This window comes from Phascolarctos cinereus, unplaced genomic scaffold (genome assembly GCF_003287225.1).
Source record: "Phascolarctos cinereus isolate Bilbo 61053 unplaced genomic scaffold, phaCin_HiC Scaffold_12;HRSCAF=473, whole genome shotgun sequence".
Classification (NCBI taxonomy): domain Eukaryota; kingdom Metazoa; phylum Chordata; class Mammalia; order Diprotodontia; family Phascolarctidae; genus Phascolarctos; species Phascolarctos cinereus.
In genome coordinates, this window is record NW_027555436.1 from 5 (window position 1) to 68,540 (window position 68,536).

General features: G+C 41.4%; 1 protein-coding gene and 1 pseudogene across 1 annotated transcript; one reads left to right on the forward strand and one right to left on the reverse strand.

The window, feature by feature from the left end:
• Positions 1 to 7,970: 7,970 nt before the first annotated feature.
• On the reverse strand, positions 7,971 to 20,145 carry LOC110203764 (uncharacterized; the record flags this gene model as incomplete). The annotated part of the gene is made up of 5 exons (XM_020980225.1): positions 19,913 to 20,145; positions 17,379 to 17,493; positions 17,044 to 17,217; positions 15,419 to 15,525; positions 7,971 to 8,108 (listed from the first exon to the last, which is right to left on the reverse strand). Coding segments are annotated over exons 1-5 (767 nt in total), but the record flags the coding sequence as incomplete, so codon positions are not given.
• A 20,687-nt stretch (positions 20,146 to 40,832) lies between these two features.
• LOC144455822 (SUN domain-containing protein 2-like) lies at positions 40,833 to 52,811 on the forward strand (annotated as a pseudogene).
• The last annotated feature ends 15,725 nt before the right edge of the window (positions 52,812 to 68,536 follow it).

The window sequence follows — 68,536 nt, forward strand, 5'->3', positions numbered from 1 at the left end:
GGCTTGTAATGGCTGTGGACAGAGAATCCTCCTCTCAGTTCCAAGACAGAAACGAGGGCTTGTGGTCACTCATAGCCCAGAGCACAGGCCAGGAAAGGAGCAAACACCTCACTCTTGATCATAGCACCTTGGAAGAACTGAAAATTTTCAGGTCCCTAGAAGTATCTTTGAAAACAAATGCACAAAATCTCTAAAGTTTGGGACAGTACATCCTCCACACTGGACGCACACTTGTAACTTAAAGAATAGTTTTATAACTCAAGTAATTAGTTGGGATCGTGGGCAAACAATGCTAAAAGAATCAGACCACAGAATCTTTTTTTTGGTAACAAAGAAGATAAAAACATACAATCAGAAGAAGACAACACAGTGAAAGCTCCAACATCCAAAGCCTCCAAGAAAAGTATGAATTGGTGCCAGGTCATGGAAGAGCTCAAAAAGGATTTTGAAAAGCAAATAAGAGAAGTAGAGAAAAAACTGAGAGTGATGCAAGAAAATCATGACAAACAGGTCAACAGCTTGCTAAAGGAGAGCCAAAAAAAAATTGAAGAAAATAACACCTTAAAAAACAATCTAATCCAAATGGCAAAAGAGGTCCAAAAAGCCAATGAGGAGAAGAATGCCTTAAAAAGCAAAATTAGCCAAATGGAAAATGAAGTCCAAAGCTTACTGAAGAAAATACTTCCTTAAAAATTAGAATAGGGCATGTGGAAGCTAGTGAATTTATGAGAAATCAAGACATTGTAAAAGAAATCCAAAGGAATGAATAAAATAGAAGACAATGTGAAACATTCCATTGGAAAAAGAACTGACCTGGAAAATAGATCCAGGAGAGGGTTCATGACTTAGATATAAAGGCTGATACCATAAGTAAACTGGGAGAACAAGGAATAGTTTACCTATTAGATCTATGGAGAACAGAAGAATTCATGACCAAACAGGAGAAGAGAGAACATTATGAAAAGCAAAATGGATCATTTTGATTACATTAAATTGAAAAGTTTTTGCACAAAGCCAATGCAACTAAGATTAGAAGGAAGGTAGAAAATTGGGAAAGAATTGTTACAACCAGTCTCTGATAAACACCTCATTTCTAAAATATGTAGAGAATTAAGACAAATTTATAAGAACACAAGCCATTTAGCAATTGATAAATGGTCAAAGGATATGAACAGACAGTTCTCAGATGAAGAAATTAAAGCCATCTATAGTCATATGAAAAAATGTTCTAAATCGTTATTGATTAGAGAAATGCAAATCAAAACAACTCTGAGGTACCACATCACACCTATCAGATTAACAGGAAAATGATAAATGTTAGAGAAGATGTGGGAAAATTGGAACACTAATACATTGTTGGTGGAGTTGTGAAATGATCCAACCATTTTGGAGAACAATTTGGAACTATGCACAAAGGGCTACAAAAATGTGCATACCCTTTGATCGAGCAATAGCACTTCTAGGGCTATATCCCAAAGAGATCAAACAAATGGGAAAAGGACCCACATGTACAAAAATATTCATAGCCGGTCTTTTTGTGGTGGCAAAGAATTGAAAATTGAGAGGATGCCCATTCATTGGGGAATGGCTGAGCAAGTTGTGGTATATGAATGTAATGGAATACTATTGTGCTATAAGAAATGATGAACAGGCTGACTTCAAAAAAACCTGGATAGACTTATATGGTCTAATGCTGAGTGAAGTGAGCAGAACCAAGAGGACTTTGTACACAATAACAGCCATGTTATGCAATGAGTAATACTGTTAAACTGAACCTTTCTCAACATTACAAGGATCTAAGCCATCTCCAAAGGCCTTGGGATGGAAAATGCTGTCCACATCCAAAGAAGGAACTATGGAAGTCAAATTGCTATCACTTATTTTTACCTTCTGTTGAGTTTTGTTTCATCTTTTTGATGGTTCCTCCTGTTGGTTTTAATTTTTTCTTACAACTTCATTAATGTGAAAATATATTTAATAGGAATGTAAATGTAAAGCCTATATCAGATTGTGAGCCATCTTGGGGAAGGTGGGGGAAGGAAGGGGGAGAAAAATTTTCAACTCAAAAGCATATGGAAGTGATTGTTGATAAATCAAAATAAATTAATAAAATTTAAAAAAAATAAAAAGAAAAGAAAATACATCCAGGAGAGATAAACTAAAAATTATTGGACTATCTGAAAACCATGATAAAAAAAAAACCTAGAGCTTAGAATTAATCTTCCAAGAAATTATGAAGGAAAACTGCCCTGATATTTTAAAACCAGAGGGCAAAATAGAAATTGAAAGAAAGAAAGCTCCTAGGAATATTGCAGACAAATTCCTGAGTTCCCAGGTCAAGGACAAAATATTGCAAGCAGCCAGAAAGAAACAATTCAAGTATTGTGGAAACACAATCAGGATAACACAAGATTTAGCAGCTTCTACATTAAGGGACCACAGGGCTCAGAATATAATATTCTGGAGGGAAAAGGAGGTAAGATTACATTCAAGAAATCACTTACCCAGGAAAACTGAGTATGATCCTTCAGGGTAAAAAATGGACCTTCGGCATGGCTAGGTGGCACAGTGGATAAAAGCACCGGCCCTAAACTCAGAAAGACCTGAGTTCAAATCCTACCTCGGACCAAACAAGTGACACTTACTAGATGTGTGACCCTTGGCAAGTCACTTAACCTCAATTGCCTTAAATGAGTAAAAAAAAAATTTTTTTTAATATTGGACCTTCAGTGAAATAGCAGACTTTGAAGCATTTTTGATGAAAAGACCAGAGCCAAGTAGAAAATTGACTTTGAAATACAAGACTCAAGAGATACACAAAGAGTTAAAAAGGAAAGAGAAATCATAAGAGATTTATTAAGTTTGAACTGTTTACATTCTGCATGGAAAGATGATATTTGTAACTCATGAGTACTTTGTCACTATTAGAGTAATTGGACGAAAAAAAGATGTATAGATAGATAGATAGATAGATAGATAGATAGAGAACACAGAGTGAGTTGAAGATGTAGGGGTGATATCTGGAGCATAAAATTAAGGGGTGAGAGAGGATTATACTAGGAGAAGGAGAAAAGGAGAGGCAGAATAGGGTAAATTATCTTTCATAAAACAGATAAGAAAAGCATTTTACAGTGGAGGGGAAATGGGGGGGGGATGAGAGGGAATAAGCGAATCTGATACTCATTGGATTTGGCTTGAGGAGAGAACAATATACACAATAGAAATCTATCTTACCCTACAGAAAATGGGAGGGAAGGGGACAAGAGAGCAGAGGATGGCAGAGAGAAGGGAAGATGAAGGAGGGGGTAATCAGAAGCAAACACTTCTAAGGAGGGATAGTGTCAAAAAGGAAAATAGAATAAATGGGGGGTGGGATAGGATGAAGGGAAATATACTTAGTTTTTCACAATATGACTACTATGGAAGTGTTTTGCATGACTACACATGTATAAATTATTATCAAGTTGCTTGCCTTCTCAATGAGGGTGGGTGGGGAGAGAGGAAGGGAGAAAATTTGGAACCCAAAATTTTAAAAACAAAAATTTGAAAAAAAATTGTTTTCACATGCAACTGGGACATAATATATACATTAAATGGGGTATAGAAATCTGTCCTGCCGTATAGGAAAATTGAAGGGGAAAGGGCTAAGACAAGGGGGGGAGAGATAGAAGGGAGGGCATATTAGGAGTATTCAGAATGCATGACATCTTGGGGTGGAGGGAGGGACAAGATGGGGAGAAAATACGGAACTCAAAATCTTGTGAAAGTAAATGTTGAAAACTAAAAATACATTAATTAAAAATTAATAAAAATAAGAAGGAAAAAGGGTATATATATATATATATATATATATATATATATGAACTAATAGGAAAGCAAAATGAATTTTTTTTTTCATCTAGGTCAGGCTAGATTCTGCTGTATTGAAAATTACAGTATGTCTCCTTATCTTATATGGATTATTACTTCAAGTAGGTTAGACATTCACAATTTGTCTGCAATGTACTGAAGTGCTTTTTATAACCTAAGTGATTTACAAATTATGAATAAAGTTTTGCATGCCCTTATGGGGAAAACTCATAAAAGTGTTTGAAATGATAAAATGTACATTTAAAGGGGGATGTGTTTGTTATGCTATAGACCACATTTATTTGGCATAAAACATTTTGTCAGGGGAGGTAGACAACAGATGATGAATTCTACTGTAGCTAACTTGCCATATTATTCATGGACTGATTAATAAAATACTTAAAATCAATGGTATTAAAAAATGAAGTAGCATGGTCTTTTAGAAGAGACAGAATTTCAGAGGGCATTTCAAACCTTTCATTTCATATTTGTAAATAGAAACAAAAGGAAACTGAGGTTCAAAGGGATGAAGGAGGTAGTTAGTGGCAGAAGCAGTACTAAACCACTGGGTCCTAAATCCTTCCTGGCTTATCTATCTACACGACAGCCTTGTCTTTGTTGAGAAGGATATCTTTTGGTTATCTTTTACTTGTTGGCATTTATCATTCAGTGGTTTATAGTATCTTCCATGTTGATTTGTATAGGAAGATGATATTGCACAATTAAAATTTTGGTTGCATAAAGAGCAAATACAGTATCAATTTTTAGAGAGCAGGGAAAAAAACCACTTTGGAATCCAATGTTTTGGATACCTTGTGGCTTTTCTACCATAAACCTGAATTAAAATATCAAAGTAACCAGAAGAAATAACTAGGGTGGTGCTCAACCCCAGAATGTCATCATTTGTCAATGTACTAGAAAACTCATGAATTCTGGGTTTTTTTTAATAAAATTGGGGTTATTCACAATTAATATGTACAAAAGAATGAAATAAATAATGGCAAGAAAGCAAATGTTGGTTTCAGGAAAGTGAAAAAGACTACTAGGCCCCAGGACCAGGGCTCTAGCATACTCATTCTTAATATAAATGCCTGGTTCCCTTGGACAATATGATTTGTTTAAAAAAAATATGCAAAAGTTTCAGTATTAGTAAAAGTCAAAGGAAACAGTTGTCACTTTATTATTGCTCTAAGGTTCACTACAAAACAATGAAGATATGAGATTTATAGCAATAGCTCACTGATTCCTCAAAAGTTTAGAAGAACTGAGAGATCACCAATTTTGAGTCTAATGAAGGGATAAGAGATGCCATTACTGCTACACTTGCCTATCAAATGATGAATTTTTCCTTTTTTTTTTTGATGAACAGAAAATGAGGTGGAACAAATAACTGTCTCATAGTGAAAGATAAGTATTTGAAGGAAAGCAGATATATTTTATAAAAGCAAATAATTATAGTTAATTTTTCTCTTTATTCCTATCCCTAGTTCTTTTAACATTTTACAATTCTAACATTAATACATTTATGCATACATTATGATTTTGGCTTGCATAGAAAATATTATTGGTTACTGTATATTTCATAAAGTCAATGTTTACATTCTGATATCTTCCTTGAACATATTTATGAATAGCTTTATCAATAACAAGCCATACTCTTCAATTATCCTTATATTTAATTGTGTTCTAGACTATAACTTTTTCTTGATTAACTGCATAGATACCACATCTTCAATGAGGTTACTTAGCATAATTATTTTTATTAAAATTGGATTAGGGATTTTTTTTTAAATGTGCTTAAAATTTTATATGTAGTTAACATGGTAAAACTATTACTTATTGAGAAATAGAACCTCACTTTTTCGCACTTCAGTGTTTGTCATAACAATTTCAGGTATGTAACTATAGATAAGGCTACTTTACAAATGAAGAAAATGAGGGAGAGTGAGGTTCAGTTGTCACATGACTAGCTAAAGGGAATTAAAGTATTTTATTGGAATATAACCTCTTTAGGCTGTAGTAATGTATACTTAAAATTAAATACTGTCTTTTCTGCCACTGTGATTTCTCATTTCTTCTAAGGAAGGCTTACATGGGTCATCTCTTTCTGATATATAATGTAATGTACAGTAGTTAAGAGGGTATGATACCTCTTTCCTTTTAGCTCTGTTAGCATGAGCATGTCATCTAAGCTTTCTACTCCTCAGTTTCATCACCATTCAAATGAGAGTAACCAGAATATCCACACTATCTTTCACACAAGGTAATAGGTCAACTGATTTGAAAAAAAAAAGATTTATAAATGTGAGATGAATTTATTATTACAAGCCCAGATCATTAAGATTCCAAATGGCCCAGCTGGTAGGATTAAATGTTAGGAGCTAAGTCAGAAAATCTTCTCCCGTCTAAAGTTTAGCTACCTGAATCAAGAAGTTGGAGGTGGGAACACATGCAAATACTGACCAAAAATCTATAATTATATGTATTTCCTTTCAAATCTCTGTTACCTGGTCCCTCTAAGTCCTGTGGGTTTTGTATTTTCTTTAGAATAAAACAAAAGCTTTATGAACCTTTTAAAATTTTGAAAAGATTTAAAATGTATATATTTCCAAAGCTTGGATAAGTGATTTACAGAGTTCTGAAAAAGAATGTGGGCTCTGCTCTCTTGCTCTTTTTCTGTTCTATCTTTATATATTCATACAGTCCATCTGTCCACGTGTGTATGTGTAAGTATGGGTGCACATGGTACAGTTATAGGTGTCCCATATTTATTATTTATTCTTCCCATATTTAAGAATCAGAAATAAATTATATTGCTAAATATAATACATTTTGAAAGTATTAAAGACTTTTCATATAAGTTGGTTAAATATATGTAGAATAATTTAGAAACCTGAAAATTGTTATTGAAGCCTACACAAAGAAATTTTTGGATAAAGCAGATAATAATAACACAAAAGATCTTGTGGCTGTGTTTTTAGTAAATGGCTTCAGGATAGTGAACCTACAAGGATAATTAAATAACTAATCAAAAATAAATAAGTTCCTACCCATTTAAGAATAAAATGGAAACAGAAAAATGTATATATGAATTTTAAGACTGCTCTTTCATTATTTTCTAAAGTCACTATTTCTGCAGGTTTTTCAGTCTTACCTATTTGATCCATGGCAGCTCCACCCAAAGCAAATTCTGGATCAAAAGCACTCTCTGAACTGCTGATTAGGGGATGAAAGGGACCTATAAATTCCCTTCTGTTTTCCATACTCAGTAATTAGTTCACAATGACTGTGTATAAAATAAAATATAAAATGTATTAAGTCTACATCAACAAAGATAACAATTATATGCACCAAACCTTACATAATCAGATTATCACCAAATATATATACATAGTTTTGATAAAGTCTGTAGAGCATAACCAATCATTCAATCTAGATGTGATACACTTGTCTTAAGAGTCACAGTATTATAGAGTCCCAGAGGAGGTAACCATTGTTCAACATTACACATATTGTAAGAGGCATGATTTGTCCCCAGGTCCTCTGACTCCAAATTGAGCAATCTTTCCCCTGTACCAAACTGCCACTCTATAAATTCTAATGTTGACTATTAATATTTATGATTTATTCTTTTGTTTATCACTCATTTGAAGGCATCTAAGACATATTGTGATTTTCCCTAAAACTAATTTTAAGTCTAGTATAACTGAGAAGTGTCAGCAAAGGTTAAAAAACACACAAAAATTACCTCTCTAAATTAGGCAGTATAAGTAAATTACAGAACTTTTGTGAAGATCAAATAATAAAATGTATGTAAAACATTGGAAAACCTTAAAGAATTATAAAAATGGCAGCTTTCATCATTATTATTTCTGAAAATTCTGATCTCAGATTACCTGACTCTACTTTGTATCCTGTCTCTTGCTTATGTCCTCCTAAACTTGGAGAACCTAACTTTTCCATTTGCCCAGTTTCTTCTTAGTGACTTGAAGTATGCTTGTCAGATGCTTGCTATTTTATGCAACTATGAAAGTTCCGGACAGTCTCAGCTATACAGAGGAAAAAAATCCTTTTTAATGCAATTGTATAAAGATAATTAGAACTATGATGTTAGTACTTACATAGGGCGACAACCGAGTTTGGCATAGTGGTAAGCTGTCCATTGAAATTTATCTTGGCAACGGAGATCAACATCATATTGAAGAAGAAGACTGACTATGCCTACTTGTTCACCACTGGCAGCATGCATAATGGCTGTCCTATAATAAGAAAGAAACAATCTAAACTTAAGAATTTAAACAAGTCACATCTAATCAGATTTTTTATATGTTTTAATAGAGAGAATATCCATGTGGAGCATGCTTAGTAAGGGATATGAGTACTTTTATTGCTTATGTGAAGCAGCAAAAATGGCAATTAAAAGCAGAAGAAAAGAAAGAAAGAATTTTTTTGGTCCCCTTAGAGTTTTTACAGGGATTGTCAAATTTAAGACTTTATAATAGGCAAGTAGACAGTATGTCAAAGCCATATGTGTGCAACAGTTAAGGACTTTCTCCTGGGATCCTACATAGTTTTCATGAGGAGAAAACCAGAATTAAACCAAAAATTTGATCTCCAGTATCAAGATCCAAGAGAAGCATAAACAGGGAAAAAGAGAAAACATAAGGGAATCAATAGAGCTAAACTGTTTACATCCCTACATGGTAAGATAATACTTTGATTCTTAAAAATCATATCAATAATAGTACAGCTAGAAGGAACATACACAGACAGAATTATGAATACAAGGTGAATTTGAGGGAATAACACAAAAATAATGAAGCTATGGCAAAGAGGAATATACTAAGTGCAGAAGGAAGGGAGAGATTGAATGTATTAAATTTGGAGAAGATACGAGGGTGCCTGATGGCCGTTGATTGAACCTCACTGTCATCAATATTGGCACAAAGAAGGAATAATATAGACAATCATTTGAATATAGAAATCTATGTTACCCAACAGGGAAATAGGAGGGGAGAATATGAAATTAAGGTAGGAGGAGAGTATGGGAGAACTGACAGAAGGGAGAGCAGATCAGGGGAGGTGTTGAACAGAAGCAAAACACTGGTGAAGAGGTAAAGGGTGAAAGGAGAGAGAGGACAAACAAGAAGAAAAATAGGATGTAGGGAAATTCTCAGTTAATAATCATAATCATGAATGTAAGTGGGATGAACATGGAAGCAGGTAGGAGAATGGATTAAAAACCAGAATACTACAATATGTCATTTACAAGAAACACATTTGAAACAGAAATACACACTGAGTAAAGGTATGAGGTTGGAGCATAATAGATTATGCTTCAGCTCAAGTGTAAAAGCAGGGGTAGCCATCCTGATCTCAGAAATATTAAAAGCAAAAATAGATCTAATTACAAGAGATAAGGAAAGAAACTATATCTTGCTGAAAGATACCATGGGCTATGAAGCAATATCAATTCTAAACATATATGTACCAAGTGGTATAGCATCCAAATTCTTAAAGGAGAAGTTAAGTGACTTAGAGAAAGAGATAGACAGCAAAGTTATACTAGTGGCAGACCTCCACCGCCTCCTCTTAGAACTCAAGAAATGCAACCAAAAAATAAACACGAAAGAAACTAAGGAGGTAAACAGATTATTAGAATAATTAAGACATGACAGAGCTCTGGAGAAAACGGAATGGGAAGAGAAAGGAATATACCTTTTTCTTAACAGCATATGTTACCTAAACAAGAAACTGACCATGCATTATGGTATAAAAACTTTAAAATCAAAAGTAGAAAGGCAGAAATATCACACGTATTCTTTTCAGATTATAATGCAATAAAAACCACATTCACCAAAGGGTGCTAGAAAGACAACATTACATGTTAATTGGAAACTAAATAATCTAATCCTAAACAATAAGTAGGTCAAAGAATAAATCATAGAAACAATCAGTAATTTCATTAAAGAAAATGACAACACTGAGACACCATACTGAAATTGATGCGATACAGCCAGAGCAGTACTTAGGGGAAAAATTATTTCTCCTTCTCCAAATTTTTACTTCAACAAAATACAAAAAAGATGAGATCAATTAATTGGTTTCCCAATTAAAATAAACAAACAAAAGAAAAGGAAACTAGAAAAAAATGAATAAATAATCCCCAATTGAACACCAAATACCAAATTCTGAAAATCAAAGGTGAGGTTAATAAGATTAAAAGCAAAAAACAAAAACAAAAAACTACTGAGCTAACAAATATATCTAGAAGCAGGCTTTATGAAAAAAAAAGACAGATAAGCTATTGATTAATTTGATTAAAAAAAAAGAAAGAAGAAAACCAAACTACCAGTATCAAAAATGAAAAGAGTGAAATCATCATCAAGGAAGAAGAAATTAAAGCAATCACTAGAAAATAGTTTGCTCAATTATATGTCAATAAATCTGACAATCTGAGCTAAATCAATGAATATTTTTGAAAATATAAATTACCCAGATTAATAGATCAGGAAACAGAATGCCTAAATAAACCCATCTTAGAAAAAGATACTGAACTAGCCATTAATGAATTCACTATGAAAAAATCCCCAAGGGCCAGATTGTTTCACAAGTGAAGTCAATCAAACACTCAGAGAACAATGAATTACTATATATAAAATATATGGAAAAATAGGTGAAGGAGTCATAATAAACTCCTTTTGTGACAAAAAAATTTGGTACAGATACCTAAACCATGAAGAGCTAAAACAGAAAAAGAAAATTATAGATCAATTTCCCTAATGAATATCAATGCAAACATTTTGAGCAAAATACTAGGAAGGCAATTGCGACAACTTGGCACAAGGATTATATACATGACCAGGCTGCAATTGTACCAGGAATGCAGGGTTGGTGCAATATTAGGAAAACTATAAGCACAACTGACCATATCAATAAAAAACGAACAGATACCATATGACTATCTAAATAGAAGCTGAAAAAGCTTTTGACAAATTACAGTTCAGATTCCTATTAAAAACAATGGAGAGCATAGGAGTATAGGGAGCATTCCTTAAAATGATAAGCAGTATCTATCCAAAACCTTCAACAAGCATTATCTGTAACAGAGATAAGCTAGAATACCTGCCAATAAGATCAGGGTGAAGGAAGAATGCCCATTATCACCACTATTGTTCAATAGTGTACTAGAATTGCTGGCTATAGCAATAAGAGAAGAAAAAGAAATTGAAGGAAATAGAATAGGCAGTAGGGAAACAAATTTATCACTCTTTGCAACTGATATGATAGTATACTTAGAGAATCCTAGAAAATCAACTAAAAAACTACATGAAATAATTAACTTCAGCAAAATTGCAGGATATAAGATAAACCCACATAAATCATCAGGAATTCTTTTTATGACCAACAAAGCTCAGCAGCAAGAAATAGAAAGAGAAATTCCATTCAAAATAACTGTAAACAATACAAAATACTTGGGAGTCTACCTACCAAGACAAACCCAGGAACTGTATGAACACAATCACAAAACACTTTTCATACAAATGAAGTCAAATCTAAACAATGGGAAAAATATCAATTGCTCATGGGTAGGCAAAGCCAACATAATAAAAAATCACAAGTCTGCCTAAAACCAATTTACTTATTCAGTGCTAATAGAACTGCCAAAAAAATTATTTGACAGAACTAAAAAAAAAAATCACCAAAAATTCATCTGGAAGAAAAAAGGTCAAAATATGAAGGGAATTAATGGAAAAAAAAGTACAAAGAAAGGTAGCCTAGCAATACCAGATATAAAGCAGTAATCATCAAAACTAATCTGGTATCTAAGAAATACAGTGGTGGATCAGTGGAATAGATTAGGTACAAAAGACACAATAGTCAATGACCACAGGAATCTAGTGTTTGATAAACCCAAAGACCCCAGCTTTTGGCAAAAGAGTTCACTTTTTCACAAAAACTGCTCAGAAAACTCAAAAACAATAGGAAATAAACCAATATCTCACATTGTATCCCAAGATAAGGTCAAAATGGGTGCATGATTTAGACATAAAGGATGACACCACAAGCAAATTAGAAGAGCAAGGAATCAAGGAATCCTGTCAGATCTATGGGTAAGGGAAGAATTCATGACCAAATAAGAGATAGAGAGCATTATGAAATATAAGATAGACTACTTTGATTATATTCAAATAAAAAGCTTTTGTACAAATAAAACCAAGAGTAGAAGGAAAGCAGAAAGCTGGGAAACAATCTTTATAGCAAGTGTCTCTGAAAAAGTTCTCATTTCTCAAATATATACAGAACTAAGTCAATTTGTAAGAATATAAATCATTCCCATAATAAACAGTCAAATGATAGAAGAGGCAGTTTTTAGATGAAGAAATCAAAGCGATCCATAGGCATATGAAGAAGTGCTCTAAATCACTTTGGATTAGAGAAATGCAAATTAAAACAACTCTGAGGTGCCACCTCACAATTATCAGATTGGCTAATATGACAAAAAATGAAAATGATAAATGTTTGAGAGGATGTGGAGAATTGGGGACAGTGACACACTGTTGGTAGAGTTGTGAACTGATAAAACCATTCTGGAAAGCAATTAGGAACTATGCCCAAAGGGCAACCAATCTGTGTACACTCTTTGATCCAGTAATACCACTATTAGTTCTGTATCCCAAAGAGATTATAAAAAAAAGAGAAAGGACCTACATGTGCAAAAAATTTTAAACAACCCTATTAATGGTGGCAAAATATTTGGAATTGAGGGGATGCCCATCAATTGGTAAATAGCTGAATAAGCTGCTGTATGAATGTAATGGAATACTATTGTGAGCAGGTAGATTTCAGAAAAACGTGAAAGACTCTATGCACTGATCTAAGTGAAATGAATAGAACCAGGAAAACATTGTACACAGTTAGCAGGAACACTATGTGATGATCAACTATGAATGACTCAGCTTGTCTCAGCAACACAATGATCTGAAATAAGTCAGATCAGAAGAGCTCACGAAGGAAAAAACTATTCACATCCAGGTAAAGAACTGATGGACTCTGGATGCAGATGGAAACATAGTTTCTCATTTACTTTATTCTTTTTCGAGTTTTTATCTTTTTGATCTGTTTCCTTCTTTCAAACTATGACTAATATGGAAACATTTTTACATGATAGCACATATGATCCATATCAAACTGCTGCCAGTTGCAGAAGAGGAGAGGGGAGCAAGGGAGGGAAAAAAATTTGGAATTCAAAATCTCGTAAAAATAAAATGCTAGCAATTGTCTTGACATGTAAGTGGGGGGAAATACTAATTAAAAAAATTAACATTCAGAAGTGAAGGTCAAAAAGATACCACACATATCTTTTGAAATATCTGCTCAATGAAAAATCTAAAAATCTGATCTATTTCTTTTCAATATTCATATATTTTATTTCAGGAAGTAATCTTTCCCAAATGTCCATGTTGGTGTTAATGAAAATAGAAATAATGGTAGTTCTGTTCTATTTCATATCTATTCATTGTCACTCTTCAAATTCCATAATGAACAAATGCTCTCAGGATGATCTGGTTAGGCTTCATGTCAAACAACCTACAGGTTTATCTTCTCTTCAGCTGCTTTTTATTATTTTGGAAAGCAATGCTGGTCTTCATCTTCTATCCTCTTCCTCTTTATTTTATTTTATTTTTACAAATTATGTTTTAGTGTAAGCTTGAGTTCATCTTAGCCATAATAGCTCTCTTTTTGGCAGAGATAATGTTTCCCAGCTGATGCCATTTCTGGGCTCTTTTGGCCTTCTCTTTGAGGCTCCTTTTGTACTAACTTTTGAGAAATTACATATGTCCACTGCCTAGCATAGTGCTTAGCATAGATAGTGCTTAACACATGCTTGTTAACTGGATAATAGCATATGTCCATTTCTCATTTGGGGGAGTTGATAGTGTTAATCACAAGAGGAAACATGATGACTACTGTCTGCTTTTCATCTTTATCCTTTTTTCTCATTTATATTAATTTTGACCTTTATTCTGGACAGTCATGATGAATGAACATAGACAGCTAATTCTAAATTATTCCAACATTGTAATCAGTCCTATTTCTGTTAGGATAATGTCAGGTCCTGTTTTTTTTTTTAATTTTGGTGATAGCAAACAAGTTTCTCACATGCTAATGTTAAAATCACACAGACTCAATGACCCATGCCACCCAAAGGATAACTTTGTTCAATGAGTAAGTATCAGCATTAAGCTAGATGTAAATGTGAGACATATGCTCACTTAAGGTGTTTCCCAATGCTACATAGGATGTCCTGCACAGGGTCCAAATAGAACAGAGATGTATATGATGGCAAAGATTTACAAATGCTCCTATTTGTGGATGACATTGTGCTAATTGTATCAAGCCCTGAACAAAAAGTCCTTGATGAAATCCAAACTTAGTCAAAATGCATTGGTCTAAGAATCCACCCTGAAAAAGAATGAAAAGTATTTCCTAGATTTGATAGAGTTGAAAGGACAGCCCCATCTACGTGGTCAATCTATATCTTTGTAGAGGTGTTTATATGTGAAGGCATACATGCACACTGCTGATGGGTATTGAAGAACAGCAGTGCAGGGGCTCATAATTATTGGGAAAAGGAGATCCAACTGGATCTCATTTGAGAAACTACATACAGCACTTCATGACCCATTGCACAAAATTCATTGTATAAACACCAATATTCTCTCAAGAATGCTTTGTGGCCACAGTGATTTTTAAAAAATTCAAAAACCAAAAATATCTCAGAAGAATCAAAATTCAAAGGCCATGGAAATATGCACAGTGAGTATAAGTTGTTTCAGGCAGTAATGACTTTGATGTAGTAAGTGGTATTAGAGACATTCTCAAAGACACTGATAAACAGAAAAAAAAGTGGATGGCCTAATCTTATATTAAAAATAAAAGCCAGAAAGAATTTTCACTGCACTGTTCCTCATATATTAAAAGAACCAGGAGAAAGCTTCAGTGTGTTTCCTGGATCCTCTATGGTGAATTTATGGAATGACAATGATGAAAATCATGTAGGATAAGAAGGCATGGAAAGGTTAAAATATGAACCAGTGGCACAAGTTTCCACAATGATAAGATCATAGGTTCATCAAAGTATTTCATCATATTATTCTCGTATTCGTTTGTATTTCTCAATGTGCATATTCTTAAGGAAAATCAAAAGAAGGAAGAGGAGAAAATACACTACAATTCTCATGGTGACATGAGATATTTCATAAAGAGAATCACCTGAAACACCAGAGTACAAAATTTCTTTGGGATAATCTTAACTAACAATAAAATCAAATAAATAAAACTGCAAATAGTAATCACCAATAAACAGTGGTTGGCAGGCCCACATGAACTGCTTTCTCTGTTGCAGTCATAAATAAGTTTTTTTCATACTGGATGTTTTCGGACATTTTTCACCCTTTCACAATGATAATCAGTTTCAATTATTGTTGTTCCATGTGTTCTATGGTTTAAGTTGTTCTTATTACTCTAGAACCTTTTTTTTTATTTCAAGCATTAATTACTGTACCTTTTAGAGTTATCCGAGGCATTCACATTTGCTCCATTCTTTAAGAAAAAATCTACCATATCTAGATTACTTTCTGTAATTGCAACCACAAGTGGTGTAAAGCCTTCCTGCAAAATCATATTAAAGATATTGTTACAGCATGTAAGAATTCTATATGTATACATCAATTCAGGTTAAGGCATTTTGTGAACATCCTGTGAACTTGCTAACAATTTGTGAAGGAGGTATGATACAATGGAATTTTGGAGCGAGAAGACCAATCCTGCTTCTGTTAGTTAATTCCTGGGTGATGATAAGCACATTATTTCACTTCTCTGGGACTTAGTTTCCTCATAAGTAAAATGACAGAATGAAACTAGAGAGCCTCTGGGATTCCTTCCAGCTATAAATTTGTGATCAGTACATAGAAACCTAGGATTTATAGGAGACTGTTTCATATTATTTCAGGAGTATGTTCCTTTATTGCTGTCTTCGTGTCATAATACTTATTGTCTGCATGCAGCCAACCTTATTTCCTCAGTACTCTGCCAAGCTAAAGCTATACTATGGTCAATTTTACATTTGCCTAGTTGTCTTTACCTACTGCCCTCGAGTGTGTACAACCAACCTCAAAACTGAAAAAAATCTTGCCTCAAAGTGGTTAAACATAGAAGGAACTCATTCTCATTGGCATATTCCCTCTCTTCTCTGCCCTCCTAAAGTATGCTTTATGTTTTTTTTTCTCTCTCAAGTGACAGTGACTAAGAGTTAAACCTTTTCTTAAAAATCAGGAGTTGTTCAGTAACTCTAGAAAGGAAAGGGTACAGTCTTTAGGAAATACCAAAAAACATACACTTAAGAATTTATTGTTACAAAATTCTGTGTCTGTGTATTTTTATACTTAGTAGGAACAAATTTCAAAAAGATGAAAAAAAATTTGGCACTTCTAAATGACAAATTAACATTATGTTATATAAAGATCTATTTGTAGAAAAAGCATTGTAAGGAAATATTTGGTGGAACTATCACATTCTGGGGAGCAGACCTAATGTATCATGCAACCAAAATTCTGGAGAGACAGCTGCGATGGAATGGGTAGAGAGTTAGCCTCAAAGTCAGTAAGACCTAGATTCAAGGCCTGCTGCTAACCCACATATACTAGCTGGGACCCTGAGAAGTTTCAGTACTCCAGGACACTCCCTAAAGACAGGGTTTCTTAAGTTTTTTTGTATGATGGATTCCTTTCCAAAATAACGTTTTTAAATGCCTAAAATATATAGAATGCAAAGGATGCCAATTACATTGAAACAACTATAAAGCCATTGTTGCTTTTTAAAGTTAATGTATCCCATGTTAACAATCCCTAGTCTAAGATTAAATCATAGAGCAGGCCCTAGTCTAAACCAGTAGAGGGAGTTTCCTCATTAGGAGGTGAATAAAATCTCCTCCCTTGTTCACCCACCCCTCCTCCACCTCCACACTATTAGAAAATTCCAAAGGCCAATGAACTTTGACTACAGAATTATAAGTTATTTTCATTGAAGAAATGCTTCCATGAATATATGAATTATAAAATATGTGAATTGAACACTGATTACACATTTTAACTCATAAAATAGTTTATTATACAAAAGGTGGGCTTCTACCATGTTTTTTGCTTCAATGTCCATGTTATGTTTCAGCAGCTTTGCTGCTATAGCTGTGTTCTGTCCAAAGGCAGCATAATGAAGTGCAGTGTTGTTGATGGTGTCCACAACATTAAGGTCTGCACCACGTTGGAGCAGGATAGTAGCACACTCCTCATGTTGACCCTGTACTGCCTGTCAATATAGTACAGAGAAAGAGAATAAATACTCTAAGATAAAATTTAATATACTTAAACATCATTAATGATATTTAAATAAATTAGTAAATCATATTTTCTTGATCAGAGAGAAATCAAAATGGATTTCATTGACCAGTGTGATTAACTAGTACATACCTTAATTAAAGGTGTTAGACTATCATTGTCCAGCAGGTTTAGATCGCAGTTTCTCTCTACTAAGAGAGACACAACATCTGGATATCCATTAGCACAGGCCAGGTGTAGAGGTGTCCTATGGAAATGAGAGAGCTATGTGACTGCTTGATAACATACTACAACAATCAAAATTTTAGACTTATTAGTTAGTGTGATTTCTAACCTAAAATGCATTATTATTCTTATGCCTAAACTCTAAATCACTGCCAAAAAATATAAATGGATACTACTGTCACCCAAAGAAATATAAAATATGCATTAGCTCTTTTTGCTCGATATGATGGACAAAATTGCCAAGGGTAAAAACAAAACAAACAAAAAAAAAAAAACAGATTAAAATTTCACTACAGATTGACATGGGAACTCTGCTCAGTTTCTAACCTCAGCTGGTTCACTTCTCTTTAGGCAATTTGATGGCCCCTCATACTTTGGGACTCACCATACTGATGCCAGCCTCAGTGCAGACACCTTACTGGCATAGCCCACCAGCTCAGAACTCATGAGTTCAAGAGATCTGCCAGCCTCAGCCTTACTGGTAGCTGGGATTACAGACGTACATCCCCCTGCTTGGCTGTTAAGCCTAATAACAACTTCTTTCCACTAAGAGTATCCATAATTACAAAACATTTAGTAAAGTAGCTGCCTCAGAAAAACATTTACATATTTGCATATCGTGCATTTGCACAAGCACATGTGCACGTGTGTGCATTCTCCACTAAAATCTTACTGCCATGTAGCATTGGACACTGGAAGTGGATCTGTGCTGCTAAAGGCTATCCCAGCAGGGTACAAGTTTTGGTAATTCTACCATGCTGGCAAGGTTTTCAAGTAAGAGCCTGGTATGTTGCCCCCTTATCATCTCACCAGTTGTGTTCTGCCAAGCCTCAGCCTTGAATCACTCCTGCCTTACTGTCTTTGTTCCTATACACTTGCTACTCAATAAAGCTGAGAAAATCATGCACCTGTGTTTACTAGATCCACTACAAATTATGTTACATAATCAACCGGGTCTCACTGCTGCAAGGCAATCATTTATTCTATCTCCATAGTAAATTCACTATGCCACTCACCACAGCAGCTCTTGCAACCTTTTCATCCCTCCTCAAACCTCCCTTGGTTCACTATGTACCTTCTCAGTTAAAAATCTTGCCTCATATTTTACTGAAAAAAGTGAGACCATTACCTGAGACCTCCCTTGTTCCCCCTTTCTTTCATCTAACATACAAATGCCTTCTGTCACTATCTCTTTCTTCAGCCACCTCATAGGAAGAGGTGGCCCTTCTCCTTGCCACTGAGAATGCTTCTACATGTACAAGTGATACATTGTATCTTATCTCCTCTAATGGGTTGCCCCCTCTGTCATTCCTATTCTCATTTATCTTCAGTCTTTCCCTGCCTACTAGTTACTTCCCTGATAGCCTACATACATGCCCATGTCCCCTCCCTCATTCTTAAGAAATCATCACTTGATCAATCTGTCCCCACTCTCATCCTACGTCTCTCTTGTCCTTTGTGTTAGATGTGAGGAGAAGCCCTTTGACAACAGCTGTCTCCACTTCTCCTGTCATTTTCTTTTAACATCTACAGTCTGGCTTCCAAACTCTTCTACTAATGTTCTCTTAATTGCCAATCTAATGGTCTTTTCTCAATTCTCATCCTTCTCCTCTCTGAAGCTTTCAAACTAGACCTCTCTTTCCTCATATTCTCTTCTCTCTAGGTTTTGTAACACTACTCTTTGGTTCTCCCTAAGTATCCCATCCTCTCCTCAGTCTCCCTTGCTGATTACCTCTAGAATGCAGAGAATCCCTGCTCCCCAATTTCTATCTATTGCAGTTAGTTGGGTGCCTGATACATATAGCAGATTCTTTATAAGAGCAGAAATTAATTTTCTGCCTTGGCATTTTTTCACTTCACACATCACATGGGGCAGGCAGCTAGAATGGGTAGGAGTGCTGGGCGTGGAGTCAGGAAGACTTGTCTTCCTGAGTTCACGACTGGCGTCAGATACCCATGTGACCCTGGGCACGTCACTTAACCCTGTTTGCCCCAGTTTCCCCATCTATGAAAGGAGCCGAGAAGGAAACGGCAAACATTCCTAGTATCTTTGCAAGAAAATCCCAAACAGTCATGGGTAGTCAGACATAATTGAAACGACTCAAAACAACATTTCACTAGAAGGGAGTAGTATTTGCCCAAGTCTCCACTGAGAAATAAGTTGGTTGGACCCTGGCTCAAAGTAAAATGAAGAAGTTTCCCGTTCGTTAAAATTGGACAGGTGAGGTGACGCGAGCTTTCCGAACTTACTATCCAATGCCAGGAGGCTAAGCCTCACTCTGACCCTGAAGGGAGGCGCTGTCCTGTCCCAGGTGCTGACAGCAACAGCTTTTCCAAGGGTGAGTGAAGAGACACATACCAAGAGGAGGGAGGCGTGGGGGGTGTCTTAGGCTGCTGGAGGCGGGGCTTCCCGTCTCTCCCCCCTTCCCTCTCCCTCTTACCGATTCATTTCATCTCGATCGTTCACGCCTGAGTTCCCCAGCAGCAGCAGCTGCTGCACCTTCGTCACATCCCCAGTGGAGGCAGCTTTGTGGATCTTCTCCACGTCCTTGGCCCTAATCAGGTATCCTGAATTAGGATCGGATTCTTGGACCCCGCTGTTCTTCCACCTGAGGACGGAGGTTCGACGTGGATTCACTGTTCGCTTGCTGTGTAAACTGAAAATCTTTTTCATTTTTGCTACCAAGCTTCAAAAGCCGGTGGGGAGAATTCGAGAGGGGGTTTTCTCTTGGCCTTTTAGCCTGCCCGGGGACCTCACCTCCGCTACAGAAAACTGCAACGGCTAGAGACTGGAGGTTAGGAGATTCCAGAGCGGGAGACATTTATAGAAGATTCAAGCCTAGAGAAGGTTGTAGCCCTGACAACGCCTTGAGGGAGACAATTCCTCTTGCTTTTATCAGAGCCTCAGGTGACAAGCATGGGCCCAACGGTAAAGTCATAAATGTTTGTTTATGTGCATGGACTAGCTGTCACTCTTTGTGGGGACCCTATGTAGCACATGAGGCATTTCAGTAATATAACATGTCACATGCTTCATCAATCATCAGGCATTTATTAAGTAACTACTTGAAATCCCAATTCAAATTCGAGTAAACGGCGCTATTTATTGTGAACACCCCAAACACAAACACAAATGTTGAACAGATTTAGCTCTAAGAAGGAGATACAGTTTAAGTTTTCTCAAGCTGGCTTGACATGCATTGCATGAAAGTTCAGTCCAAAATTGACAGCCAGGGCAGCAGAGATGAGTAAGAACATTCCGGGCATGGTGGAAATCCAGAGAAAAGTCCCTGAGTTGGAAGACGCAGGGTCATGTGCAAAGAACAGCCAGGACGTCACTGGACAAAAGAAGATGAGGTGGGGAGTGAAGTGTGAGGAGACTGGAAAGGAAGAAGAGGGCTAAGTTACGAAAGGCTTTGAATGACAAGCAGAAAATTCTGTATTAGATCCTGGAGGCAATAGGGAACCACAGGCTTACTGATGTCAAAAATGATTTTTCTTAGCAATCATTATCTTGAAAACTCAGAGCTTCCCTATCCCACTTCATTACTAAATTCATTCCTTCTTTGTAAGGAAATTAAGATGTAATGTAATGGGTCTGTTCCTGCTCATTAAATTGCCTGGACAGGTCTGGGAGAATGTTGATTCCTCTCTATTATCAAGAGAGGTGATAGAGAAATTGATGTCTCTTTGACCAGGATCCTGTAACAGGGGTCACTCCCTAAAAGACCCTCATTTTAATATGGGCCACCTCCCAGAGTTGATTGACATCCTTTGGGAACACCTATGCTTTGAGGGGAATATGAGGCTGTACCCCAAAAATCCAATTTGAGCCAGTTTTAAATTGGCCTCCCTGGTGGTTGCCAGTTTTGGACTGAACTTACATGTAATCCATATCAAGCCAGCATAGGAGAAATTTACATGTAAACAAAGTGTGCCCTAATTTCATTTGTCTCTTTCTCAAGCTGACTCTGTTCAAAATTGGGGATTATTTTTGGGGGGTTCACAATAAAAGGTGATGTTTACTGGTATTTTAGATTCGTATTTGAAGTTTGGCCTCTTTCCCCCAACACCACTGGTTCTGGGCTGCCACGGGACTTTTTTCCAAGAGAATATTTATTTTTGCATAGACATAAGTTAGAATATGTCAATAAAGAAATAAAACAAGAGGATTAAACAGTAGTCTTTGAAATGAGAAAGAGCTAAGACATCTGTAGGATCTTATGTGGGGCTGCTCAGATCATAGCTTTTTGGGGAGTTGACAAAAGCAGAGGGAGCAGACTGAGCCTGAGGGGCAGCTGGGGTCAGGCCTGCACATGCTGCTGCTGGCCCCTGAAACCTGCAGAAGAGCAGGCCCCCCTCTGCTGGCTTCTGGAACCAGTGGCCAGCCCTGTGGTGTCAATCGCTGCCTTCCCTCCTGATGGTGAGAGTCAGAAAGGACAGTGATACCATTATTGCCATCAGTGTTTCATGGTCAGCCCCCACCCCCAACCTTGGGCTGCAGTGACTATCACACCTGGGACCTTGGGAGGCACCTAGGAATGAATAACGTTTTTATCTGATGCAAAGGAATCATGAAATAGTTCTATGCATATGTACAAACAACTTTATACACGTAATAGAATTGGCCAGGAGGCCCAAAAATTTACCCTCCCTCACTCATCCCAGCCTTAATACCAAAAAGCCACCCCCTCACCCTATCCCAATAAACTTAACACCGTCCCATGTGTTAACCTGGCCCAAAAAGAACTAGAATCAAAGCTCAGAGTAAGAGCCTAATGAGCCTCCAATGCCCTGTTTCCCTGCAGAGGCACCTGAGTCATGTCGCATCTGCCCCAAGGATAGAGGGCAGCATCAGCTCAACACCAGCCCTAGAGAGGAACAGGGAAGAGCCAATCTTAACAGGATCCAGGCCAGTCTCTTGACCACCATAGCCACAACCACATGAGCTGATGGTTCCAAAGGAGAGAGTACACTGACTGAGCTCCAGGTAAGGAGGTGGATGAAGCCATGGCTAGAATGGTGAAGTAGGGTCTCTGTACCCTTGAGGGGCAGGCAGGAGAAACCTGGTACCAGCAGCATAAGGGAAGGCCCTCTCCCTATGACTCCTGCCAGCACTCTTAAGCCCCCCTCCCTTCCAGGATTATCTGATGCATGAGTAATTCTCTATCTAATAATACTGCTTTTTCCACACACCTGAAACCTTCCAGTCCTCTGTAAATGAAGTCCCAGTGGGTAGAAGGGACCACTAAGCCATGGCTCTACCCCCAGCTGCCATACAGTTTCAAATGCCATTCCAGGTGATCCTGGGGGCAGAATTTCCTTCAAATCCAGGCTGTTGGCCTTGTCAGAATCAAAAGCCCAGACATTTGTTGTTATTCCCAGGTAATTCTGATTTCAAAGACTGTTCCATCATGGCCAGTGGTGAAGAGAACCATGCAAGGTCCCATGGAGAGAGTCATGAGCCACCTACAGGAGCATGCCCATGTCAGACTGGCTACCAGTCTGCCCTTTGCTGCTGCCCAATTTGTCATGCCCTTACTACACCAAATTCCTTGTCCTAGAGCCAAGGTGGTTTAAACTGTGTTTCTGTGGGACTGCTGCTGAGCATAGCAAGGCCCTACCACATCCTCAACATATAGTACATAATTATTTCAATACCTCTTGGAGGTGGGCAGGGCCTGGCAGAAAGCTGGGCCACCTGACCCTGCAGATGATGGGGATTGAAACAGAAATTGCTCAGCTGGTGGTCTCCTCCATATCACAGAGGGCTTGGTGGGGCAAGATGGCTCCACAGAGGTGGGCTCCCACCTTCTTTCTGTCTCCCAGAAGTCATAGTGCCCAAAAGGGATTAAGCCTGGGGGAGGGAGGAGGAGGTGGGGGAGCTGCTTGCTGGTGGCTGAAGGAGGAAGGGGTGAAGGGACTGGGAAGGGAGGAGCTAATTGGCAAGCTTTCCACCCACCCGAAAGTGGTAAAGGCAGATATACTTAGGGTGACTCGAGTTGCTCAAGGCTCAAAGCTGTACCAGGTGGTATGGGGCTTTGCCACTGCCCTGTGGGAAGAGAGGGGGGTCAGAAAGGCTCGATATCCCCTTGGTGTATGCAAGGCCCCCACAGCCCTTCTGCCCCAGGCTTCCTTCAAAAAGAAGTGGCTGAATTAAGCCCCAAGCTGATCCCTCAGCTTCCTGTCAGACCCACTGGGACCTGGTTTCCACTGCAGCCACTTGCCAAGCCACAGCCTCCCCATGTCTGTTGATCCAGCCCTTGAGACCACCAGCATGCCTGGATCACTGGGTGACTGATGTGGGACCACCCTTCCATACCTGAAAGTGGAAGGTCTGAATGGCTTCCCCAGCATGATCATAGGTGAACTGCCTGAGGGCCACCTCTTCCACCTGGGAGTCTTCATTGAGCCCCTGCACAGAAGGAAAAGCAAAGGGACAGATGGCTGGATGGGAGAGGGGTGCAGGAAACATCATGCTGTTAGGACATGAATCCAAATCAATCCAGGGAGGCAAAGGAGGGGCAGGCAACAGGGGGAGGACGAGTAGGGGGTAGAGGAGACAGAAGCTGCAGGATACTTTGAGGAGGGGAAAGGGGACCAAACAAAAGCCACCATGAGTTTGTTTTCCTTTATCCCCCACCTTCTAGCCTCAAGTCGGCAGCAACTTTGCTGGCAGACTTCTCCTTGCTCCTCTGCCATATGACTCAGGATTCTTTGCGCCAGGTCCCAAAGCTGGGCCTGCACCTTTTGTAGCTGTACAAGCCCATCCTGAGTGCCCTGGTCTCCAAGAAGGTAGTGCTGGATCAAGGCTGGGACCTGAGACCCCATCTAGAAGCCACCAGAGGAAAGAAGTCAGCAAAGACTGCAGAAACAGTAGGGATGAGGAAGGAATAGGGCCTGGACAGGAGACCTGGGGTGTCTAGAGACACTCTGAGAGCTCAGGGCCAACACATGCCTGCCTGGCGCCAGAGAGAGATGATTATGAACCAAGTGACTGGCATTTCTTCACTGCTTTTGAGGTCTGCAAACAGGATTTCGTTGGGCCCTCTGGGGACTCTTCTTATTCCACTTGACAGCTGAGGAAGGTCCCGACCTTGTCCCAAAGTCCACCCAATAGGCTCAATCTTTGGGAAGCACCCAGTGGAAACATTAGGTGGTTGCAGTTCCCTGGGCAGATGTCCAGGAAGCGTCAGCTCAGCTGAGATGGAGGGGTATGCATGGCTTAACCAGGGGACTGGAGGACTCATGTCACTGCACAGAGCCACCAAGTTTTCTCACCAAAGGTATATTCCTTAGGCCACTGCAGCTTGGCTCTGGCTCAAGGCCACCAGTTCCTGCCTCAAGCCAGCCAGCTGGGCCTCTAGGGCACCCATCTCCTTTGGCCTTTTGTCACAGAATTCTTCTTGGGACAAAGTAGCCAGTGACAAAAGGTGCACTTTGCTTTAGGCACTGGAAGATGGACACAAACAGAACAAGTGTCACCTGAAGAAAAGCACCACCCAATGGAAAGGACAGAGCCAGAGAACTGGCTGCAAGTCTTCACTGACATTTGCTCCCCTGTGAGACCCTGAGTAGGTCATTTCCCTTCAGGTCTTCAGTAACCTCATCTGCTTTTGAGCTCTCCACTAGCTCAGATTAATCCTGTGGACATGCTAACCGGTGTTGCAGATCCATTGACCCCCACAGAGAATGTCACTTGGAGTTTTTCTGGTCTAGTTTTCTAGCCCTCCTTCCTTCCTCTTCACTTTGCCACTCAGTTTAGGGCTTTACGCGTGCCACTCAGACATATGCTGGAGCACCCTGCTTTCCAGCTCCTGTAAGGAAAAAGAGGACACAATGACACTGATGAAAACATCAGTGTTGCACTCTGGGGATCCTATGGATGGGCCCTCTGTCTGCTGAGGAGAATCTGAGTCTCTGTAAACTGCTGGGCTCTAGAAATCTTGACCTTAAGTCCCGGCTAGACCTTTTAGACACTGGGCTCCTCTTCCACCATCCCCACCAAGAGGAGGCATCTGAGAAGGACCCAAGGTCAGCTGGGATTAGGTATAAACCACTCTCCCCAGAGGGGTGAGGTCACTTCTTAGTCCCCTCAAGAAAGTTTTAAACTCAGCTCTTAAGTGACATTGACAGTCTTAATCCTCCCTAGTCTTTTTGTATATCACTAACAAAGCCCAATAGTAAGAGATAAAAGAGAAATTCCATTTAAAATTACTGTAGACACCATAAAATATTTCAAAGTCTTCCTGCCAAAATAAAACCAGGAATTCTATGAACATAATTACAAAACACTTTTCACACAAATAAAGTCAAATCTCACACCTGGAAAAATATAAGTTGCTCATGGCAAGGCTGAGCTCATAAATAAAAAGGCAATTTTGCCTCAATTAGTTTACTCATTCAGTGCAATACCAAGAAAATTACCAACGATTATTTTATAGAGCTAAAAAAAAAATAAGAAAATTCATCTGGAAAAAGAAAAGGTACAGAATATCCAGGGAACTAATGAAAAGAAATGCAAGGGAAGTTGCCCTAGCTCTACCAGATCTTCAACTGTATTATAAAGCGGCAAGCATCAAAACTACTTGGTACTGGCTAAAAAGTAGTGGAGGATCAGTGGAATAGTTTAGGTATTCAAGACACAATGGTCTATGACTATACTAATCTACTTTCAGAAATCCAAAGATAAGAAATCTCTATTTAACAAAACCTGCTGCGAAAACTGGAAAAGAATATTACAGAAAATAGGAAGAGAACACCATCTTACACCCTGTACCAAAATAAAGTGAAAATGGGTGCAGGGTTTAGATACAAAGAATGAGACTAAATCCAAAGAAGGAGAGCAAGGAATAGTTTACCTTTCAGATCTATGGAGAAGGGAAAAATTTATGATGAAAGAAGAGATAGAGAACACTATGAAACGCAAAATAGATAATTTTACTTACTTTCAATTGAAAAGGGTTTTTTTTGCTTTTTTTTTTGCACAAAGCCAATGTATCCACAATAAAGAGAGAAGCAGAAAACTGGAAAAGAGTTTTTACAACAAGGGTATCTGATAAAGGCCTCATTTCTAAAATATAGAAAAAATGGGGTCAAATTGAAAAGAATACAAGTCATTTCCCAACTGATGTGCATCTGCTAAATTTCTAGTTCTTTACCTCCAGAAAGGATCTGCTCTAAATATTTTTGTATCTAAAGCTCTTTTCCCTTTTTATCTTATATCTTTTTTTGGTTAGAGACCTAGCAGGGGTATTTCTATGTCAAATATGGCACAGAGTATGCATGGTTTTATAGCTCTTTGGACATAGTTCCAAATTGCTCTATAAAGTGATTTAATTGACACACAACTCTGACAATAATACATTAATGTCTCATTTTTTCAACATCTGCTCCAATATTTGTCATTTACCATATCTGTGCTACTGTCTGGCCTAACAGTTTTGACATACTACCTCAGAATTGTTTTAACTTTCCTTTCTCCAATAGTGAGTTGGAATACTTTTAATATGGTGAAAGATAGCTTTAGTTATGATTTAGTCATGGTTATAATATGGTTATAGATAGCTTTAATCTGCAAACTGACTTTATCTTTTGATCATTTATCAGTTGTGGAATGGATCTTATTTTCATAAATTTGACACAGTTCTCTATATGTTAGAGAAATGAGGTCTTTATCAGAGAAACTTGCTTCAAACAATTTTTTTTTCACATTTACTATTGCTCCCTCTATTTCACTGGTGGTGACGGTGGGACCTGGGATTTTATGGCAGCAGGGAGGTCCCATGAGGGAGTTATTGCAGGTCTACCTGTATGGATGGAGAGCTGCTGAGGCCTGAAGTTATGGCCACAGGCTTCCCCATATGGACAGGGTCTAGCCTTCTCTACCCATGTGGCTTGAATCAAGGCACGGAGCCTTCGGCCTATAGAAGGGGAAGAGTCCTTAGGCTTTTCCAAATCTGCCCCCCTCATGATACAGCAGAGAGAATTGAGGCTGACAACAAGGAAGTTGGCATTCCAATACACCCAGCTCTGATGTCAGCAACCATTAGTGAGGGGTGTCTTCCAGGGACAGGCCCTGGGAACTCTGAATGAAAAACAGGGCCCTAGAACTTCTGTCATTATTATATGGTCCACTTAATCCCATCCTCTCCAGGAATCAAAGCACAGCATTGTAGAGCTTAAGCATGACTTACCCAAAGCCTTAGTTGTACAGAAAAGCAAACTGGGACTTGATAAAGGTTGTGGCTTAGTAAGACCACATAGCAAGTAATAGCACTGAGCTCTGAACCCAGGTCTTTTAATGCCAAGTTTTAATGCCAAGGTTATACACGTATTGGGGAGCTACCATCTTCTACCTTCTGTAGGCACAGAACTCTCTACTGTGAAGAGGCTTTAAAAGAGAAAGAGGGCCTGAGGTTCCAACCCAGCCTCAATTATTAACACAAATGAGATGAGATGAGGCTCCACCAACCCTTTCCCCCATTGACACAGGCTCATGGCCCAGCTACGAAGGAACATCTTACTACATTGGAGTGTGGTGTATAAACCACATGTCTGGGAATTCCACATGTGTGAACATCCCAGGTACCTTAATATCTGTTAAGTTTTTCAATATCATTCATTTGGGTGACTATTAAACTACTTTCCTATGACCTAACTGCAAAACGTAAAAAAGAAAAAAATTGAAATAACTTCAGAATGGTTATTACAATCATTTCATTTCCAACAATTAGGTCTAATTTTCTTAAACATTTCAGTATCAAATACACATTTTTGTGTACCTGTGTGTTCATGTGCATGCAAGTATTTGTTCATATATGTGCATGTGAGTATGTGCATGTGTGTGTGTGTGCATGTGTCTTTCAGGTATGTTGGAGGTAAAAAAAAAGGTACAAAGAAGGGATTGGACTGCTCCTCGACAAAAATGGGATGATAAAATGATAACTGGGCTTTTCATGTTTTTCTTTGCTTCTATTTTCTCTTCGAAGAGGAATGATCTTTGCAATAGGAAGGATAAGACACCAAAATTAATAACAGAAAGTAGAAGCCCCAGATCAATGTGGGAGGCTGTAAGTCCATTTGACTCACTAAAATCTAAGAAGCTCCAGTCACCTGATTGTCTTCCTACATATTTGACTGTTCCTTGTCAGTCTCCTTGGCTCAAGCTTCATTTGTGTCACAATTGCCAACCCAGTGTTTCTCCACCACAAGCACCCACCCCCCAGGGCTCTGTAGGATCCCTGCATTGAAGACCCAGGAATACTAATTACAAGGCTATTAGATTTGGCGGATTGTCTTGAGATAACTGTAGGAACCAGGTTAGCTTGCTTTCCTTTTTCCATTCTCTTTCTATTGCCCTGTATTTAGAAGCTAGGAGGCAGAGATCTATTATCCTCACTCTTTCTTCTTTTCCCATTGAGTGGACTTTAAAAATCAAATGAAAGATATGGGGGGGGGGGGTGGAAACTAAACAGAATAAAAAAAGAATCCAAGAAAAAGAAGAAGACTGTGAAAGGAAAGTCATCCAATTAGAAAAGGAGATCCAAAATCTCAAGGAAGAAAATGACACCTTGAAAATTAGAATTGGGCAAGGAGAAGCGATCAAAATTATAAGAGATCAAGAAATATTTAAACCAAATGTGGATAATGAAATAAAATACAAGAGAAAGTGAAATATCTTAAAAGAAAAACAATAGATCTAGAGAATAGGTCAAGAACAGAAAACATAAAAATAATCAGATAATCTGATAGCTATGATAAAAAAATATTTTTTTAGCTTTCGTTTTCCCTCTTTCTTTTTTCTTTTTTTAATTAATTTTGATTTATCAACAATCACTTCCACATGTTTTTGAGTTTAAAATTTTTCTCCCCCTTCCTCCCCACCATCCTCCCCAAGACAGCGCACAATCTCATATAGACTATACGTTTACATTCCTATTGAACATATTTTCACGTTAGTGAAGTTGCAAGTAAAAATTAAAACCAATAGGAGGAACCATCAGAAAGAGGAAACAAAACTCAACAGAAGGTAAAAAAAATGATAGCGATTCAACTTCCATAGTTCTTTCTTTGGATATGGATAGCATTTTCCATCCCAAGGCCTTTGGAGATGGCTTAGATCCTTGTAATGTTGAGAAGGTTCAGTTTAACATATTAGTCATTGCATAACATGGCTGTTATTGTGTACAAAGTCCTCTTGGTTCTGCTCACTTCACTCAGCATCAGACCATATAAGTCTTTCCAGGTTTTTCTGAAGTCAGCCTGTTCATCATTTCTTATAGCACAATAGTATTCCATTACATTCATATACCACAACTTGCTCAGCCATTCCCCAATTGATGGGCATCCTCTCAATTTCCAATTCTTTGCCACCACAAAAAGACCGGCTATGAATATTTTTGTACATGTGGGTCCTTTTCCCATTTGTTTGATCTCTTTGGGATATAGCCCTAGAAGTGCTATTGCTCGATCAAAGGGTATGCACATTTTTGTAGCCCTTTGGGCATAGTTCCACATTGTTCTCTAAAATGGTTGGATCATTTCACAACTCCACCAACAATGTATTAGTGTTCCAATTTTCCCACATCTTCTCCAACATTTATTTTTCCTGTTTTGTCATGTTGGCCAATCTGATAGGTGTGATGTGGTACCTCAGAGTTGTTTTGATTTGCATTTCTCTAATCAATAACGATTTAGAGCATTTTTTCATATGACTATAGATGGCTTTAATTTCTTCATCTGAGAACTGTCTGTTCATATCCTTTGACCATTTATCAATTGGGAATGGCTTGTGTTCTTATAAATTTGTCTTAATTCTCTATATATTTTAGAAATGAGGCCTTTATCAGAGAGACTGGTTGTAAAAATTCTTTCCCAATTTTCTACCTTCCTTCTAATCTTAGTTGCATTGGCTTTGTTTGTGCAAAACCTTTTCAATTTAATGTAATCAAAATTATCCATTTTGCTTTTCATAATGTTCTCTATCTCCTGTTTGGTCATGAATTCTTCTGTTCTCCATAGATCTGATAGGTAAACTATTCCTTGTTCTCCCAGTTTGTTTGTAGTATCAGCCTTTATATCTAAGTCCTGAACCCATTTTGACTTTATTTTGGTATATGGTGTGAGATTTGGGTCTATGCCTAGTTTCTGCCATACTCTTTTCCAGTTTTCCCAGCAGTTTTTTTCAAAGAGTGGGTTCTTATCCCAGAAGCTGGGGTCTTTGGGGTTTATCAAATAATAGATTACTATAGTCATTGACTACTGTGTCTTGCATATTTAACCTATTCCACTGATCCACCTCCCTATTTCTTAGCCAGTACCAAGCAGTTTTGATGATTGCTGCTTTATAATACAATTTAAGATCTGGAATTGCTAGGCCACCTTCCCCTGCATTTCTTTTCATTAGTTCCTTTGATATTCTGGACCTTTTGTTTTTCCAAATGAATCTTGTTATTATTTTTTCTAACTCTATAAAATAATTTTTTGGTAGTTTGATTGGTATGGCACTGAATAAGTAAATTAGCTTAGGTAGGATTGTCATTTTTATTATATTAGCTCGGCCTACCCATGAGCAACTGATGTTTTTCCAATTATTTAGATCTGATTTTATTTGTGTGAAAAGTGTTTTGTAATTGTGTTCATAGAGTTCCTGGGTTTGTTTCGGGAGGTAGACTCCTAAATATTTTATAACGTCTACGGGAAGTTTAAATGGGATTTCTCTTTCTATCTCTTTGTTGGTAATATATAGAAATGTTGATGATTTATGTGGGTTTATTTTATAGCCTGCAACTTTGCTAAAGTTGTTTATTATTTCAAGTATTTTTTACTTGATTCTCTAGGATTCTCTAAGTATATCATCATGTCATCTGCAAAGAGTGATAGCTTTGTTTCTTCTTTGCCTATTCTAATGCCTTCAATTTCTTTTTCTTCTCTTATTGCTAAAGCTAACCTTTCCAGTACAATATTGAATAACAGTGGTGATAATGGACATCCTTGTTTCACCCCCAATCTTACTGGAAATGCTTCTAGCCTGTCCCCATTACATATAATGCTTGCTGAAGGTTTTATATATATATGCTATTTATTATTTTAAGGAAGACTCCATTTATACCTATGCTTTCTAGTGTTTTTAATAGGAATGGGTGTTGTATTTTATCAAAAGCTTTTTCTGCATCTATTGAGATGATCATGTGGTTTCTGTTGGTTTTGTGTTGATATGCTCAATGCTGATAGTTTTCCTAATATTGAACCAACCCTGCATTCCTGGTATAAATCCTACCTGGTCATAGTGTATTATTCTTGTGATAAGTTGCTGCAATCTACTTGCTAGTATTTTGTTTAAAATTTTTGCATCTATATTCATTAGAGAAATTGGTCTATAATTTTCTTTCTCTATTTTGACTCTTCCTGGTTTAGGTATCAACACCATATTTGTATCATAAAAAAAGAATTTGGTAAGACCCCTTATTCACCTATTTTCCCAAATAGTCTATAAAATATTGGAATTAATTGTTCTTTAAATGTTTGATAGAATTCGCATGTAAATCCATCTGGCCCTGGAGATTTTTTCCTAGGGAGTTCATCAATGGCTTTTCAATTTCTTTTTCTGAGATGGGGTTATTTAAGTATTTTACTTCCTCTTTGTTAATCTGGGCAATTTATATTTTTGTAAATATGTATCCATTTCACTAAGATTGTCAAATTTTTGGCATATAGTTGGGCAAAATAATTCCTAATTATTGTTTTAATTTCCTCTTCCTTGGTGGTAGCTTCCCCTTTTCATTCTTGATACTAGTAATTTGGTTTTCTTCTTTCTTTTTTTAATTAAATTAACCAAAGGTTTATCTATTTTATTGGTTTTTTTCATAAAACCAGCTCTTAGTTTTATTTATTAGTTCAATAGTTTTCTTAATTTCAATTTTATTAATTTTTCCTTTGGTTTTCAATATTTCTAATTTGGTGTTTAGTTGAGGATTTTTAATTTGTTCTTCTATTTTTTTAGTTGTATGCCTAATTCATTAATCTCCTCTTTTTCTATTTTATTTATGTAAGCATTTAGAGATATAAAACTTCCCCTAAGAACTGCTTTGCTGCATCCCATAGTTTTGGTATGTTGTCTCATTATTGTCATTCTCTTGAATGAAATTATTGATTGTTTCTATGATTTGTTGTTTGACCCAATCATTTTTTAGGATTAGATTATTTAGTTTCCAAATTTTTTTTTAGTCTATCTTTCCATGGCCCTTTATTACATATAATTTTTGTTGTGTCATGATCTGAAGAGGATGCATTTAATATTTCTGCCTTTCTGCATTGGATTGTGATGTTTTCATGCCCTAGTACATGGTCAATTTTTGTGTAGGTGCCATGTACTGCCCAGAAAAACGTATATTCCTTTCTATCCCCATTCAGTTTTCTCCAGAGGTCTATCATACCTAACTTTTCTAATGTTCTATTCACCTCCTTAACTTCTTTCTTGTTTATTTTGTGGTTAGATTTATCTAGTACAGAGAGGGGGAGGTTCAGGTCCCCCACTAGTATAGTTTTGCTGTCTATTTCTTCCTGTAATTCCCTGAACTTCTTCTCTAAGAATCTGGATGGTATTCCATTTGGTGCATATATGTTTAGTAATGATATTACTTCATTGTCTATTTGAGCTCTTCTAAGAAGGCTTTTTGGGCTTCAGACCAATTCATATTCCCTTCTGATGTTGTAGATGTGGGATTGTTGACAATGTTGTCCTGTTCAGAATTTTTGTCTTGGTCTTCATTCTTCTCACAGTATGAATCTAAGTAAGTTTCTTTTTACTCATGATGTTTCTTTATTCCTGGCCTTTAAAGAGATTCGGCTCTCCTGCTGGGGAACAGAGGACACTGACCCAAGCTTCTTGTATTGGAAGCCTGGGTCTTGGTCATTGTCTTTGTGTGCTGGGGCCTCTTGTGTTGGCAATTGGAGGCTGTAGGGTTCTGGCAGCTTTCCTCATTTTAGGCTGGAATCTGTAAGGCTGTAACTTTCAGAGAATTCTAGGTTGCCTGTTTTTCCTTTTCTTTAGCTTTCTTCAGCTCCTTTTAGATGGGTGCTACAGGGTGTTTATCTTCCTGGAGCCCCCTGCAGTGTTGTCTCCCTCGTTTCTGCTAATGCACAGGAAGATTCCTTAGTGATAGAGTGCTGAGGCACCTGGTGGTTTTCTGAGCTGGTTTCCACCAGTTCCCCCCACGCTCACTGAGGCACTGGGAGGTCCAGGTGTTCATATTTGCCTGTTCTCCCACCCAGGTTTCAGGATTTCTTCACAATTGGAGGCTGCAGGGCTCTGACAGCTCACCTGGTGTTGTGCTGGAACCAGCAAGGCCAGGGCTTTAGGAAGACTTTAGGTTGCTTTCTTCACCTCCTTTCAGATTAATGCCACAGGGTACTTATCCACCTGGGGCCCTTTGTAGTTCTGCCTCCCTTATTTTTGCTGAGGCACTGGGAGACCCTTTTTCTGGGCTGCTGCACTGCTACTCCCCATCTTTCTTCTAGTTCAGCTTTCCCGGGTTTTTTTCTGGGGTGATATTTTCTGGGTTGTGAGATGTTGATAGGGGAGAGTGAAAGCGATTACCTTTTCACTCCACCATCTTGGCTTCTGGAAGCGGAAGTCGAAAATAAGTCTTAATACAATAATAAAAAATATTTACATGAAATTGTCCTGAAGCATGAGAACAAAGGAGGGGATTAGAAATAGAAAAAAAATCCATTGATCACTCATTAAAAGAAATACTTTGAAGAAAACTCATAGGAATATTGTAGACAAATTTTGAAAAACCCAGCTCAAGAAGAAAATATCAAAAGCAACAACAGACAACATTTTGAATAAGATAGTTGGGCCATTACACAGGGCCTAGCAGTGGAGTTTATAAAGGACTGCAAGTCTTGGAACACTATATATCTAAGAGCAAAAGCACTAGGGCTTAGTCCAAAAATGTCATATGCAGTAAAGTTAAGCATATTCCTGGATGAAAACAACAGAGAGTTGATGAACTGTCAAGCATCCAATATTTTGTTAAAAAAAGAAAAAAGAAAGAAAAAAATGCAAAAGAAAAAACCCTAAACTTAATAGATTTCACATATAAGATCTAAGAGAAACATAAAGTACATACCAAAAACTTATTATGAAGAATTCAATAAAAACAGACCATTTTCCATTTATATATGTATATATGTGTGTGTGTATGTATATATATATATATATATATATATATATATATATATAATATATATATTGTTTGTGTGTATGTATAAGAAGCAAAATATATGTTGAAGAGTGTAATTAATAATGTGGTAGGTCACCAGAAATATTAGGTTAGACCAGAATAGGATATGACTTTAAAAAGGAAAACTATTTAGGAACAGTGAAAAAGAGTAATTATTTTATACAAATGAGGTGTGAGTGGAAATACCAGTACAAGAGAAAGAGATGACGGAGGAGGGTTTGCAGTTCTGTTAACCTGCTTTCATTGGGAATGAGTTTAAGAGGGAACAATACATATACCTTTCAAGGAGTTAAAAGTCTTCTTAAGTTAGGAGAAATGGGATGATGGAGAGGAAAAAGGAGGGATCTCTAGAGGATAGGGTGAGAGAATAGATTACAGGGGGGGCTGTAGAAGGGTGTTTAGATTTATGGGAATGGAGGATAAGAGAGGAATCCCAGGATAAGTAATAGACAGGGAAGGTAGTGGGTAGAAGTCAAGTAGAGGAGTCAGGAGGGATAGAAAACAAGAGATACGCAGAAACATAAACACAAAGATCAGGAGCAGAATTTGTTTGGGAAAGTATATGTCTATGTATGTAAGTATATGTATATGTATATATGTGTGTGTATATGTATATGTGTATGTATATATATATGTATATATATATATAAGTATGTATATATAATATATATATATATATATATATATATATATATATATATATATATTGTGTATGTATAAGTGTAGAGAAATATATCTGCACTCACTAGTAGCCTTCTGGGGGTGGGATGAGAAAGGGGGGAAAAAAAAAGAACAAATTTAAAAAAGTGCAGAGCTTAGAACAAAAGAAAACTTCCAAGGAAGTAAAGATGGGCAACTCTTGACACAACATGTGCTATGTATCATACAGGCTTTCTTGAAATGAAAATGTATTGTTACATATTTTAAATCCATTCCTATGTTCTGCTATGCACAAGACACTCTTTTTTTTTCTTTTTGTATTTTGTAATTAAGATGCAACATTTAAGTTTATGATATTTTTTCTTCTTTTCTCTATTCTGTGTTTGTGTCCTGGTGTTTCAGTCTACAATAAAATTAAATTAAACAAAAAAGAAAAGCATATTGAGGTGGGAAGCCAGAAGAGCCAAAAACCTGTAAGCAATTCATCCATTTCCTGAACTGGAAAGAAGGAAAGATGATATTTGTAATCTAAGAGACCTTTCTCATGAGAGAGCATAGGGTCAGTTCAATATGAAGGGATGACATTCAAATATAAAATGAAGGGGTGAGAGAGGAATGTACTGGAGTAAGGAGAAAGGGAGAGGTAGAATGGGATAACTTATCTCCCATAAAAGAGGCACGAAAATGCTTTTACAGTGGAGGGGAAGGGGGGGAGGTGAGAAGGAAGGAGTGAACCTTGCTCTCATTGCAACTGGCTTAAGGAGGAAATAATGTACACACTCAATTGGGAATGGAAATCTATATTACCCTTCAAGAAAGTAGGGTGTAAGAGTATAAGAGGGAGGGTGATAGAAGGGAGGGTAGATTAGGGGAGGGGTTAGTCAAAATTTTGAGGAGGGACAAGGTAAAAGAAGAGAATAGAATAAATGGGAGGGGCAGTATAGAATAGAGGGAAACATATTCTTTCACAACATCACTGTTATGGAAGTGTTTTACGTGAATACTATAGTACAAACTATATTGAATTGCTTCCCTTCTCAACAAGGGTAGGTGGGAAGTGAGGAAGGGAGAAAACTTGTAACTCAACGTTTTAAAAATTAATATGAAAAATTATTTTTACATGGAACTAGGAAATAAGGTACACAGGCAATGGGGTATAGAAATCTATCTTACCCTACAGGAAAATAGAGGGGAAGGGGTTAAGAGAAGGCAGGGGTGACAAAAGGGAGGGCAGACTGGGAGCAGGGGGAATTAGAAGGAAAACAGTTTTGAGGAGGGACAGGGTAAAAGGAGAGAGACAACAGAATAAATGAGAATAGAGGAATAGGATAGAGTGAAATACAGGCAGTAATAGTAAGTGTGAAAAAAATTTTTTGAAGCAGGTTTCCTTAATAAAATTCTGATTTCTCTAACATATAAAGAACAGTATAAAATTTATAAAAATAAGAGCCATTCCTCAATTGATACATGATCAAAAGATATAATCAATTTTTACATTAAGTAATGAAAGCTATCTATTGCCATATTAAAAAAAATTCTGCCTCACTATTGATTGGAGAAATGCAAGTGAAAAAAAAATTCTGAGGCACTATCTCCTACCTATTGGCTTAGATAATAGGAGAGAAAAGGTAAATGACAAATGTTGGAGGGAATGTTGGAAAAAGCAGACATTAATGTACTGTTGTCGGAGTTGTGAATTGAAGAAATTGCATAAAGTGATTTGGAAGTATGACATAAGGGCTATGAAATCATGCATGCCCTATACCGTATTTGACATAGCAATATCACTGCTAGTTCTATATCATCAAGGAAATAGAAAACAAAAAGGAAAAGGAGCTATATGTACAAAATTATTTATAGCATATTCTTTCTGGAGATAGAAATTATAAATTGAGGTCATGCATATCAGTTGTGGAATGACTGCATAAGTTGTGGTAGGTAATTACGATGGAAAATTCTTATACTATAAGAAAGAATGGGCAGGATGCTCTTCAGAAAAACTCAAAATCCATGGGTTGATGCAAAGTGAAATGTACTGGGTACAAAGTAACAGCAATACTGTAAGATGATCAGCTATGATTCTTCTCAGCAATACAAGGCTCCATGACAACTCCGAAGGACTTAGGATGAAAAAAATATTATCCATCCCCAGAGAAAGAACTGATGGTGTCTGAATACAGAATGAAGCAATGTTTTTTTCACTTTCTTCATTTTTCTTGAGTCATTTTGTCTATGTTTTCTCTCACAACATGAGTGTTACAGATATATTTTGTATGAGTACAAATGTATCACCTATATGGAATTGCTGGCCTTCTCAATGAGGAGGTGGGGATGGGGAAGGACAAAGGGAGAGGGGCAGGGTGGGCAGGGTGGAAGGGCTGCTTGGTCTAGAGGGCAGAGGCAGCAGCTGCTCCACCCACTTAGGAAGGGATACCCCTAGCCAAGAAGGGACTTCATCAACATAATCTTGAACAAGCAGAAGGCCCCATCTCAAGGCCAGAGTGAAAGGGGGAAGCAGGGCATTCTCTAGACTGTCCAAAGCCAAGTCCAAGGGATGAGGCATCCCCAAGGATGGGAGGGTGGACTCCCTCTGATGCTGCAGAGCTGGGGTGAGGAGGAAGGAAGAAAGGAGATTGTCTGAGAGGTGGTCACAAGGCCAGTCTGAAGCCCTCTAATCTACTGGTTAAAAGTGAAGGCCTTCCTTTTTCAGAGGAAGGGGTGACTAGAAGGAGAGAAAGGAGTGAAGGAGATGAAAATGTCCCTTCCGTTTTTTTTTTTTTGTTTTTAGGCAATGCTGTTAAGTGACTTGCCCAGGGGGTCACACAGCTAGTAAATGCCATGTGTCTGAGGCCAGATTTGAACTCAGGTCCTCCTAAATCCAGGGCCAGTGCTCTATCCACTGCGCCACCTAGCTGCCCCTTTGTCCCTTCCATTCTTAACTGCCTTAAAAACAGCCAAAATGAATGACTAGAAAGCCCTACACTGGTGGCTACCTGGAAGGGCTTTCCCTAGCACAGGTCTCATTCTTGCTGCCACACTCTGAAGAGAAGGAATGCCTTTCCATCCCCCTCTGGGACAAAGTGTGCTTGATTGTTCTAATGGTGTCTGTGTGTGTGTGTGTGGGAGAGAGAGAGAGAGAGAGAGAGAGAGAGAGAGAGAGAGAGAGAGAGAGAGAGAGAGAGAGAGAGAGAGAGAGAGAGAGAGAGAGAAAATACATGTCTTTGTAATCCTGTGTGTGTGTTTGGGGAACAGGTAGGACTGACAGCAGTCCAATGCCAGGGCTGACTGTCTCTGATCCCTTGCCGTAGATGCCCCTCTAGTCAGGCCAGAAAGGGGCTCATTACCCATTCTATGACCCTACCTGGCTGGGCTCATCCTTCCAAAACCAGAGCCCAGCTACCCTCTAAGAAACACTCTAAACTGGGACAGCGCCAGGCCATGACTATCCTCACAGGATGAAAGCGTGGCTACTGCTAGTCTAAGCTCGGGCTTTCTTCATCCTCCCAGTCTCTCTAGCGGGGGCCAGGGTTCTCTATGTGTTGCACCACTAGCCACCAAAGGACCCAGATACGGAGGCTAACACAGAAGGGGCAGTCTGCTGACCTACTTAGCAGTATCAGTAGGGCCATGCTGGGGCAGGGAGTGGCCAGCAGAAAAGATGTTAGAGAAGTAGAAGGTCTGGATCTTGGTGCCCTTCACTGTGCCAGGGCCCGGTGTCTGTACCTGGTCTTTTCTGCCCACCCTCTGAGTCAGGGCACATCTGCACTACCAAGATTATGCATGCCCCTGAGCACCCTTCCTCTGCTCCATCCCCTAAACTCTTTCCCCCAAATCCCCAGGAACAGTGGTGTTCATGACTGAGTGGAGTCCCTCAGTGCCAGGCCTGTTTACCCTAGCCCCAGGTGCTCCTCTTGGCCAGCCAGGATGGGACTTGTTACCACCCCCCATATCCAGGCTTGGCTAGGCTCATCCTGACAGTGCCAGAGGCCAGACGCTCTCCAGCAAACTCTCTGAAGTGGGGCACCCTAGTCCAAGGATGATCCTCCAAAGGTGGAGGCCCAGGCTTGCCCCAGCCCCACCTCAAGCCCCCTTTCTCCTTGTGGCCCCTTAGGCATGGGTGCCATGCTCCCCCTGCCTTCCCCCTCTCCTCATCTGGTCCTTGCAAAAGGACTCAGAGGTGGAGGCCAATGAGAAAGAGGCAGTACGGGAAGGGTAGGGGGAGCCTGCCCAGTTACAGGGGCCAGCCTATCATGCCCGGATTGGGGTGGCAGAGTAGGTGAGTACACATGGAGTGTCTCAAGCCCTGTCAAAGCACGGTTTTCTCCTCTGTGCCAGGGCACAGTGGCTGCCCCTTCTCTTGTCTGAAAACCCTCTGTGCCAAGGCACATCTGCCTCTGCTCCATCCCTGAACTTCTCCCCCCCAAATCCCCAGGTACAGAAGTGTCCATGATAGAATTAAGTCCTCTAATGCCAAGCCTTGTTGCCCCCCTACTTCATCTTCCTCTCCCACAAAAAAAAAAAGCAAAAAAACTCCAATATCGAGTTGTATAGGCCTTGACAAATTAGAAATCCCTGAGGGGGCATTGAGGCTGGAGCTCAGTGTCCTGGTAAATGGGAAGGCTCAGAGCATTCCTTGGAGGCACTTCCTGGCAGGGTGGGAATCCCAGGGGAGCTTATCACTTGTCTATTTACTCATCTGTAATATGGCTTGGATAATCCTTAAGAGTTGTGATGATCAAAGGAAGAAAAAAACAAAAAACAAAAAACCTATCCTTCTAGCATCGTTACCCATGAAGCCCATTACCTAAGGTCAGGATTAGTATCAGCTGTTTAGCTTGGACCAGGAAAAAGTGCTTGCGTGTGACCCCCTCCACCTTCCAGAGCAGGGTTTGGGATGGTAGGTGGAACCAAAGACTTGGAAGAGAAGGCTGTTCTTTCCCTCAATCTTACCATCTGTGGGTAGAAGACAAATTCGTGTTTGTGAAGCAACCTGAGAATAAACACAAGGCCAGTGTCAAAAGTCCAGATTCCATAATAATATGCTAAGGGGTAGATCCAGAATGGAGGCAGCAGAGAGTGGGGTCTCCACTTCATCAGGAAAGCCTTCTGCAGGATCCTTTTGAGAGAAGACTTGGTGGCCAGGCTGAGTCAGGACTGAGCTCAGGCATGAGACTGGTGGGCTTGGCCCTGCTAGGCAACGATCATGAATGAACCTTGGAGCTCCTTCAGAAACAATTTACGAGAGTGACTCTCTGTGCCACCCAGCTAAACTTTGGGAGGAATAAGTCTAGGGCTTTTGGTCCCTGCCCTTAAAGTCACCCTCTTAAGACCCTTCTCAGGGTTTACCAGAAAATAGCATCAAGTCACTCGATCAGTAAGAACTGCTTCTCATTCCTCTTTTCTTCTTTGGGGAATTTCTAGAATTTCTCAACAGGCAAAGACTTTGAAGATGTCTAGGTGCAGTGAGAACCTGCGCCTCAGTTACCACCTAGACGTTGATGGAGGTGGCGACAGCAGCCACAGCAGCAATGACTGGAGTTCCTCTGTGGTTGGCCAGCACATTAAATTCAAGGAGAGTTCCCTCAGGTAAGAGGAGCCAGAGCTAGGCTAGGTCATCTTCACCATCACAACTGCCCATGGCAGCCAAGGTCCTCAGCTGCTGCCATGTGCACATTTTTTTCCAGCCCTGATTTTTAGTAGAGACATCAATGTATTTCATTCTTTCCTCACAAAGATGAGAATTTCCTGTTCCCAGCACCATCTCTTTCCTTCTAACTTCACCTGTGATACTGCTGCCTTTACTCTCTGAGAACAGGAACTAGGGAGGGGCAACTTTGAGCATGGAGAAGACCAAGAACCCTGAGGCCTGAAGCTGGGCAGGGAACAACCCCTCTCACCCACTGACCTCTTTCGCTAGCCCCAGTGCACATGGTTCTTAGGGTGAGCTGCAGGGCCCAGCAACAGCACAGGAAGCCAGGTGGGAGAAGGGTCTGGGGGTGAGGAGACAGGTTTCAGGTGGTTCTTAGCTTTTCTCATACCTGATCATGGTGGTTTAATTTGGAAAGAGGCCCTCCCTGGCCCATGTGAGCTATGGCTTGGTTTCATCCTGCCTCTTATAGGAAAATTTATTCATCTGTTTAAGGAATAAAACAGGAAGAGAGGGCTTTGGGTATCATTTCTTTTCATCCTGGAAGTCTCCAGCCAAGTCTCATTCCACTCTTGTCCTTTCCCCCTCCCTTTCTTTTTCACTCTTTATCTTTTTCAGTAGGGTCAAAGGCCTCTCATCATTCCCTGTCCTGGCAAAAATCACCTGAATCACCCCTGGATTTTCCTCAGGATATAACTTTGAGGATGAATGTGAAGGTAGGCATCACTTCCTCCTCCCTAGACTCCATTACCCAGGCACTGGCCCACTCACTTCAAAGGGTGCTGGCACCAGATGGAGTAACTGTAGGTCAGTGTGTGGAGATAGGCTTAATAGAGAAAGATCCCCAAGCACATCTAGAGAGCCTTGGGAGGATGCGAGACCGGAATAGCAAGAAGCAGCTGTAAAGTTGGCAGCTAGGAAGAGGCAAGCTCTGGGACATGACAGGCTTGTAGGGTGAAGCCTTTGAATCCCTCTGCTGGGACTTTTACAGGTTGGCTCTTTGGCCTGCTCCGCTGGTGCCTTGATACCACCTGGTACTGCCTTCCTTCAGCTGTCTGCCTGCAGGACATCTCTGTGTTAACCAGGTCAGTTGATGCCTCCCTGGGACCTGCCAGAATCAAAGATCCACAGCTCCAAAGGACTGCACAGTCCTTGAAATCAATTTCTCCACGTGCTATGCCCTGTTTGTTTTCAGGTTTTTCAGACTTTTATGCCATGAATCTTATGACAGAGTCACATAGGGTCAGGAGTGTGCTGCAACAAGCTGGAAACTGCTTGTGAAAGTCAGCTACCATTCAGGGCTTAATGGAGACTTCAGTCTCCATGTCCTCTCCCCAGCCGAATCTTGTCCTTCATTTTTGCCATCATCCAAATGTGTCTAGTGAATTCTGAGAGGATCATGAAAGAGGGAACTCTTGGAGTACAACAGGCTCTAGCTGTAGCCTTCCAGATCATGGTGCCCCTCATGCATCTTTCTTCCTTGAGCTGGGGTCTGAGCCCAGATAAATGTGACCCTGCCAGAGTCAGCATGGATGGAGGTCCCTTCTGGCACTTCAACCTCTGCCTCAATTAGCCTTTCCTCCCATGTGCTACGTGCTTGGTATTTCTACCCCTCTGGAATCTGGCCTTTCCACCCTGCTATGATCTCCTGGTGGGCAGCCAAGGGGAGCAGCAGGAGAGAGGACGTGTGGGAATTGGGAGAATCGAACACATAATTGCAGGTGAGTGCCCCACTGACTGCCAGGTACACTTTGCACAGGACAGGCAGACAATTCACTCACCATCCGGTTCATTCCTAGCAACCCAGTGTTACTCAGCCAAGCAGCACTTATTAAGCATGGCCTACAATGGGTCAGGCACTGTCCTAAGGCAAAACCAAAGAAACAACCCCACAATCCTTGCCCTCGAGGAGCTGGCAGTCTCCTCATGAGGAGACATCTAGGTACCAAGAAGACCTAACAGGACAAATGGGAGTGAAGCATTAGAGAGTGTTGGCTCCGATGTTTATTGTAGGGTGGCCATACAGCCTATTGCCATACCCTCCTTGAAGGCTGCCCTGAATTGGCAGGATCTGCCATCTGGTGTCCTCTGCTGGCACTGTCTTTCAGACCCCAGGGTCAGCTCTGCAGGCATCAGAGGAGGGAGAAGCCGCATTAGCCAGAGAAAGCTGCTTTTGTTTTCATTCTTTTAATTAGCAACAATCTATTTTCTTTTCTTCCCACCTCCCATCCATTTGAAAAACTGAAGAATAAACCGCTTGTTACAAACATGCAGAGAAAAGCAAACCAGTCCCTTCTTGGCCACGTCTAAAAGATGTATTTTCTCTTCTACCTTGAGTCCATCCCCTGTCCATCAGAAATTGCATCATTTGCCAGAAGAGTAGATGTTCACTGCCTTCAACAGAGTAATGAAGTCTTCCAAAGTGGTTTATCTTTGTGATTCTGCTCACTCTTCTCTATTTCACTTCACACAAGTCTTTTTTAGTTTTCTCTGAACACCACCCCTTTCATTACTTCTAAGTTTACAGTAGGAATCTATTCAATCCCTACACCATAATTTCTTTTTTTCCTACACCATCATTTGTTCAGCTCTTGCCCAAGTGGGATGTAATCCCTTAGTTTCCAGTTCTTTGCCACAACAAGAAAAAGTGACCATCAATATTTTTCTCCATATTGGACTTTTTCCTCTTTCTTTAATCTCTTTGGGGGATGGGCCAAGAAGTCGTCTTGACAGATGAGTGGGTAGACAGATTTTATGATCTTTGGGGGCAATGCTCTTAACTGCTTTCCAGAATGGCTGGACTAGTTTACAATTCCTACTTGGAGCATTGTTGTTGAGTCTTGTCTGGTGAGGCCCACTCTCTGTCATCTCATTTGGGAATTTTCTTGGCAGAACTCCTGGAGTGCTTTGCCATTTCCATCTCCAGATCATTTTTAAAGTTGAGGAAATGGAGGCAAACAGGGTGAATTATCTTACCCAGGATCACACAGCAAATAACCATCCCAGAGCAGGCCTAGCACTCTATGCACTCTGGTGCTCCCTAGCTGCCCTAGTCAATCAGCAATGTGCTTGATTTCTCACAGCCTCTCCAACATAGGTTGTTTAGATAAGATTTATTTTTGCTTTTGATTTGTCTGAGATCAGGATTGGTGCCCTGCTTTTCTTCTTTTTTACTTCAGCTGAAGCATAATATATTCTGCTCCAGACTTTTACCTTTACCCTGTATGTGTCATTCTTTTTCAAATGGGTTTCCTGTAAACAACATATTGCAGGATTATGGTTTTTAATCCATTCTGCTATCCGCTACCATTTTATGGGAGAGTTCATCCCATTCATATTCACAGTTATGATTACTATCTGTTTCTTTTTGTCTATCCTTTTCCCCCGTTTATGCTTTTCTTTCTCCTTTCTCCTTTCCCCACTCACTAGTGTTTTGCTTTTGACTACTGCCTCCTTCCACCCTCCTCCCTTCTATTAGACCTTTCCCTTTTCTTTCTTTTTACCCTTACTGCTTCTTCCCTGCCTTTTGATCGACCTTCCCTTTTCTTTCCCCTTTTTCCTCCTACTGCCTGTAGGGCAAGTTATATTTCTATACCTATATCATTATGTTACTCCCTTCTTGAGCCAAATTTGATGAGAGTAAGGGTCAAACAATGTTCATCCCCCTCCCTTCTTTCTCTCTGCTGTAATAGGTTTTTGTGGCTTTTCCTGTAATGTGATTTACCCTTGACTGCCTCCTAATTTCTCAGTACATTTTCTAAGATCAGACTAATCCACTTACTTAGATCCATTTAACCCACTTGCTTAGATTTTTTTTTATCATTACATCAATATCAACTTCTATCTACTCCCTTTATGTTTACTCCTTTAACAATGTGTAATACCAATACAGTTTTCAAGAGTTGCAAATTTCATCTTCCCTTCTAGGGATGTAAACGGTTTGCCTTATTAACAACATATTGTATCTTTCTGTGCCATTTACCTTTTTATGTCTCTCTTGAATCTTCTACTTGAAGATCAAATTTTTTGTTGAGCTCTGGTCTTTTCATCAGGAAGGTTTGGAAGTCCCCTATTTTGTTGAAAATCTATCTCCTCCCTTGAAAGATCATGCTCATTTTTGCAGGGTGATTGATCCTTGGCTGCAATCCAAGCTCGTTTGCCTTAAGGAATATAATGTTCCATGACATATGGTCTTTTAATGTAGAAGCTGCAATGTCCCGTGTAATTCTGACTGTGGTTCCATGATATTTAAATTGTTTCTTTCTGTCTGTTTTCAGTATTATCTCTCTCATCTGGTAATTTTGGAATTTGGCTATTATACTCCTTAGCATTTTCAATTTGGGATCTCCTTCAAGCAGTGAGCCATGGATTCTTTCTATGGTTGTTTTACCTTCTGGTTCTATGACTTCAGGGCAGTTTTCTTTATGATTTCCTGAAAGATACTGTCCAGGCCCTTTATTTCGTCATGATTTTCAGATAGTCCAATAATTTTTAAATTGTCTCTCCTGGATTGATTTTCCAGGTCAATTGTTTAACCATGATTTACTTTACATTTTCATCTATTTTTTCATTATTTTGTTTCTGTTTCACTGATTCTTGCTCTCTCATGGAGTCATTAGTTTCCATTTGTTCAATTCTAATTTTTAACTGATTGTTTTCTTCTGTTAGTTCTTGTACTTCCTTCTCCAATTGGCCAACAGTATTTTTAAGGGATCTGTTTTCCTCAGTGTAATTTTTTTTTTTTTGCAGTTGGCCAATTGTGTTTCTTAGGGACTTGTTTTCCTCAGTGTAGTTCTTTTTTCTAATTGGTCAATTGTATTTTTTAAGGACACTTCTACCTCTCTCATTTGACTTTTAAAATCCTTCTTGACCTCTTCTAAGAAGGCTTTTTGGGCTTCAGATCCATTCATATTTCCTTTTCATGATGCAGATGTGGGTTTGTTGACAGTGTTGTCCTCTTCAGAATTTCTGTCTTGATCTTCACTGTTGTCATAACATGAATCGATGGTACGTTTCTTTTTACTCATGGTGTTTCTTTATTCCATGGCCTTGAAAGAGGTTGAGATCTCCTGGTGGGGAGCAGAGGGCACCGCCCCAAGCTTCTTGTGTTGGGAGTCTAGGTCTTGGTCACTGACTTTGTATGCTAGGGCTTCTTATGTTGGCAATTGCAGACTATAGGGTTGTGGCAGCTTACCTGGTGTTGGGCTGGATTCAGCAAGGCTGGAACTTTAGGGCAACTCTAGGTTGCTTTCTTCAGCTCCTTTGAGATGAATGCTGCAGGGTGTTTATCCTCCTGGACCCTTTGTAGTGCTGCTTCCCTTATTTTTGCTGAGGCACAGGGAGATCTGTTTGCTGAAGAATGCCAAGGCACCAGGATCTCTTCCTAGTGTGCTAAAGTGGGGCTTTCCATTGGCTGGCTGTGGCACCTCCCATTTTGTACGGCTCCCCTTCCCCAAGGGAAGGGGGGCCTTTCCCATTAATCCCTCAAGCTACCTGGGCTACTACACTGCTACTTCCCATCTTTCTTCTGGTTCAGCTGTTGCAGGGTTTTTTCTGTGGTAACATTTTCCGCATTTTCAGAGGTTGATAGGGAAGGGTGAAAGCAACTACCTTATTAGTCTGCCATCTTGCGTCCCAGAAACCCCAACAGACGTTGTTTTGCTGATTGTACCCTTTGCCAACTTGACAGGTAGGTGGTACAACCTTAAAACTGCCTTCTTTGGCATTTCTCTATTTATTTGAGATACTGAACATTTTTTTTCATTTGGTTATTGATCCCTTGTATTTCTTCTTTTGGAAAAATGCCTGTTGGTACCCTTTGACTGTTTTTCTACTGGAGAAAACACCACAGACATCTCATGGGGGAAAATCAGGAGATCGTTTTTGTTACTTCCCAGTAGGATTGGTGTCAGCTCTCCTTGTAAGTCTCTCGTCTCTGTGTTCCACCATTTTTACTTATAAGATTTTTTTATTTTTTTATTTATGTATGCCCCACAGAATTTAGTTTTCGTTATATTCCCAAGCATTATTTCGTTATTATTTCTTCTTCTTCTTCTTTAAATATAAATAATTAACTGATAGTTTTTAAGATTCAATTCCATAAGATTTTAAGCTTTAAATTGTCCCCCCTCCTGCTCCACTTCTCCCAAGATGGTGTGCAATCTGATCTAGGCTCTACTTATACATTCATATTAAGCATATATTCCCATTAGTGATGATGTCAAGTACAATTAGAACTAATGGGAGGAAACATGAGAATGAAGCAATAAAACAAAACAAGAGGAGATCAAATAGTATGCTTCCATCTACATTCAGACATCATTGTTCTTTCTATGAATATGGATAGCATTTTCCACAATGAGTCTTTTGGAGTTGTCTTAGATCCTTTCATTGCTGAGAAGAACCAAGTCTATCACAGTCAGTCATCACACAGTGTGGCTGTTACTGTGTACAATGTTTTCCTGGTTCCACTCATTTCCCTCAGCATCAGTTCCTATGAGTCTTTCCAGGTTTTTCTGAAGTGCACACCTGCTCATCATTTCTTATGGCACAATAGTATTCCATCACATTCACATACCACAGCTTGCTCAGCCATTCCCAAGTTGATCGGCATCCCCTCAATTTCCAATTCTTTGCCCCCCCAACAAGAGCTGCTATAAATGTTTTTGTACATGTGGGTCCTTTTCCCATTTTTATGATCTCTTTGGGCTACAGACCTAGAAGTGTATTTCTGGATGAAAGGGTATGCACGATTTTATAGCTTTTTGGGCATACTTCCAAATTGCTCTCCAGAATGGTTGGATCAGTTCAGAGCTCCACCAACAATGCATTGGTGTTCCAATTTTCCCACAACTTCTCCAACACTGACAATTGTGGTGTTTTGTCACATTACCCCATGTAATAAGTGTGATGTTGAACATAAAAACCCTGTTGACTTCCATTTTTCTAGTCAATAGTGATTTAGAACATTTTTTTATATTAATCTAGATAGATTTAATTTCTTCCTCTAAGAAGTGCCTGTTTATATCCTTTGACCATTCATCAGTTGAGGAATGACTTCTCTTCTTATCATTTTGACCCCGTTCTCTTTATGTTTTAGAAATGGGGCCTTTATCAGAGACTCTTATTGTCAAAATTCTTTCCTAGTTTTCTGCTTCCCTCCTCATCTTTGATGCATTGGCTTTGTTTGTACAAAAACACTTTTCTACTAAATGCAAACAAAATGATCCATTTTGCATTGCATAATATTCTCTATGTCTTCTTTGGTCACAAATTATTCCCTTCTCCATAGATCTGAAAGGTAAACTATTCCTTGCTTTCCTTATTTGTTTGTAGTCTCATTATTTGTATCTAAATCCTGTAGACATTTTGACTTTATCTTGGTACAGGATGTAAGATGGTGGTCTCTGCCCAGTTTCTGCCATATTCTATTCCAGTTTTTGCAGCAAGTTTTGTTAAATAGGGATTTCTTATCCCTAATGCTGGAGTCTTTGGATTTCTCAAATAGTTGATTAGCATAGTCATTGACTGCTGTGTCTTACCTACCTAAACTATTCCACTGATTCCTCCACTCTGCTTCTTAGCCAGTACCAAATAGTTTTCAAGCTTGCTGCTTTATGATACAATTGAACATCTGGTAGAGCTAGGCCACCTTCCCTTTCATTTCTTTTCATTAGTTCCCTTGATATTCTGCACCTTTTCTTCTTCCACATTAATTTTCTTATTGTTTTCTCTAGCTCTGTGAAAATGATTGTTGGTAGTTCGTTTGGTATCACACTGAAGAAGGGGATCAATTTAGGCAGAGTTGTCTTTTTTACTAACTGAGCTCACCTTAGCCAGGAACAACTCCTATTTTTCCAATTGTTTAGATGGGATTTGATTTGTGTGAAAAGTGTTTTGTAATTAGGTTCAGATACTTCCTGGGTTTATTTTGGCAGGTAGACTCTGAACTATTTTATAGTGTCTGCAGTGATTTTAAATGGAATTTCTCCTTCTTTCTCTTACTGTTGAACTATGTTAGTGATATATGGAAGGCCTAGGGAGGAATAAGACTTTCCATGTGACTGAAGAGTCGACTTTGAAACTTTCTTCAGGGGACTAAAAAGTGACCTCACCACCATGGGAGAGTGGTTCTTGCCTAATCCCAGCTGACCTTGGGTCTTTCTCAGATGCCTCCTCTTGGTGGGATGGTAGGAGAGAAGCCCAGTCTCTGAAAGGTCTAGCTGGGACTTAAGGTGAAGCTATCTGGAGCCCAGCATTTTTTTGCGGAGACTCAGATGCTCCTCAGCAGGCAGAGGGCCCAGCCATAGGAGACCACGAATCCCCAGAGTGCAACACTGATGTTTTCATCAGTCTCACTGTGTCTTCTTCTTCTTTAGAAGAGCTGGAAAGCAGGTGCTTCAGCACATGTCTCAGAGGCATGGGAAAGGCCCTAAATTCACTGGCAAAAAGAAGAGAAGGAAAGGAAGGCTAGAAAACTGGAACAGAGAAACCACAACTGAGCTTCCCAGTGGGGTTGGGTCAGTGGAGCCAGAACACTAGGGTTACCATGTGCATAGTATTGACCTGAGCTAGTGGGGACCTCAGAGAGCAGAAGTGGTTACTGAGGCCCCAGAGGGAAATGACATACCCAAAGTCCTGCAGGGAGCAAATGTCAGTGATGGCTTGCAGCCAGTTCTCTGGCTCTGTCCTTTCCATTGGGTGGTGCTTTTCTTCAGGTGACACTTGTTCAGTTTGAGTTCATCCTCCAGTGCCTATGCCAAAGTGGACCTTGATTTTTTCCTTTGGTCACTGGCTAGTTTGTCCCAAGAAGAATTCCAGGACAAAAGGCCAAAGGAGGTGGGTTTCCTGGAGGTCCAGCTGACTGGCCTGAGGTGGGAGCTGGCGACCTTGAGCCAGAGACAGGCTGCAGTGGCCAAGGAATACAGCTTTTGGTGAAAAAAGATGGCCCTGTGCAGTGATGTGAATCCTCCATTTCCCTGGTTAAGCCACACATGTCCCTTGATGTCAGCTGGGCTGCTGCTGTCCAGATATCTTCCTGGGTAGATTCAACCATCTAAGGTTTCCACTGGGCGCTTCCCAAAGATTGGGCCTATTGGGTGGATTTTGTGACATGGAAGGGACTTTCCTCATCTGGCAAGTGGGAAAATATCAAGTCCCAGAAGGTCCAATGAAATCCTTTTTGCAGACTCAAAAGCACTGGAGAAATGCCAGTCATTTGTTTTACAACCATCCCTTCTCTGGCACTAGGCAGGCATGTGCTGGCCCTGCGCTCTCAGAATGTCTCTAGACATGCCTGGCCCTCTTCCTTCTTCACTCCTGCTGTTTCTAAGGTGTCTGCTGATCTCTTTCTTCTGGTGGCTTCTAGATGGAGTCTCAGGTCCCAGCTTTGATCCAGGAATACTTTGCTGGGGGACAAGGGCACTCAGGCCGGACTTATGCAGCTAGAGGAGGTATAGGCCCAGATTTGAGACCTGGATCAAAGAATCCTGAGCCATGTGGCAGAGGAGCAGGACAAGTGTGCCCACAAAGTTGCTTCTGACTTGAGGCAGACCCTCCTGAAGGAAGGAGTGACCACCGGGGTGACAGAGGAGGTGAGCCTTGCCCCACTGCCTGTCCTTCTACCTGAGTTCTCGGGTTTGCCCTGAGAGGAGCCTGCCAGGATGGATGGGGAAGCCCAGGGTGAGCAGGTAGTATGTTTGCCTGTCCCCTACACGGGCTGAGCCAGGCTCGCGGGAGGCCCAGTCCACGAATAGTACGTGCCTGTCTTTTAGGAAGTGCAGGAGATTATGCAGCAGGCCCTGAAACTCTACAGCGAAGATTGCATTGGACTGGTGGATTATGCCCTGGAGTCCTCAGGTAGGCAGTTTGCAAAAAGCCAGAGGGCTTTGGAGAAGAGGGACTGGAAAATCAGGATAGCTGCTATGAGACAGGAGGAACTGACAAATCAGGATGCCTTTATGGGCCAGGACAGTTAGGAGGGCTGATGCCCTGTCAGGGCCCCTTTGCCTTGAGGGCTGCCCTAAGCCATCTCTATGTCCTGCCAGCCCTTTGGTGCCCCTCTCCACCTTCTCTCCCTTTAGCTCGTTCAGGGGCCAGCATCGTCAGTACCACAGCTCAAAGACCTATGGCACCAGGACAGCTGTTATCAGTTTGTTTAGCATCACCTTGTGGTACCATTTCCAGACCCCAAGAGCCCTCCTCCAGGTAGGGCTGAACAAAGGTCACTTAGCTTGGCTCTCTGCCTGCCTTCTCCCCCCCTCCTCTGTGGGGCCTGGACCCTCAAGGTAGAGGGGTCTCAGAATCCGCTTCTGTTCCGTGTGCTGCCACTTTTCACATGATTTGTCTTCTGCCCACAGCCAAATGTCTACACTGGCAACAGCTGGGCATTTCAGGGCCCCCAGCATTTTTTCAGTTTCGCTTGTCTGCTGACATCCATCTCACTGCCATCACATTGGAACACGTGCCCAAAGCCCTGTCCTCAATCAGCAACATCACCAACACCTCCAAGGAATTTGTCACCTTGGTGAGTACCTGAGCCTGGCAGCTCTCCTTTCCAGAAGTGCAGAAAGTCCTTTCTTAACAGCAGCATTTCAAGGTGAGGAATGGAAGAATGTGCCCATTTTACAGATGGGACATTGAGAATTGGGGCTGGCCCTTCTGCTCCTACCCGTCTTCTTAGAGAGGAGCCAGGAAGAGACAACCACAGCAGAACAGCCAAGATTACAATGAGCTTTAGGGCCCTTTACTATAGCCAGTTTCCTCTGTGGCCAGGTGTCCCATGGGTGAGTTGGGCAGGGATGGTGACCGCCATTCCCTACACAGACAGCTAGTCAGGGCAGAGATGGAACGTCCACGTAAGGAGGATTTGGGAGAAAAGATGGAGCCAGAAGAGAGGGTGAAATATGCAGGGCAGAGGGATGCTTCAGGACCCAAATCCTAATACAGATGAAGAAAGTGAGGCTCACACGCTGAAGGGGTTTGTCCCAAGCCATTCAGCAGCTTTAGGGAAGAGGCTGAGAAGAAGGGCAAGGCCTTGGAGGGGAAAGGCTATGCCTGTTAAATTCCTGAGAGAGATGCTAGAGGGTGAGGGAATCAAGGAAGGCAACATCAATGTGGATTGTGTTGGCTCCACTTTCCCCTCCCCGATATATCCTGCCTTGTCTGCCTCCTCCCTATGCAATCTCTCCCATGTTTTCCCTCCATGGACTGATTTGAATTCTCATCCTACCAGTATGACCTTTCCTGCACCCCATCCCAGGCATCCATTTGTGCACCCATCCATTCTCCGTGTTTTTCCTTCTGTGCAGGGGCTCAAAGAAGATTCCCAGGTGGAGTGGGTGGCCCTCGGGCAGTTCACCTATAATAATGCTGGGGAGGCCATTCACACCTTCCACATTCAAGTATGGAGGACGGGTCCCACAGCAGTGACCCAGGTATGCTGGTGACCTCAAGGGCTTGGTAACCAGCCATGAGGATGCTGTGGCTTTGCAAGTGGCTAGGAGTAGAAGCCAGGTCCCAATAGGTCTGATAGGAAGCTGAGGGATAAGTTTGGGGCGGAATTCAGTCACTGCTCTTTGAAAGAAGCCTGGGGCAGAGGGGCTGTGAGGGCTGGGCATCCACCAAGGGATCTCATGCCTTCCTGACCCCTCTCTCCTCTTCCCACAGGGCAATGGCACAGCCCCTTACCAGCTGGTAGAACTTAGCATCTTCAGCAACTGGGGTCACCCTGAGTATACCTGCATTTCCCGCTTCCAGGTCTGTGGCAAGTCTTCCAATTAGTACCTTCCTGCCGGCTCCCTTCACTCCTGCCTCCTTCAGCCACCAGCAAGCAGCTCCCCCACCTCCTCCTCCCTTCCCAAGGCTCAATCTCTTCTGGGCACTATGACTTCTGGGAGAGAGACAGAAGGTGGAAGTTCACCTCCGTGGAGACCACCAGCTGAGCAATTTCTGTTTCAATCCCCATCATCTGCAGGGTCAGGTGGCTCAGCTTCCTGCCAGGCCCTGCCAACCTCGAAGAGGTATAGAAACAGTTATGTATTATATGTTGAGGGTGTGGTAGGAACTAGTGAAGTTCTTGCTATGCTCAGGAGCAGTCCAACAGAAACCCAGCTTATACCACCTTGGCTTTAGGGCAAGGAATTTGGTGTAGTAAGGGCACAATAAATTGGGCAGCTGCAAAGGGCAGACTGGTAGCCAGTCTGACATGGGCACACTCCAGCTAATGCTGCTTTCCATGGGACCTTACGTGGTTCTCTTCACCACTGGCCTTGATGGGTAGAGCCTTTGAAATCGGATGTACCTGGGAATGATAACAAGAATCTGGGCTTTTGGTTCTGAGAAGGCCAACAGCCAGGATTTTAGGGAAGTTCTGCCCCAAGGATTCCTTGGAGTGGCATTTAGAAACTGTATGGCAGCTGGGAGTTTAGCCATGCCTTGGTGGCCCCTTCTACCCACTGGGGCTTCATTTACAGAGGTTTGGAAGGTTTCAGGTGTGTGGCAAAGGCAGTATTATTAGATAGATAATTCCTCATAGATTAGATAATGCTGAAAAGGAAGTGGGCTCAGAGTGCAGCCGGGAGCCATGGGGAAAGAACCTTCCCTTATGCTGCTGGTACCAGGTTTCTCCTGCCTGCGCCTCAAGGGTGTAGAGACCCTACTACTCCGTTCTAGCCATGGCTTCATCCACCTCCTCACCTGGACCTCAGTCACTGGGCTCTCTCCTTTGGGACCATCAGCTCATGTGGTTGTGGCTAATGTAGGCAAGAGACTGGCCGGGATCCTGTTGAGATTGGCCCTTCCCTGGCCCTGCCTCGGGCATTCAGCTGATGCTGCCCTCTATTCCTGGGGCAGACACAACATGCCCCAGGTGCCTCTGCAGGGAAACAGAGCATTGGAAACTCTTCAGGCTCTTACTCTGAGCTGGGATTCTAGTTCCTTTTGGGCCAAGTTAGCACATGGGCAGGTGTTAAGTTTATAGGGATAGGGTTGGGGGGTGGGGTTTGTTGGAGTTAAGGCTGGGATGGGAGAGGGAGGAAAATCTTTTTGGGCCTCCTGGCCAATTGTATTATGTGTATAAAGATGTTTGTATTTATACATAGATCTATTTCATGGTTCTTCTTCATCAGATAGAAAAGCTAAGGGCTTCATTTCTGGGTGCCTCCCCAGGTCACCAGGGTGATAGTCACTGCAGCCCCAGCTTGGAGGTGTGGGAATGGCTGCGAAACACTGATGCCAGCAGTGATATTGCTCTTCTTTCTGCCTCTTACTATCTGGAGGGAAGACAGCCGTTCACTCCACAGGGCTGGCCACTGGTTGCAAAAGCCAGCAGGGGAGGCCCACTCTTCTGCAGGTTTCAGGGGCCAGCAGCAGTAGGTGTGGGGCTGACCCCAGCTGCCTCTCAGGCTCAATCTGCTCCCTCTGCTTTTGTCAATTCCCAGGAACCTAGGATCTGAGCAGCCCCACATAGGATCCTACAGATGGTTTAGCTCTTCCTCATCACAAAGACTACTGTTTAATTATCTAGTTTTATTACATTATTGACATATTATAATTTATGTCTATGCAAAAATAATTATTCTCTTGGATCTGTCATTGCTTCTTATCTACTCCACACAAGGAGGTTGCTGTTGGAGCCACTTACTTGAGTAGTGGAGAAAAAGAATCAGGATTGTGGTGGAAACCCTCTGTTCAAAGGGCAGCTGCCCTTCTGGTGAGTGAGGCCTGTAGATTAGTACCCTGAGCAGTAGAGGGAACCAAAATGAGGCCTGGGCTTGAAGAAGCACAGCTGGGAGAGGAGGCCAGAAGAGGCTTTTTTGCCCTAGGTGACAGGCAGCCACTAGCAAAGCCAAAATGTTAAGGGCCTCTGGTGCATCAGCTTCTTGATTCCCAGAGGAGAGCAGGTTGGTGGGGAATTGTGAGAAGAGAGGAAGTGCCTTCCAGATGGGAATTCCCCATCAAGCAGCTGGAATTTCACTGTCAGAGCATCCTCTCAGGACAGCCTGTTCCTTAGGCTGTTCCAAGCTCCTTCAGAGCAGCAGTGTGGCCAGCCATGGGGTGACCACATGGTTCCCAGAGACGTCTGTAGGACAGAGGGACAGAGGCAGAAAGAATTCCATGGATGGCAATAGAGAAATGGAAAGAGGCCTCCAGGAGACTCTACTTTACCTGTCACCCCATCTAGAGGGGGCACAAATAGCTCTTCGATGCCCCAAGGTACCCCCAGCACTCTACAAAAGTTTTGTGTCAAAATCTCTCAAAACTTCCAACCCAGATGAAAAGATTTCTTCCAGCCCTTCAGACACTCCATCTAATGTCAACTCCAAATGAATTAGGGTTAAATGCATTACTTTGGGCTGAGAGGCTCAGGTTAGGGAAAATGCCTTCTTCCTTTCCCTGCTAGCTTATTTCACTTGACCCCTTAACTGTTTCCAAATCCACCTGTCATCTGTGACATAATTGAAGGCTTTATTAGTATCTGAGCCCACTTTGCAGCAGTTCTCTGATCTAAGAGAAGACTAGCTGGTCAGAGGGCATGGTTTTCCAAGGGATCTGCCATCTTGGGAGCATAGGTAGCAAATTCATCTTTTGGCCCTGTTCACTACTGCCCTCATATCATGAAAGCAAACCACTTTATTTACCTGGGGAGAAGTGCTCAGTGTCTGATCAAACAGTTGTCCCACTGAGGTGTACCTTTGCAGCACACCTCTCATCAATTTTACCCCTTCATGATCTCTTGCAGATTCCACCTTTGCAGCACCTCTCATCAATTTCACCACTGGCCATCTCTTGGATTCCACCTTTGCAGCATCTCTCATCAATTTCACCTCGGCAGCACCATTCAAAATCAGTGCTCTCTCTTTTCTGACGTTGCCCCTTCCCAGGTTCAAGCCTCATCACATCACACCTGCATTATTGCAGTAGCTGCTTGTTGATCTACCTGCTTCAACTCTCTGCCTACTCCTTTCAGTTCTGAAACTGATTTTCCTAAGGTGCATGTCTCTGTCACCCACCCACTCAATATGAACGCTCTGAAAAAAAAAACCAATTTTGAACACTGTCAACTCTAAGAATGAGACAAACGAAACTAAACCAGTGCCCAATGTGCTACTAAAGAGCATTTTGAACGCTTCTGGAGAGAAGCATGATAAACCATTCTTCACTGACTCTGAGCTTAGTTTTCTTTTTAACTTGAAGGCTTTATTTCTCTAAGGCTTTATTTATAACAATTGGGTCTGCCATCAAGGACCTGGCAGTCTGATGACAAAGACAACAGGCCAACAACTACCTACAAAGAAATGATGCTTGGAAAAAATAGGAAAAAGTCGACAGAAGGCTGAATTAAGAGGGGTTGGTGGAGGCTTTTTGTAGTAGATGGAATCCACTCAATGTGAAAGGAAGAAAGAGTGAGGGTAAGAGACCTCTGCCTCCTAGCTTCTAAATACAGGGGGATAAAAAGACAATTGAAAAAGGAAAGCAAGCTAACCTGGTTCCTACAGTTATCTCAAGATAATCCACCAGATCTACCAGGCTTATAGTTGTCTTTCCTGGGCCTTCAATGCAGAGATCCTACTGAGCCCTAGCAGATTAACAATTGTGACTCATATGAAGCTGGATCCAAGGAGACTGAAAAGAAATAGTCAAATATGTAGGAAGAGAATCAGGTGAGGGTGGAGCTTCTCAGATTTTAATGAGTTAAATGGACTTACAGTCTCCACACTGTTCTGTGGCTTCCATTTCCTCTTATTTATTATGGTGTCTTACCCTTCCTACTTCAAAGATCATTCCCCTTGGAAAAGAAAAGAGAAGCAAAGAAAAACATGAACAGCCCAGTTATCATTTTATTAGACCATTTTTCTCAAGGAGCAGTCCAATCCCTTCTTTGTACCATTTTTTTTGCCTCCAACATAGCTTAAACACATATGCATAAACACGCATATGAATGTGCACATACTCACATGCACATACATGCACACATACTTCCATGCACATGAATGCACAGGTAACACAAAGATGATTATAATAACCATTCTCAAGTTATTTCAATTTTTGTTTTTTAAGATTTGTGGTTTGTGGGGGCAGCTAGGTGGTGCACTGGATAGAACACTGGCTTTGGAGTCAGGAGGACCTGAGTTCAAATCCAGCCTCAGACACCTAATACTTCCTAGCTGTGTGACTCTGGGCAAGTCACTTTACCCCAATCACCTCACTAAAAAAAAAAAAAAAAGATTTGTGGTTTGTGGGTAGAAAAGTAGTGTAATAGTCAACCAAATGAATGATGTTGGTAAATATAATATAAGGTATCTGGGATGTTCACACATGTGGAATTCACTCACATGAGCTTTACATACCACACTCCAATGCAGTTAGATGTTCCTTCTTAGCTGGGCCATGAACCAATGTCAATGGGGAAAAGAGCTGGTGGAGACTCATCTCATCCTATTTGTGTTAATAATCAAGGCTTGGTTGGAACCCAAGCCCTTCTGCTCTTCTAAAGCCTCCTCACAATAGGCTGATGAGGACTGAGCCCAGCAGGCTGGTGAGTCTCTCATGCATGTCCTTGTGATATAAAAGGAAGCATTGCCTTAAAAGCTAAAAGCTTTTTAAAGAAACCAATTTTAATTAAGGGCTCTTTTTCCAGCATCTTGTGAGGCCCTTCCTGAATCTGAGGGCACCTTAGAGTCTCTTTCCCTTATCTTGAGTTGACATAAATCCTCCCCCCTATCCTGGACCATAAAAATTCCTTGTCTCCCTCATGCTGAATAACAAAATTTCCCATCTTTCTTATCCTGGGACCCCTATCCTGCCATCCATCTTCCTCATCCTGTGTCATAACAACTCCTTCCCTTACCTTTTAAGATAAAACAGACCTTTATCCCTTTGTAAATTGCTAGTCCTCTTTCCAGAGGTAGCCTGATGCTTTTGCATCAATAAAGCTCAGGAAAGAATGAGGCAACTCTGCATTTACCCCAGGTGCCATCATCCTCTAAGGTTCTGGCTTAATTGCCTGGCTTGGCAGAACTTCGTGCTCTCACAATATTCCAGGGGATGGTACCCAGCAACCTTCAGGGTTCCAGTAACAGAAGGCCAGATGCCACGGTACTGGCTACCAAATGAAAAAAATGCTTATAGCAATTTTTTTATTCTTTTTCATTTTTTCAGATAAGCTACTTGGTGGCTGTATATGACCCATGCCTGGAAGTCTGTTGTCCTTGCAGGTTGCTGAACATCTACATTCTGGCTTCCACGCTGGCAAGCCACGGTACAATATCAGGCGTGCAGTCTCTGCCCTCTCTGAGACCCAAAATGCTTGAGCCAAACAGCAGGAAGTGACAGTTTGCCTTGCTGGGACAGTTCTCTGTGGTCAAAATGGGGGCTTGAGAGATGGTTTTGTCTTGTCCAAAGTGTGACTGTGAAGCAAGGGGCCTCCTTTCTGGGCATGTAATAGATGGGTGAGAGTCTGGGAAGGCCCTGGAGTGACGTCTGTGTCCATTTTAGGATTCTGGTTTGTTGGTGCTTGTTTGGTTTCTTTTGATTATCTCCTGAAGGCTTTCCCACAGGGACAGAGGCAGCTTATCCTCACCCACTACGTTTCACAGACTCTGGGCGCTGGAAGGCCTCTCAGAGGCCCCAGGGACAAGCCTACACCTCCAGTCCCGTACCTCTCTTACCCAGGCCAACTCTGCAGGTCTGCACCCTCTTCGCATTGCCCAGAACAGCTTGGGCCCCTCACCTCCATGTGGCAGTCCTCTGGCATTTGGAGGTGGCTCTCCTGTTGCCACATCCTCCCTCTGGATGCAGTGTCCATCCAAAAAGTTGGCCCCCAGAGCTCTTCATGTCAGATGTGGTATGCTCAGGAGAGTGGCACTGTGTAATGCTACCCTGGTAATCCTGGATATTGTCTGTCTCTCTTTTCCTTCAGAATAGGCCGGCACAGTCTGGCATGTAGAAGTCACTTGTGATCACTAGGACCTTTTGGTTTTTTTCTCTTTTAGGTAGTGATATTTCAGATTTTAGAGACAAACTAAAGCAAGCTTCAGAACAACCAAGACCTCTGCACACCCACCTTGAGGCTCATCTTCAGAAATCCAGAATGTTTTCCAAAGAGATGAAGGCAGTCTTCCTGCAGGGCTTGGGAATGTAGGCTCTACTAGTCACCAGGAGATGTTACGACACCTGTGGCCGTGGAAACAATCCCCTGATGGCCAGGGGAGGGCCAGCAGGTGGGCCAGGTGGTGTGGTAGATGGTGTTTGTCTTCCTGTGCCCAGCACCAGAGCCCTTATGGGGCTTGAACACTATGACCACCCCATTGCCCTTAGGCGTGACCACAGCATCTGCTACTAAGGATGGTGGGAGTTCATTTGTTATGAACATAGATTACATAAGGAGAGAAAAGAGCAGGGCAGGTGAGGCCAGTGTCCAAGTTGTTAGAAAAGCTGCTTTTCTGGATTAGCCTTAAGGTGCCTGCCTGCTTTGTTCTCTTGGGGTTTAGAACCAGACTACTAAATTTGATGCTCTATGTTCATGTGTGTGCAGGTGTGTATGTAGAAGAGACCACCCCTGCTCTCAAGGGGCCCTTTTCTAATGGGGCACATGCCATGCCCGATCTGAGGTCCTCAGGGTAGAGCTGTGATCATGGCCCTGGGCTCTTTGGCAGAGTCAAGTCCCTCTGGTCTGCCTCTGGCAGGGAGTGGGGAGATGGCCCACCCAGGTAACCCCTTTCTGAAGACAGCCCTGGACATGCTGCAGGGTGAGAAGCAGAAAGTTAAGGAGCGGCAGGCCCTCATGAAAGAGGAGCAGAGGCAGAGTCTGGAGAAAGTCCAGCTGAGGTCCAGGACCATCAAGATGGGTGCACACATGAAGCTGGAGGGAAGCTGTGGTGCCCATTGCAAGTGTCAGCCCCTGGATATGCAGGGGTGGACAGGGCAGGGGGAAGGCTTGGGCACTTGGCGAGTATAGACTCAGAGCAGCTGTGGCATTTACCAGTGTGTGCAGCAGTCAGTAGCTGTGACTGACTGAGGGAGGAGACCCAGGCCAGGCAAGGCTGCAGCTGTAACCCTTCTTTTCCCCACCCAGGAACCGCAGGTGTCTCAGGAGAAGCAGTACAGTCAAATCTGGCAGCACGAGCAGGCCGAGAAGGAGAAGCTTAAGAAGGACCTTCAGATTGAGCACTGGCGCTGCAGGGTACTCCTGTGCCAGAAGCGCAACCAGGTCTTGGAGTTCCAGAAGGCCCTGGAGGGGAAGCAAGCCCACTCAGCTGAGCTCAGGGCCTCCATGAACCGGGAGTGACTGCTCATGGTGCAGCTGAGCAAGCTCACCCAGGAGGTGTGCAGGCAGAAGGAGGCCCTGATGCAGTTTGCCTCTGAGGTCCAGCTGAAGGATGAGAAAGCATAGACTGCCCAGCTCCAGGCCCTGCTGGAGGATGCCTGCTAGCGGGTCATGGCCAGCTGGAAGCAGCTGGAGCTGGAGACACAAATGTACCATGAGGAGCTGAAGAAGGAGAAAGAGGTAAGAGCGCTGCTGCAGGCCTCAGTAAATGCCCTCCAGAGGCAGGAGTAGGAGCTGCTCTTCTATCTGGAAGAAGAGAGGGGCAAGCAGGGTAGGCTGCACACAGAGCTAGAGCACTTAGAGACCAGGCTGACAGAAGAGGCTGGCAAGGAGGCCAAGAGGGAGAAGGAGAAATGGCATGAGGCCAAATCAGAGGAAGACAAGGGCAAGAAGGGCAAGAAAGACCAGGAGAGGCTAGTGAGGCTTGCCTGCCCTCAGAACCTCAGGGTGCTTGGCAGCTGGCTTCTGGGGCCGAGGGTGCCCTCTGTGACCCCCCTTCCTGCCTGGGGGAGGGCTCTGGGGGACAGGGAGCATCAAGCTCATGTTCTCTCAGGGGGGCAACCCCCCTACAGATGCAAGGTTAGTCCAATCTCTGTGCAGAATACGGTTAGGTGGGAGGCTGAAGTGCATCAGGAAGCCAGAGAGAAGGAGCAGGAAGATTCCAAGGAGACACAGCCAAGGCAAAGCAGAGGAGATTGAAATGCCAGAAACCTTTCTGCTGAAGCCTGTAGGTTGGGAGGAGCCTCTGGATTTATTCAGAAGGCAGAAGAGGTGACACTTGAGAGAAATCCTTTTGGCAGCAGCATGAACCATGGATGGGGGATGGGGACCAATGAGGGACTGCCAGGTGAGAGGCAAGGAACTTGGACAATGTCTCTGGAGAGAAGAGATGACATGGTTGTCGAAATGACGAAGTGATGGATTCTGTAGCGATTTAAGGTAACTGGGGAGGATAGGGGTATCCTCCACAGATAGAAGAAAATCCAGAAAAAGGGTGGGTTTGGGGGAGAAAGCAACGAGTTCTGACACATTAGGTTTCAGAATGTTCAGAAGAGACAGGGCCCAATATCTGCAGGAAGGAGTCATCTGCTTGCAGCTGACAGCTTGGGCCCATGGGAACTGGGAGGAGAGCAGGAGAGTGGTGAGCCAGGGATGGGGCGCTCCAGTTGGGATTTTGATGAGAATGGTGGCAAGCCATTGATATATGTGTGGGCAACTGGTTGTAGAGAAGGATACAATTCTCCTTGGTTGCTTCCCTATGGACCTTTTGGAGTCATGAAATCATCATTAAATAAGCCCAGGAAGTATGGGCTGAGGTCTTGGCTTGTGGGAACAATCTGCTGGAGACAGAAGAAGGGAGGTGGCCAAGGTGAGAAGGAGAGGAAAGGAGGAGGAGATGGTGGGGGAGGGACCAAGGGACAAAAGATGAGGGGGAGGGGACATGAGAGAGCCCAGTGCTGGGGGTGGGAGATTGAGAGGTTTGGAGCAAAAGGACTGTCTTATTGCAGTCAGTGGGGGCCAAGTCAAAACCAGATGACATGGACCAGCCAACAATTTTAGAAGAGGCAAGGTGGGAAGAAGGGCTTCCTGAGCATTGGCAGTGGTTAGTATCAGTCCTCTTCGACTCAGATTCATGACCAGCCTTGAGGACTTAGTGGGGTGGCAAGATTTCTCAAGGCAGTGTGTTGCAGGGCTCTGAGTGCCAGACAGGGAAGAAGGCAGGAAGAGCAGTAGTCCAAGGGCTTGGGTTTGGACGCAGCCTCTCTGTCTCTTATGGGATTAGCAGTGTGAACTTGGACAAAGCACCCCTCCTCTCTGGACCTCAGTCTGCTCATCTCTAAAATTGGAGAGTAGGGTCAGCCTGCTTGCAAGAGTCCCTTCCACTTGTAATTCTGTGCTCCCCAGCCAGCCTCTGTAAACCAGTGTGCCTCTGTAAACTTGGCCCAGAGTCAAGCATTAGCCCACATACCCTGTGACCTTTCCTAGGAGGCTACATTTGTCCCAGCTTGAGTCTTTTCCCTGATGGAGCCCGTGAGAACCCTGCAGGTCTTTGGAGAACATCAGGCACTGTGTCTCCAAGAGCTGAGCCCCTGGCCCTCCCCGGCGGTGTGTCCTCCCATCTTCTGCATTCCAGTGCATCCTCTTCCCTGGCCTGTAGCTTCTACAGCTTCTGCTAGAGCAATGTGTAACATTGCGCTGTCTTCTCATCTTCTGCTTTGAGGGCCGGCAGCGGGAATTAGAGCTGCGGTGGCAGAGGGGTGAGCACAAAATGCAGCAGCTGCAGCAAATGATTGCTGAGGTTGAGAAGGACAAGGGCTTTGTACCCAGAGCCTGGCAGGACCATGGTGCTGGGGCAGCCCCTCCCCCTGCCTTGGAGAAGCTTCAGGGGCATCACAGTCAGCTGGAGAACTTCAGGCAGCAGCTGCTGCATATGGCTGGGCTTCTGACCAGCTTCATGAATCAAACCCTTAACTCATTGATCTAGAGTTGAAACTCTTCACTGTCTCACTTCAAAAAAGGTGCATGATGTGGACTTCTCAGAGCTGTCTGATAGAGGCTCCCCAGTGACCTCTGCTGGCATTTCAGTGTTCCAGCATATAGTTCACTGAGGCCTGGTGAGTTGTAAAGAATGAAATTGTCATTATTCTAAAGAAGGACAAGACATTGAAAAAAACTTAATATTTCATTTTTTCTTGATTACATGTAAAAACAATTGTTAACATTCAGTTTCTAATACTTTGAATACCAAATTCTCTTCCTCCCTTCCCCACCCCCCACCCCCGTTGAGAAGGCAAGCAGTTTGAGATAGGATATTCATATGCAAACCATATTAGCCTGTTGTGAAAGAAAAACTCCCCCCAAAAAAAGCCCAAGAAAAATAAAGTTTAAAAAAGTAGGCTTTGCTCTACATTCAGACACCATCAGTTCATTGCACTGCTGAGAATAATGAAGTTATTCACAGGTGATCATCATATTATATTTCTGTTAATGTGTACAAGGTTCTTCGGGTTTTACTCATTTCATTTTGCCTCAGTTTATACTGGTCTTGCCAGGTTTTTCTGAAGGCATCTTGCTCATCATTTTTTATAGCAAAGTAGTATTCTATCACAATCATATACCACAATGTTTAGCATTTACCAGTTGATGGACATCCACTCAATTTCCAATACTTTGCTACCACAAAAAGAGCTGCCATTAATATTTTGGTACATATACTTCTTTTTCCTTTTTTTTTTTTACCCCTTTGGATACAGACCTAGTATTGGTATGGCTGGATCAGAGGGTATCTATGGTTTTATAGCTCTTTGGGCTTATTTCCAAATTGTTCTCCATAGTGCTTAAATCAGTTCACTCCAGCAAGAGTACATTCGTATCTCAATTTTCCCACATCTCTTCCAACATTTCCCATTTTCCGTTCCTTTGATAATAGCCAGTCTGATACGTATGGGCTGGTAACTCAAAGTTGTTTACATTTGCATGTCTCCAGTCAGTTGTGATTTAGCATTTTTCTATATGATTATAGATACCTTTGATTACTTGGTCTAAAAGTTGCCTTTGATCATTTATCAATTGGGGAATGACTTCTATTCTTACAAATTTGACTCAGTTCTTTATATATTTGAAAAATGAGGCATTTATCAGAGAAATTTGCTGCCAACTTTTTTTCAGTTATGATTCCTTACTGGGTATTTCTCTCCATCCTGATTTTCTCATTTATCCTACTTTTTGTGCTTTCACACGGTCCATCCACAAAAAGGATTTGCTTCTGACTTGTGCCTTCTCCAAGCCACTTTCCCTTCTATGAGGACTGCACATCTCCCCACTCCCTTCCCCTCCACCCTTCTCTTATCCTCTTCCCCTCCTACTTTCTATTAGGGTGAGATAGATTTCTCTACACACTTGAGTGTCTATATTATTTCCTCTTTGAACCAATTCTGATGAGAATGAGGTTCATATCCTTCCCCACCTCCTCTAACTTCTCCACTACAAAAGCTCTTTCATGCTTCTTTTAGGTGAAATAATTTACCATTCTCTTTTCTCCTTTCCCCTTCTTCAAGTGCATTCCTCTTTCTCACCCCTTAATTTTATTTTGTGTTTTAGATATCATCTCATCCTATTTAACTCACACCTGTGCCTTCTGTCTATCTATATGCCTTCTAACTATCCTAATAATGATAAATTTCGTAGGAGTTATAATTATCACCATCCCATATAGGAATATAAGCAGTTTTACCTTGTTGAATCCTTTATGATTTTGCTTTCCTCTTAATCTTTGCATGTATTTCTTCAGCCTTGTATTTGAAAGTCAAGTTGTCTATTCAGCTTTAGTAATTTTATCAGTAATGCTTAAAAGTCCTCTATTTCATTAAAGATCTGTTTTTCCCCTTCAGGGTTATACTCAGTTTTGCTGGGCAGGTGGTTCTTGGTTATAATCCTATCCTTTTGCCTTTCAGGATATCATATTCCAAGCCCTCTGACCCTTTAATATAGAAACTGCTCAATCTTGTGTTATCCTGACTGTGGCTCCACTATATTTGAAACATTTCTTTCTGACTGCTTACACTACTTTTTCCTTGACCTGGGAGCTCAGAAATTTGGTTCTAATATTCCTGGAAGTTTTCTTTTTGGAATCTCTTTCAGAAGGTGATTGGCAGATCCTTCCAATTTCTATCTTAACCTTGAATTCTAAGATATCAGGGTAGTGTTCCTTGATAATTTCTTGAAAAGTTATGTCTAGGCTCTGTTTTTTATCACAACCTTCAGATAGTCCAATAATTCTTGCATTTTCTCTGCTGTATCTATTTTCCATGTCAGTTTGTTTTGTTTTATTTCTTTTTCTCCAATAAGATAGTTCACATTTTTTTTTCCTGCTTTTTATTCCTTTGGTTTTGTTTTATTGACTCTGGATGTCTCATGGAGTCATTTACTTCTACTTGTCCAATTGTAATTTGTGAAAAATAATTTTCTTCAGTGAGCTTTTTTGCCTCCATTTCCATTTGGCCACTTTTGCTTTTTAAGCTGTTCTCTTCAGGAGATTTTAGCCCCTCTGTCACCATTTGGCCAATTCTGATTTTTGAGGTATTATTTTCTTTATTATTATTTTTTTGTGCTTCCTTTACCAAGCTGTTGACTCTTTTATTTTTGTGATTTTCTTGCATCACTCTCATTTTTTTCCTAAATTTTTGTCTACTTCTCTGATTTTTAACAATTCTTTTTGAGCTCTATGAATTCTTTTGAGACCACTTCACATTTATCTTTTGATGTAGTAATTTTGAGTCTTTTTTGGTGCTCTTCTGAGTTTCTTTTGATCTTCTCTGTCATCCAAGTAGCTTTCTATGGTCAGGTATTATTTTTGTTGTTTGCTAATTTTTCCAGCCTATTTCTTGACTTTTGACTTTATGTTTGACTCTGCTCTTAGTTTGGAGGTGGCATTTTGCCAAGCTTGAAGTTTTCTGCACAGCTGTTTTCAGAGCTAGTTCCAGAGGCCTACAAGTTTTTAGTTCTTCCCAGATGGTATGATTTAGGAGAGCTGTGGTCACTGCTGTTCTAACCCGTGCCTCCTAACCTCTGGTCTGTGAGCAATCAGAAGTACTCTTTTCCACCCTGGAACTGTGACCAGGGTCCCAGGTTCTTCTGGTGTCACTGCTGTGCCCCAGTCCTCACCTGGCTGTACCTCCTTTCTTGGCATCCCTCTCATCATCAGGCTATGACTGCCCTAGGAGATCCCTTGGGAAGGAGGCCTTGGCTTTGCTGCATGGTTCCCAGCCATGAATAATCACCCCTGGTCTTCTCCTGAAAAATAATGCCCGGGCAGAAATCAGTCTCATCCACGTGTTGCTGAAGGGCAATGGCTCTCTCAGGAATGCCCTGAGTACCATGACCCAGGAGAAGGTAGAGATTTGCAGAACTGTGTCCTACCTGGAGAAGACATGCAAACACCATCTGGAGAATGGCTGTGGGCCCATCATATGTCTCAGCTCCTGCTTTACTTGTGTTCCTCTGGGTAGAGTGGGGGAGGGCAACTAGAAGTGCCCCAGCTACAATTCCCAGTTGTGGGCCAAGAGTGGCCAGAGGGGCAGGGACATGGGGTGGTCATCAGCAGGTCTGGCAGGTGGCTTTCATTGGTGGAGAGCCTCTGCCATTGGCTACAAGAGCTCAGGAAAAATCACTACTGGGTTGTGTATAAAGTGAGGAAGCAGGAAGAGAACCTAGGTAGGGCCAAAGCTCTTTATATTGCCTCTACTACTCAGCAAGGCACCCTGTTTGGCACCTGTGAAAAAGCAGAGCAAGGCTCAGGGTAGTTGCAGAAAAAGAGGAGGACCTTGCAATCCCCTGCTGGGAGAAAAGAGGGCCTGTCCATGGTAGGCCAGGAACCATGTGCCTGCCTCTTTACTAGTTTCATTTGCCCAGGAATGTCCAATCAGAGGTAACTCTGGCATCCTCAGGCCTCAGGGAGCTGGCAGGCCTGCTCTCTGTCCCAGCAGCCAAGGCTGCTACTCTACTCTGTGGGGACTGGTCCTGCCCAGCTCACTCCTAGTTTTCTGGGTCTGGGTCACTCTGCTTTCACCTAGCATTTAATTTAGTAGTTGACTAGTCAAAAGGAACTCCAGAAAGAAACTAGGGGCCTGGTTGAGGAGAGGCCCCAGAGCTGCCTTTCTACTGGGTCTTGTTTTACAGATGTTTGGTGTTTGTTCTTTTCCCACTGATGCCCTGGGGTCCAATTCATGACAATATTGCCTTCCTGGGAAGTAGGATTCACCTCAGCTCACCTGGGAGCAGTAGGAGTCACAATTTGGGCTTTTTTCTAAAAGACTCAGTGGAACATACACCTACATCTGACCATGCAAGAAGGAGGAGGCAGTTCCTCTGGGTGTGTCCACAGCCCTCACACATGCCATCTAGGGAAGGCCTCTCTCCAACCTGACACTTGTGTCCCCAGTGGCTGAAAACAAGCCACCTTTACTTTTGTCATTTCTGTTTGAAGTACACATCTATGGACCACATTGACCCATTCTGGAAAGCTGAGAAAGCTGTTTGGGGACAACAGAAAATGGCTTCACAAGGCATGAGTCACAGCAATTCAAGGATGGTGAAAGCTGCCTTCAAAAGTGAAACCAGCCAAGGACAGAGCACATGTCCCAAAAGGGTAAGGCAGCACAGAGCAGTAATGAGTAAGGAAGATCTCAGGCATTGTGGGGGCCTGCAAGACCATCTCCTGCCCAAGGGCTTTGGGTGTGGAAAGATGAGCTGGGGAGTCATTCCTGTGGCTTCTCCAGAGACATATCATGAGGGTATCCCAAGGATGCCAGTGGGCTGCTAGTTACCTAGAGGGGCCAGGGCGGGGGGTGGGGGGGGAATAATACCTGACACCCTGCATGGGAGCAGAATGATGGGCCACAACATCATTGGCATGAACAGAGTGCCAACCACTTCATCTCATTCTCCTCTTCTTTTGCTTTTAAGATGGACAAGTCACACCTGCATTTCCTACCAGTAGAGAGTTCCCTAAAGGCCTTGATTTATCAAGACAGGTATCGCCCACTGCTGATCCAGGGATTTCAGGATTTTGAGCAAGAAACCCTCTCCATGATTGCACATTTGGGAGTGTTCCCCTCCAACAAGACAGACAAGTGGGCTCTTGCTTCTTGCCCCTTTAAAAAATTTAGGATGGCAGTAGGGATTGTCATTTCCATATTATGTTTTATTTTATTTATTTATTTGTTTCTTTCTCGATAGTTCAGTTTTTCAAAAATTTTGTCTTTCTTGGAATGCTATTAGGCTTTAAATACACCAATTTTGATATTCAGATTTGTTTTGTTTTCAGAAATTACACTACATGATTGCAATACTGATCCAACACTTGTGTCTTTACTTTTCTTTTTAATTTTTTTTAGCCAAAGACAAGGTTTATTAGAATATTGTTATGTCAGGCAAACTTTTAAGGAATCCAAACATAAGTAAGCAGTGGTTAGATTATAAGAATCGCAGCAGTGGCTAGATTTTAAGAATCTCAGCAACTTAAAGGAGACAAAATAGGCCTTATACACAGAATGACTGTGGGAGGGATCTAGAAGTGGCCAAGTGGTCCTTGAGGTAATTGAATTACCAGGGGTGGGAAGTGGCCTGGGGCCATAAGGAGTTAAGACAATGGAGGGCAGATTGGGTGAAGCTCAAGAAA